Consider the following 71,218-nt stretch of genomic DNA (forward strand, 5'->3'; position numbering starts at 1 on the left):
TACTGCCATGGAAAGAGGAAGGTGCTTAATGCTCCATGAGGCGTGCCACCAAAGTGGCCGAGCAGTCAAGGCAAGACAGCTTCTATATATGAAGAACTCCTCAAAGGTGTCATGGAGGTGGCAGCATTGACTGAGACTTCACACACACACACACACACACACACACACACACAGGCATGGAGCAATTGGAAAGTGGGACTGGCTGCCTGACACATTACTAACACTGTACTAGACAATGCAGGAATTCAAAGAAATGTAATTCAAGTGTCAGTTCAGCCAGAAATAAGTTCCTGCAAGGTGCCAGGTATGTGCTAGGTACTAGGGATACAAAAGCAAAAAAAAACCTCATTGGTTCAATGTCTACTGAGGGTTTTTCAGGCTTTAGGGATTTACCCATTTGTGAGTCATGATATCATTTTAAGGGATCATGATTTATTCTGATAGACATATTAAGGTTAAGCACTGTTTCATGAAATTTTTATTGAGTCTACGAGGTCTGACAATTAAGTTCACGAACTCAACCTAGAAAAAGTGTTACCTACCTCATTGCTGAATATCACTACAGTCACCTTTGAAGTGCTCCCCTTGGGAAGCTATGCACCGACACGAGTGCCTAGTCCACCCTTCAAAGCAGTGTTGGAACTCTTTTTCTGGAATGGCCATCAGAGCTGTCATCATATTACCCTTGATGTCCTGAATGTCATCAAAATATCTTCCTTTCACTATTTCTTTTATCTTTGTGTAAAGAAAGAAGTCATTGAGGGCCCGATCAGGTGGGAGGGGTTCCAATACAGTTATTTGTTTATGGCTAAAAACTCCCTCACAGACAGTGCCATGTGAGCTGGTGCATTGTCGTGATGCAAGAACCATGCATTGTTGGCAAAAAGTTCAGGTCGTCTAACTTTTTCAAGCAGCATTTTCAGCACTTCCAAACAGTAAACTTGGTTAACTGATTGCCCGGTTGGTACAAATTCATAATGAATAATCCCTCTGACATCAAAAAGGTCAGCAACATCGATGCAACAAGTTCACGAACTTCATTGTCAGGCCTCATATGTATGCATATGTAGGGTCAGGTAAATGTATTTCCTGCTGTGAATCTCAGTTTAAAAAGTTGAGCAATACTCATGTAGTGATAGAGACCAAAATGGAAACCATTAACGTGCTTCAGTTATGAGAGAGCCCAGCAGGGAGTGAAAGCTGCTGGGCTCCAGGGAAAGCTTCAGGGCTGAGGGAAGGGGGATGGGAGGAGGGTGTGGGACTGACCACGCTTCCTTTGCCCTCAGAATCCAGGTGGGAGGTGCCGTGATGTTCTGCTCAGAGGGCTGCCAGGCCATTGTGGACACAGGGACCTCCCTCATCACAGGCCCCCCAGATGAGATCAAGCAGCTGCAGAAAGCGATTGGGGCAGAGCCCGTGGGTGGAGAAGTGAGTACCTGCCTGGTATGGGGGCAAGGGACCAGGCCTCTCTTGGGAGATGGGGGGCTTCTAAATCGATCCTCTGTTTGTTTTAGTATGCGGTGGAGTGTGACTACCTCACGGTTATGCCAGATGTCACCTTCACCATCAATGGAGTACCTTACACCCTCCAGCCAACTGCCTACACCCTCCCGGTAAGAACTGTTTCCTTATTCTGCACATCACAGGGTCTTTCCCACATGCCTGCCACTTCCCCTTTTTAAACAGTCCCTGCACTCAGGCTGTATTTACCCCCAACCCCCCTCCTATCTTATCCTATACTGGCATTTCCTCTGTGGTGGAAAGATCACTGGGCTGGTTCTCTAATTTCCTGTCCTGCCACAAAGCAGCAGCAAACCTGGGACAAGCCATTTCATGAGGTTTTTCTGATGTTGTCAGGTAGGACTTTTCAACTGGCAAAATGTAATCCCCTCAACCACCAAGTCACACCGGGGATGTTATTATCCCATTTTATAGATGAGGATATTGAGACTTAGAGAGGGAATAGTTCTAGACAGGAGCTGCTGGGTGGTGGGAGGTACAGAATAAGGTTTCATCTCTTCTAACATTCAAATGAACGAACATTGTCCTGAAACAAGAAAATGCCTTGTTGCATTAGGTCTTTAAGTGAGGTAGAAAGGGAACTCCCAGGTGTTTGGGAAATCCATGACCACGTCCCACCGCAGCTGGCCCAGGTTTTCAGTATTGCAGTGTTTTGGTGACACTTAAATGCACTAACTTTGCCCAAGAGTCACCCACAGCATCAGGGTGTCTGCACCAGAATGGAGGCACTCAGATATATAGACTGAGGGCTTTAGGGACTTACCTACCCCCACACCTTGATCTCCATTAACCCCTCCCCTAAGTCACCAAATATAAACAGACAATAAAAGAGAAAACAAATGTTTTACTTTAAAACACAGCTTCATGTCAAGTCCCCTAAACTCCCCCAACAAAGGAATTCTGGAGCTGCCTCGGTGACTGCCATACTGAGGCCAAGCGAGGCACTTCGGGGCCGAGTTCATCGTCTACACCCTTCAGCACTCCAGCACCCCCACACTCTCCCACTTCACCCTGTGTGTGTCCCTGCTCACCCCTACGCCCTTCCCTGTACCCAGTATGGTGCAGTCTTCCTTTTCTGCCAGCAGATTTCAACCAGAGCCACTTGAATCCATCAAGTATTCTGTAATAACTTTGTATTTTTACCCCTTTCCTCTCAAGAAAGCACTTTCAACCCTTTGCAAATTTTCCCACTCCCTCATCAGCAACCTCAAATTTTAAATGGTTATTGGAAAGACCACACCTGCCTGTTAGACCCCAAGTCTTGGCCGAACTGAAAAATTAGGTTGGGGGAGGTTATAGTCTTCTCACAGAACAAGGTATGCCTACTTGTCTTATACCTAAAAGGAGCCACTCAAGTGATTCTTCCCAGAATATCAGTGAGAAACCAGCAGTGGCTAGCCATTTATAGAGCAATATCTCTCCCTTAAAAAGCAATTAAATTGAGCTTCACTAGGAACTAAAGAAACCAGAATTTAAACCAAATCTTCTAATGTCAAACCTTTTGCACTTCCAGCCGTGCAACAAGGTTTCAGTTTTCCCAATTTTGAAATGGGGTAGAGAGGGGTATAATAGATAAACAATTCTCAAAACCGTATAACTTAGAAGCCCAGGCCCACATATCTGAAACTGTGCAAACCCTTTATTGACTAAGTAGGTGAAGATGTATGAAAGAGGAAGAAGAACCAACCAACCAAAATTATGAGGCAGCCGTCCGAGGCCATTCAGTGTGGCCGCCACCACCATACAGTATAGCCCAGAGGCAGCTACTTCTTTCTTCCCTGTATGTCACTTACATTCTTCTTTCCAACCCCAGGACTTTGTGAATGGAATGAAGTTCTGCCCCAGTGGCTTTCAAGGTCTTGACATCCAGCCTCCAGCGGGGCCCCTCTGGATCCTGGGCGATGTCTTCATTAGACAGTTTTATTCTGTCTTTGACCGTGGGGATAACCGTGTGGGTCTGGCCCCAGCTGTTCCCTAAATAGGGGGCTTGTGTCTGTGCCTACCTGCTTGCCTGCCTGATACCCCTTGGAAATCCAGCTGGGCCTGTTAGTTTGGGGTATTCTTCACACCTGGAAAAAGTCATTTTCAGTTGAATGCATTTGTTCCAGAGCTACAGCTTGAACTAAGACCAAGCAGAGCATGAGAACACACACACACACACACACACACACACACACACACACACACTTCACACATACATACCACCCCCGTCACCATCATGATGGGAGAGTTAAGTTGTATGCCCATACTGTTTACTACTTTTTGCTAACATTTTGTTATGGAAATCTCCAAACATACACAGAAGCAGATGACAGTACAGTAAATCCTGTGCACCCCAATCCAACTTTCACACTTGTCAGGCCTGTTTTATCTGTACCACCACCCACTTCTCCCTCCAGCCCCACATGTCTGCATTATTTTGAAGCAAAATCTTAGCATCACATCATAAATCATCACATCAAGGCTTTATCCATAAAATCCTTCTAACATTCTTAAATACGCAATCAGTGTTAATATGTTCCCCATTGTCTCATAAATGTTTGGTCATGTTTACAGTAGACCTGCAGTATTCAAACAAAATCTACAAATTGCATTTATTTGAAATGCCTCATCTGTCTCTTTCATCTGTAGAATTTACCACATTCTGAATTTTGCTGGTTGAAATCCAGAGGTGTCAGGTAATGTGGTTCTCTGAGCCCATCTTTCCTACAAAATGGTAGTTAGAACTAGAGGCCTGATTTTGTGGCAAGAAAACTTCATAGATGGTGCTGGATATATGCAACAGTATCCCATCAGGAGGCAGGTAATGCCTGGTGCTTCTCTATTTAGAATGTTAGGATTGGTGAGTGGGTCCGGAGTTGTTAGCCTCATCCATCCACGACAAATTTCCCCCTGGTATTTTACCTAAAGGTTTCAGTAGCCATTGACGATCATTGCTTAGATCCGCACTGTCATTAGGGGTTTGGAAAACAGGTATTTTTCTAATTCTATTTTTCCTCCTGTATTTGTTAGCTGGGATTCTTCTATTAACTTTTATCAACTGTTTGCTCACCATGAGGTACAGATCATACAGAAAAGGCAAGATTACTTGCTTTATTTCCCCTTTATTTACCAGTTTCAGAATAATAAATGTTTCAACTTACTGCAGTTTTTTAATGTCCGAATCACCTACCTTTAGCAAGTGCTTACCCCTTCAAATTGGTTCCTGTGAATTTTTGACTTGACTCAATACAAGGAGATGTCCTGGGCCCGTTTTCCAAGGAGTCCTGGTTCCTTGCAGTGTGTTCATGTTTGTTGTGAATGAAAATATTTCATAGTAAAAAGTGGGGGAGGTTGAGAGAGAGAGAGAGAGAGACTCTGAACAAAATCTCTTCTCCTTTGGGGCCCCAGGGCCCATCCTGAGGGAGCCACCATGGAGAATCTGGGTCTGAGGTATATACCCACTCCGGTGGGATCTGTTGCCACCAGAAACAACTTGCCTTTCTTTCGTTTTTGCTTTTTAGAAAATTGAAATATCTTCATGGTTTTCTTTATTATAGAATATGTTAAAATCCTCCATGATCCGCCACTCAGAGATAAGCATTATTATCAATTTGAAGTTGTTTGATACAGACTTTTTTGTGTGCATACATAAACAAGACAGAGGTGGCTATTGGTAAGGAAAACTTGTTCTTTGTACAAGAAAAGGAACCATACTCATCTCTAAACCGTTCCTTTCATTTAACAGTAGATTCCACATCAGCACGGAGAGCTCATTCTTTCTCACATCTGTATGGTGTCCATTTATTTATCAAATCTTCTCTTAATGAACACTAGGTTCATTTGGGCTTTACTTCAATCCCATCCAATAAACATATATTTTGTGCCAAGTGCTAAGTGAGGCACTCTAAGACCTGTGAGATAACTGGGACAAGCCCCGGCTGTCATTTTGGGCAGCAGGAGTTGTGGAAGCACACCAGGCTCCAGGTAACGTGGATTCAGACCTGTGCTCTAACCCTCACCAAACTGCTGAACTTGGCTTATTATGGTATCTTGCCATGTATAATGCGCTCCCACTTATAATGTGCACATGCATTTTTGACGCAAACTTTCAGGGAAAGAAAATATTTTGTTTAAAATTTTTAACTCAAAGTTTTATTTGTTTACATTTAGGTGCTTGTTTTTTGTATTATAAAGAAATTTTAGAATTTATTTTTTAACATATTGTGGTACAAGAAATGTTATGTAACAAATAATTACAAAACACAAGAACAGACACAAAGTACAAGAAATTTTATGTATGGGTAACAAATTTATGATATTTACCCGTCATAGAAGGCCAAGAACTCTTCGATGTTGCAAGTTCGTCATAAATTCAGCAAACCGACTATCGTATTCCAGGATATTGATTTGCATATGGATATCGTTATTGATTTCTAGGGTTACACTTTTAACTCATAAGCATAAATAAAAGAATTAAAAACATTTATATAGATACGGAATTAGTACTACCCATGTATAATGTGCATCCTTATTTTTCCCTCACAAATTTGGGCAAAAACAGTGCGCATTATACATGGCAAAATACAGTAGTTCGTGTCAGCGATATCCACCTCACAGAGCTGTTGGGAAGAGTCAAAGAGCTTACCTGGGTGGAGCATTTGGTTCATAATGTTTGGGTCTCTTCCCCTTGAAGTATCATGGTAAAAGTAGATCTTGGCTACACACATGTGCATACTTTTTTTGATTTGTTTTTCTTTTTTAACTAAATTACTGCTTTCAAAGTTAATTCAGAATAGCCTGATCCAAGTAAGTTCTCAAAGCAGTATGGTAGAATGGTTAACAACACAGGCTCTGGAGTCAGGCCTGGATTTGATTTCTGATGCCAGCTGTGGGGCCTCTGCACCTCAGTTTGTTCATCTGTAGCATTAACATGGTAATAGTGACTACCTTTGTTGTAGGAATATTTCTCTGTGAGTCCCCAGATGATGTAGGGGATTTTTGCTGTGAGCGCTGGGATCCTGTCTCGTGAGACCTAAGAATGGAAACACGGACCCAGGAGAGGAGAGGAGTTTTTTTTAAAAAAGAGGATAGTTTATTGAAAGCAAAGGATCAGAGCTCCCGAGAGGGAGGGGGTCCCGAATGGGGGTGTCCAGTGACTGAGGCAAAAGTTCTTACTTTTATACCTCTCTTGCCTGTTTGGGGAAGGGGAGCTGGTGCCTTTTAATGGAACTGTCTACCAGGTTTGTTCTGTTAGCCATCCTAAAGGAATTAGTAAAAGAACCCACTCCTATCTATCAGATCTGCTCCATTTGTCAGGCCAAAAGGAATTTTATGATTAACCTCAAGGCACTGTTGCATTTTGTCCTGTAGCAAAGGAGTGATTTCAAAACCTGAAGTCTCAAAATATGTCTGTCTTTTGTTTATTCCACCAGGGACCTCCCTATCTGCCTAGCAACATACTAACCAACCTTTCTCAATCCCCCCTTTGAAGACTATTCCTAACTGCCGGTGGGGGTAGGGACAGTGATTGTTCTGGCTACTTCAGGCCGAGGATGTGCGTAGAGAGAGACCCGCAGCTAGGGCTTGTCCAGAGGTCTATCTAAGGAAGGGTCCCAGTAGATGAGCAAATCTAGGTGAGAATATCTGGGTCTTGGAAGCCAGCCAGCCAGCCCCTGAGCGGTTTGCAAGCCGAGATAAATTGTAGGCAGCAGCAGGAGGTAATCCCTACAACAATGAATAAAAGAAAAAGAAAAATAAGAAAGGCTTCTTTAAGTCCTGTTAGGCTTGGAAGGATAATTCTAAGTCAAAGAATCCTGTCGTTGTTTAATGGTGGAAATCATGTTATGAATGTGTTGAACTTTATTTTCGATGAGCTGAGAATTGTCAGAAAGATTGAAACAACATAGTCCCTTAAAATTCTCACATCCTTGATTGTGTTTGAGAAGGAGGTAATCTATGGCAGCTCTGTTCTCGAGAACTGCTTTTCTGACTTGTCCTAACTCTTGTCCCATGGCATGGACAGCCTGTGAGGTGGCATTTAGGGCTTTTGCCATTGAGCAAGCTATGCGACTAATTTCTACCTTTAAGGCGATGGTCATAGCAGGGACTACAAAAAGAGACAAGGAAACATATTCAGCTGGGCTGAATAAATGTATATCGCTGTCACAGCTGGAATCCAAGATAAGCTCTCTGCTATGTCTGGCCTGATGAGGCTTTGGGGTTAGTCTTCCCAGAGAGCAGGGTCCCCCTGTGCTGTAAGCTGGGACACAAGAATAGGCAAGCTTTCCACAAAGGAGAAACCATCCAGCCGGCAATTTGACATGTGCATTAGCATAACTTACTGAGGTGGTGGTGTTACATTTTAGGCTGTTACTGACTGAAAGATTAAAACACTGGTTGGGGCAGCCTGTGAAAATAACACATAGATCAGCCGGAGTTACAGTTCTAACCTGGAGAGAGCTCATGTCCTTTTCAGTGGTGATGGGTCCCCAATTGTAGATGTCAGAATAAGATATAGGCTTATTAATAAATCAAAAGATGGTGTGTGTTTTTAAATCTAATTCAAGGAGGTGCAGACTCCTACTAGACGGGAGGTGAAAGTTTGCTCAACATAGGTTCCATTTTAAGAGAAAATTCTGATACATTCATTATATGTTTGGCTAAATAAACCCATACATCTTCATTTCTCTGAAATGGTGTGGGGCTCTCTGGAGTCCCTTTGTGAAACACATTAAAAAGGAGTAAAACTTCATAGGAAAACATTATGTATTAGATGTCAGAAATTGTCCAGAGGCCAATTAAAATATAGCCCAGGAAGATAACACAAAATATTCCTGTCCCTGGAACTGCCCAGTGTGAGTAATGACAGGAAGGAGGGGCCGAGTCTAGGACAATACACGTAAGGGATGCAGAAAAAGGGAGAACAAAAACAGTGGTAAGGAAAGTGAAGCCTCCTAATATGTTCTTTGTGAAATTATACTTCAGCATAAGAAGCAGTAGAAGAAGTTTCAAGTCCTCTAGAGGCTGGCTGGAATATTCAGGCTCTTTGGCTTTTTCCTTTATTTGCGTGGAATGCCCGTCCAGGACTTGACTGAAGAGTAGTGAATCCAAGAGTCAAATTCAGGGATCTTCACTGCGGAGGGAGTGGAAAGAATCACGGTGTAGGGTCCCTTCCACACTGGACCTAGCGTTGGAGGCAAAGAGGGGAGAGATTTAGTAAGAACTTCATCTCCAGGGTTAAACAGGAGTTTCTGATCTGCTCGGGGTTGAGCTTCTGATAATTGTTGAGTAGCTTGCTGAAACTGTGCTAGGGAGGTTATATGTTGAACTAATTCTATAGCCTCACAATCGATTAGAAGGTCATTTGTTAGGAAAGGTCTACAATATAACATTTCAAAAGGGCTTAGGCCACACTTAGTTGAGGTATTTCGAATGCCAAGGAGAGCTATGGGGAGTAAAGCTGTCCAATCTTGATTAGTCTCCTGTGACAGCTTTCGAAGATGTCTTTTGATAATGTCATTGGTTTTTTCTGCTTTGCCTGAGGATTGTGGCCTCCAAGCACAATGGAGGTGGTAGTTTATTCCCAGGGCCTTGGATATACCCTCAGTGACCGAAGACTTGAAGGAAGGTCCATTGTTACTTTGAAGGGACCTGGGGAGGCCAAACCTAGGTATAATTTCCATGATTAGGACTTTAACTACTTCTATAGCTTTTTCTGTTCTGCAAGGAAAGGCTTCGACCCAGTGTGTGAAGGTGTCTACCCACATTAGGAGATATTTACATCCTTTGGCTTTGGGCATATGGGTGAAGTCTAGTTGCCAATCTTCTCCTGGGCATTTGCCTTGTCTTTGTTCCCCTATGAGTGTCTCATGGTGTGTTAGAGGCTTATTCTTATGGCAGACTTCACAGGATGTAAGAATATGTTGTATAGTCTTTTGAAGATCTTTTCCTGTGAATAATCTTTGGGCCATTTGCAAGGTTTTGTCCCTTCCTAGGTGGAAGGTTTTAAGAATTTTCCACTGATTGGCAGCTGGGAGGTATAAACAACCATCCTCCCCTTGTAACCAACCCATAGGTTGGGCAGTGTAGCCCCTTGTTTTGGCCCAGTCTTGTTCTTTTTTACTGTATTGGGGCTTAATTTGAGTTAGAGACCCATCCCAAATTAGAGGAACTAGTATGGGGTTAAGACCCATTTTGGCAGCGTTTTTAGCTGCTTTGTCTGCTAATCTATCGCCTTCAGAAATTCCATCACTTCCCTTTTGGTGTCCCTTGCAGTGCATGACTGCCATTTCTTTAGGAGAATATACTGCCTGTAGCAGTCGGTTGGTCTGATGATATTTGATAGGTGACCCTTTGGCTGTTAGGAAGCATCTTTCTTTCCAAATGTTTCCATGGGCATGTAAGACTAAAAAGGCATACTTTGAATCAGTATGTATATTTGGCTGTTTTTCCTTTATTTAACTCTGGTGCTTGGGTGAAAGCTATTAACTCAGCCAATTGTGCGTTGGCCCCCGAGGGAAGGCTTGCATTTTCTAAGATATTATGTAAAGTAACTACAGCATATCCAGCCTTTTGTATTCCATTTCCTATAAAAGAGCTCCCATCAGTGAAGAGCATCCAATCTGGGTTGTCTAGGGGTGTTTCTTATAAATCCACTCTGGCAGCATAGAATTTGCATTAAAATTTGTTGGCAGTCATGAGTTAATTCTTCCTCTGTCTCAGGAAGGAAGGTGGCAGGATTAAGGGTGGAGCAGGTCCGTATTTGGATTACAGGACCTTCTAACAAGAGGGCCTAATAAAGCAGGAGGCGGCCATCAGTGAGCCAGTGACTATTACCAGCATTTAAAAGCCCTTGAATGTGGTGTGGGGCAAAAATGGTTGCGTCTTGTCCCATTGTGAGCTTGGTGGCTTCGGGAACTAGCAGAGCAGCTGCAGCTACAGCCCAGAGGCCAGCTGCGTGCGACAGGATCCAGTTCCTTACTTAGATAGCCCACTGGCTGTTGTGAGGGTCCCCTGGGCTGCGTTAGGACTCCTAAAGCCATTCGTTTTCTCTCTGTTACATATAAATGAAAGGATTTTCCTGTGGGGAGGCTTAAAGCTGGGGCACTTAAAAGAGCCTGTTTTAAAAGAGTAAAAGGCTGTTCTGTCTCTGGGCTCCAAAGTAACAGGTGGATATTTGAGTGTCTTTGACTAGTTGGTAGAGGGGGGAGGCCATTACTCCATATCCTGGGATCCATGGGTGGCAGTAGCCAGTGATGCCTAGGAAGCCCCTTAGTTGTTTTAGGGTCTTAGGTAGGGGACACCTGGAGATGGGACGGATCCTGTTCTGTCCCAGGGCCCTAGTCCCTTCGGATATAATTAGCCCAAGGTGTTTGAGAGAAGTTTGACACATTTGGGCCTTAGCCTTAGAAGTCTTGTAGCCTTTAGAGGCCAAACAATTTAGAAAAGCAGTGGTGCCTCAGCTGATGAGGTCTTCATAATTGGAGGTCATCGACATATTGTAAGAGCATACAACTGTCATAAGAATATTCTGTTAGGTCCCAAGAGGGCCTGTCCAAATAGGTGGGGATTATCTCTAAACCCCTGAGGAAGGACTGTCCAGGTGAGCTGTGAAGTCTGGCTTTCAGGGTCCTTAAAGACAAAAAGATATTGTGAGTCAGCATGTACAGGTAAGCAGAAAAAGGCATCTTTTAAGTCTAAAACTGAACCATCTGGCAGTCTCAGATATTTGGGTTAAGAGCATGTAGGGATTTGTTACTATAAGGTATAGAGGAATAACTGCCTCATTGATGGCCCAGAGGTCTTGAACTAACATCCATTCCCCATTTGTTTTGTGAATTCCTAAGATGGAGGTATTGCAAGGACTACTGCATTCTCTAAGAAGGCCTTGTCACTTGAGATTGTTAATGATTGGTATTAGTCCTTTCTGTGCCTCGGATTTTAGAGGGTATGTTTTCCAGTAAGGAAAGGGAGTGGGGTCCTTAAGATGAATGTGGACCGGGGTGGCTGTTAAGGCACAACCAGTTATCCCCTGTGTGGCCCAGCATCAGAGTTGATGTCGGCTTCTATCACCTGGAGGCAGCTAGGAACACTTCCAGGGGCCAGGAGAACAATAGTTCCCATCCCAGTCATAATGTCTCTTCCTAATAGTGGGGTAGGGCTTTCTGGCCTGATTAAGAATGAATGGAAGAGCATTAGGCAGCCCCATATGCAGCCTAAGGACTGGGAAAATTATTTAGTAACTGGCTTGTCTGTTACTCCACAGACAGTAACACTTTGATTGGAGAGGGTCCCTGGATTGGAGAAGAGGACAGAGAATCTGGCTTCTGTGTCTAGAAGGAAATCAATAGATTTCCCTTCCACTTCTAGGGTCACCCGGGGCTCAGGAGTCCTGATGGCTAGGTGGGACAAGGGAGCCACTGGTAGAAGCCCTGGGCCCCATCAGTCCCGAGTAGGAGTCTGACAACGAGGCTGGCTTAGGGGGTGGAGGCCTCCAGGGACAGTCTGACTTTCAGTGATCCCCTTTACAAATGGGACAGGGCTGCGGAGGTCTCCGGGTCAGCTCCGGTTGCAGTGGTCATTCCCTTCGCCAGTGACCGGACTGGACTGTCCACATCAGTGGCAGTCGAACCTTCCCCGGGCACCCTGTAAGGCAGCCACCAGTACTTCTGCCTTCTTTCTTATTGTCCTCTCCTTATCCTGGGCTTCCTCCTGGTCTCGATTGTAAAAGACGGAGTCGGCCACCTTGAGTAACTGGTACAAGGTGCCTTCAGGACCAATAGCCAAATTTTGTAATTTCCTCTGGGGCACAGCCTGGGTTAGGAATTTGTCCTTTAAAAGAATTTCCCCTGCGTGGTAGTTTGGCCCTATAGGAGTGTATTTGATGAGGGATTTCCTTCTGAATTTTGGCTAATAGTAGATAGCTTTGAATAATTGACGGATTTAGCCCTAGTTCTCCTCAATCCCTCTAAAATGCATGCCAGAAAATTTTTTTCTTTGCCAATTTCCCATGGCTGCATCAGGCTTCCCCTGTGGATCTGCAGCGGGTACTGCTTTTTGTCCTGTAGGGAAAGGCTCCTGAATCGAGTCCTGTCCTGTTCTGTTCATTACATAGGAAGAATTGTTCATCTCCAAACTTTCAGCAGCTTGCAAGGCTGCATAGTTTTCAGAACTCGTGAGAGGCTGGTTTATAATTAACATGACATCTCTTCAAGAGAGGTCAAAGATCTGGGTCAGGTTCTGGAAGCCTTCTATATATTTATCAGGATCATCTGAAAACTTCCCTAGGTATCCCTTTATTTGTTTGAGATATTGTAGGGAAAAGGGGATTTGAACTCTGGCAGGTCCAAATCCTACTGGCATTTCTTGTAAGGGAAGGAGATTTGCTCCTAGCTGAGGGCGCTTTTGTAGAGGAGGTCCTGGATAAGAGGGCAATGGGAGGGAGCCGGGGCAAGGGCTGGCTCCGGAGGAAGGCTAGGGTATAGGTGTTTGGGATGGTGTTCTGACTGGGTGCCTCCTGTGGGGACCTCCTTGGGGGAGGGTCCCATTGGAGGCTCTTTTGAAGGGGTCTCCTTAGAAGGGGTCTCTGTTAGAGGAGGGAGGCTAGAAATTACAGCCAAAAGAGCCAGATCAACTTTACATTTCTTTTTTCCCCCCTTTTTCCAGCTCCCCCACCTCCGAATCTGGTTCAAGCCATTGTTTCTCAGTCTAGTTGTGTAGGACACAGCTCCCTGGCCCACGTTGGTGTTATGAGCCTTGTGCTCCCCGGGCTGTAGCAGTTGGTTGCCAGTCATCGGTCGCCACTCATGGCAGCTCTCAACGGCTGCTGGCTGCTCATGATGGCTGCCAGCTACTCACGCTGGCCACTGGCCACTCCTGGCAGCACACAGCAGCCTGTGGCAGCCCACGGTGGCAGCCCACGGTGGCAGCCCACGGTGGCCACCGAGCTCCGCCTGCTCACGGCAGCCCAGTTCCAGGAGCTTCAGGGAGAGCTGTTGTTCACAATCTTAGCTATAGAGGGCGCAGCTCACTGGCCCATGTGGGAATCGAACCGCAGATGTCTGCATTAGGAGCATAGCGCTCCAACCACCTGGGCCACCAGGCCAGCCCAACTTTACATTTACAGAAGTCTGGGTTGTCCCTCAGGGCAAAAAAAGCCTGAACATAGGGAACTTTGGACCATTTGCCTTCCCGTCTGCAAAACAGATCTAGTTGCACAATAATATTGCAATTAACACTTCCCTCTGAAGGCCAAGTTTTCCCATCTTCCAACTTGTATTGGGGCCAAACCTTAGAACAAAAGAAAACCATGCATCGCTTCTTCAAAGTCTGAGGGTCAAATTTGTCCCAGTGTTTCAGGATGCAATTCAGGGGGTGTAGGCACATGAGGGCTGATTTCCTATCTGAAAGGGAGGAAGAACAAAGAGGCGTCGCTTCACTATTCATCTCCCATAACTTGGTTTAGGACGTCTCCTAGCAACGTGGGCCACGGACATCGTACAACTGATTCTGGTGCGAGTGAGGGAGACACAGCGTGCCAGAGGTTCTGGTGGGCGCCTACCCAAATCTGGGGGGCGGTGTGCCCCTGCCTTAATGTTTGGTGCCAGCCCACAGGCAGATAAAGGCCATGACCGATAATGAGGTGTGTGTGGTTTTTTTAAAATATTTTATTGGGGAAGGGGAACAGGACTTTATTGGGGAACAGTGTGTATTTCCAGGACTTTTTTTTTTCCCAAGTCAAGTTGTTGTCCTTTCGATCCTAGTTGTGGAGGGTGCCGTTCAGCTTCAAGTTGTTGTCCTTTCAGTCTTAGTTGTGGAGGGCGCAGCTCAGCTCCAGGTCCAGTTGCCATTGCCAGTTGCAGGGGGCACAGCCCACCATCCCTTGTGGGACTCGAGGAATTGAACTGGCAACCTTGTGGTTGAGAGCCCACTGGCCCATGTGGGAATCGAACCGGCAGCCTTCGGAGTTAGGAGCACGGAGCCCTGAGCCACCAGGCCGGCCCTAATGAGGTGTTTTAAGGTGGAGGGGTGTATGCCCGTACTTGGGATGTCACAAAAATTGGTGGTGCGATTAATATAATGGTGGCCTTCCAGATAAAAATCTTAAGGAGGGAGTATCTACTTAAAGCTTGTAAGGAAGGCATAGGGTCCAGGCAAAAAGGAGAAGGAGGACGTTTTGACTCCCAATAAGGAAGGGGAGTTAGAAAGAGGAACTGGAATCCACAACAGGCTTCAGACAGGGCCTCTTCCTTAAGAAAAAGTGAGTCTGGAATATGCCGCTTTTTTCTGAAAATTTTGCTAGTTGGCTGGCAAAAGCATAGGTGACAAAGGAAAGTGGCAAGCTAATTGGGGCCCCAGGGGTGGAGTCCCTGGTGAACCTGAGCTGCTAAACAATTATCAAAGACTCTACAATGGGTGGGAAGACCACAAAAACAACAGTGAGATTGGAGGCGCACACAGGATACTTCCATTTCACTTTAGAACTTGATGGAGATCCCAATAGGGGAAGTGGAATGAGGATATTAGATGCCAGTAAATCTCATCCTGAGTGACAAGGCGTGTCCTACAAAGGCAGAGATAGATCCCTGTTCTTACCTTAAGATGTCCTGAGGCTGATGGAGAGTGCTGAGGAGGTCTTGCGGGAAAAGGGCCCCGGATCAACGTCTCAAGAGCTGAAGGAAATAATGACAGAATGAACAGAGCAGCACGGTTGTTGCAGCCGGTCAGCCGGCACCCTGGCGAGCGTGGGGCTGGGGAGGGCCTGTCCAAAGGCCTGCAAGCCCAGTCACGAGCTGTGCCCTGCGCACCACCCGCTGGGCCAGTGTTCAGTCTCCTGGCGGAAAGGAAACAGGCAGCGGAGGAACGGGGGAAAGTAACAGGGAGGGGGAGGGAGCATCCAACGGCACCCTTACGGGCAGTCGGCTGGGGGGGAGATCCAGGAAGCCTTCGGAAACTTGCCGTAGAATTGCCACGGCCAAAGGTTCCTCAGTTGCTGTCCAAGATCATTCACCCCAACCTCGGGCTCCTTCCCAAGGGAAAGTGGTCAGACTGAAGCCAATGTTCCCCCTGGCTCAGTGCGGGGGGGGCCGGGGAGAGAGTAACTCCAACCTTTCTGCAAAGCCTTACCTCCGAGGCTTAAGGGTGGCAACCAGCGCTATTCGCATTTAAGTGGCCGTCGGAGGCCCACTATTTGTGTGACAAGAGAAAGAGACAAAAATTATGAAGGTCCATAATGTGGGCAAGTAGAAAAGCACAGATAGTATTTACCTCACCTTCAATCCTGGAGGAGCCCCCAAATGTTGTAGGGATATTTCTCTGTGAGTCCCCAGATGATGTAGGGGATTTTTGTTGTGAGCGCCAGAGACCGAAGAATGGAAACACGGACCCAGGAGAGGAGAGGAGTTTTTTGTTTTGTTTTGTTTTGTTTTGTTTTGTTTTGTTTTGTTTTGTTTTGTTTTGTTTTGTTTTGTTTTTAAAGAGGATAGTTTATTGAAAGCCAAGGATCAGAGCTCCCGAGAGGGAGGGGGTCCCAAATGGGGGTGTCCAGTGACTGAGGCAAAAGTTCTTACTTTTATATCTTCCCTTGCCTGTTTGGGGAAGGGGAGCTGGCGCCTTTTAATGGAATTCGTCTACCAGGTTTGTTCTGTTAGCCCATCCTAAAGGGATTAGTAAAATAATCCACTCTTGTGTATCAGATCCGCTCCGTTTGCCAGGCCAAAAGGAATTTTATGATTAACCTCAAGGCTTTGTTACATTTTGTCCTGTAGCAAAGGAGTGATTTCAAAACCTGAAATCTCAGAATATGTCTGTCTTTTGTTTATTCCACCAGGGACCTCCCTGTCTGCGTAGCAACATACTAACTAACCTGTCTCACCTTGTGGGGTTATTATAAGGATTCAATAATATAGTGCATGTGCTCACCCAGGGACCAGACCTATACTCAGCATAGGCTAATCTCATAAAAGGCAGAAGCCCTAGAGTTAAAAGGCTCTATGACGTCCTCTTAAAACAAAGCCCCCAAGAGCCCAGTAGGAGCCAATCGTTAGGTAGCACCCCTGCAGGCTTTCTCCCTGAGGGTGATTTCTGTAGGGCAGGCAGCCTCCCTGATGTGTTCAATGTGCCGGCCTGGGCCCAGGAGCATGAGTGGTGGAGACCTGGAATATGAAAGCGATGCTTAAACCACACACTCAAGAAGTGAAATCACGCTCAGTCCCCAGGCTGCCCTAACCCAGTTCCACTCTGTGTACGCTGGTCCCTTAAAGCAGAAGTAAAGCTTTCAGTCAGCATGGACTAAACTCTCACTGGCTGTGTAAACCTATTCAGCCCTATTAGCTGCTTTAGGTTTTCCAAAACTGACCTTTGCTCTTTGTGACCTTCACATTGGTGGTGTTAGCCCTGAAATCCAGGTCCTTGTTAACTGACCCATTTCTGATACTAGGTCACAGACCTCTCAGGGATGGGCCAAGAGTTTTGGCCAAGCTTCACTGTGCACAGAGAACTGTTAAAGGGTGCTATATTCCTTTCCTAGGGCTGCCATAACCAAGTACCACAAATTGGGTGGCTTAAAACAACAAAAATTTATTGTCTCACAGCTCTGGAGGCTAGAAGTCTAAGATCAAGTTGTCAACAGGGCCATTCTACCTCTGAAACAAGTAAGGGAGAATACTTCCTTGCCTCTTCCTATCTTCTGGTGGTGGCTGGCAATCCTTGGTGTTCCTTGTCTGGAAGCTGTGACACTTCAATCTCTGCCTCCATCATCACGTGGTCTTCCCCCGTGCGTCTCTCTCTCTGTTTCTCTCTCGTATAAGGACACCAGTTATATTGGATTAGGCTCATGTCACAAATCATATTTTCAACAACACTACTTCCAAATGAGGTCATTCTGAGGTACTGGGGTTAGGGCTTCCACGTATCTTTTGCAGGGAGGGAGACAAGAGATTCTTTACTAACTGCTATTATATTTGATTTTTGGCTTCTTAAAGTCCTTTTAGGAGCTTTTGGTATTTTGTCTTTCTTTCTTTTCTTCCCCCTACCCCTCAACAAATCTGTGAATTAGGAAGAGCAGGTTTTATTACCCAGTTTTCTAAATGGGGCAATTGGAGTATAAAACAATGAAACTATTTGCCCGCAGTAGACGTTAACAGTGGAATCCATGTCTCTTGGCTGCTAACCTACTGCTTCTAAGCTACATCCTTCCCCAAGCCCAGGCATTTGTCAGCTCAGGATGTCTCAGATGCAAGGATGGCAGGCAGGTTCTAGTCAGTCCCCACAATAATATTTACTTTTTAAAATAAAAATGCATTTGCTGCTGAAAGGTCAATGGGTGTTGATCCCAAGATCCAAACAGCTTCTTCCTGTTCACTCCTGTGTGAAAATAAGGCCTTGCTGAGAAGATTCCAGGGAGCCTGCTGTTGTTGTGTTGGGCATTACTTCCTTTGAGGAATTGTCCCTCTGCTGCTCTGCGTGAGCCTGGTGGGCTAACAATTCTAGGTTCTTCCTGTCACCACCACTGACATTACAGGGAAGAACACAAGCTCCAGTCAGACTCTTTCTCCTGAGAATCAAATGTTGAGTGGGACCCCACAGGGAGGACCAGATTTGGAGCTGAGTTACGTGTGACAGGCACCTAGAAAGAGCACCAGGGTTACACGGCTTCTGTCCCACGTAGGCCTTGTTGCTCCCCTCTTCCTCCTGTTTCTGTTCGTAACTGAAGAACGCAGGCACATGCCTCCGACTGTAGGCGGGAGAGCAGCTGACGGTCCCGCCTGCTGTGCGCGTCAGCTGTGCCAGGACTGTGAAACCGGGTCCCTTCTCTAGCAAAGCTCGAGAGCGTGGCTCAGCACCGCTGGCTGGGGAGCTCATAAAAGAAGAACTTGCTTAGAAGGATGGTGAAGGTAAAGGAGACATGTGAGAACTTACTCAACACCCCACGTGCCTGGGCTGTGCAAAAGATCCCAGGGCTTGGGATGACACTCCCAGGCCGCAGGACCATAACAAGCTCCGGCTCTTCAGCTTGTCTGTTGTCCCCTCCACACTTGCCAGGTTATGGTGTGACACTAACTTCTATGACAGATAAACTCTCAAATCACAGAGGCTTAAACAATACATTTCTCATTCATGAAGAGTGCAGTTGAAGAGTCACATCATTGAAACACAGACCTGGGCCGTTCTGTGTTATGGTTCCCACATCCCCTGGGACCTCAGAGTCATTCTTTCTGTCCTGCAGACAGGAAGAGAGAGTGGCAGATCCTGCAAGAGGTGTTACTGAGCCAGGTCTGAAAGAGGTTAAGGTGCCAGCAGAACATTTCCTCTACACCTATTTAACCTGAGCTCCATGACGGCAGGAACTCTGCCTTGTTCCCCATTCCATCTACTCACTGAAACATGGTCCACGGCCACACCTATCTACAGGGACTGGGATGCCATTTAGCTGTGGCCTGGAGGTGTGAGGGCGCTTTGATGAATGCCAGCAGTCTCTGCCTCATCAGGCCACTGCCTCGACTTGTTTCTTTCTCCTGCTTCTTAAATGTGAGTGTGTCTCCAGTGCTGCCTCGGCTCTCTTCTCTCCCCTCTCTCTCCATCCCCTGCCTCTCACACCTGGGGGATGAAGTGCCTCTGCATGGGTGTAATCCACAGGGACAACCTTCGTGTCAACATTTCTACAAAGACAATTTTCAAAGCTATGTCCTTTTCAAAATAGCTCCTATACTCTGGGTTCTCATCCTGCACCATGTCACCTGAGCTCTAATCCTGCCATTCATTCATTTCCCCAACAAACAGTTATGGAGCTCTCTCTTGGTCCCAGATCCTTAAGGGGAAATTTTTTTTTTAAATGCCTGAGTCAGAGCTACATTTAACATTGTATTGGGAAGTTCAGTTCAAAGGAAGCAAGTAAGGAAGAGAGAGAAGGGGAATAAGTACAAGGAGGTGAGTTTTCAAGCTGAAGACAGATTTGCAACAAACACAACTGTTGCTCAGTTCACAGCACCTCTCTGGCCTGGCTGCAGCTCAGAATGGTCTCATCGTGGAGGGGGAGAGGTGGGGGGTGGGGGAGGCCAGGAATCCCTGCACTTCTGATTCGTATTCCTGGCCTCTCCAGGAAGCTGCTGGGAAGCCAGGGCCTCTGAGCGACCACCAGCCTGGGTGTGGGCCCAGCTCGGGCTTCTCCTCAGTTGGTGCCCTGCTTCCAGTCTCTTTGACTTGTGGTGGTGGTTCTCACAGATTCGAGACCAGGGAAAAGGCATGAGGCATCATCAGAGTTGCTCTGGCAGGAAGCAAGGTAAGGGGCTGGAGGTAGATGGGATGGGGGGAGTCAGGGCCAAAGCACTGAGCAGTGGTCTGGGGACAGAATCATGAGCAAGACAGAGTTTGCCCTCAATGAGCTTGATCAGAGTTATGGAAATGTACTGCTGGTACATGAGCCTCAGTTCAGACAAAACAGGTGCCCCGTATCCCCTTCCAATCTCACCGTGTTTCCCATCTCAGCTAGTGGCATCACGGTCCTCTCAATCATGCAGGCTCATTCCTCCATCTGCCTCACAATCCTTCCCACTCCCCCAGCACATCTTCATGTTTAATTAATATTTATTAAGAACCCTCTAAATGCCAGGAGTGAGCGAAAGAAGGGTGTCTTGCTCCCCACTGAATGCACAGCACCCCGCTCAGTGCTTAGCACACACTAGGTCCTTTGTAACACCTGCTGAATGACTGAATACATCCGTGATTTAATTTTCACAACAACCCTGTTGGTTCTTGCACAAAATCCCCTCTGTGACTTGTTTCCTTATCCCCATGCCCCTAGTCATTACCTTTCACCAGGAGTATTTTAAGAACAGTCTGATGCTCTGATTCTGGTCTCGCCTCCTTCCAGACACATTTCCAAAACCTGGCTCCAATCACATCTGTTGCCCACTCCAAACTTCCCAGTGAGTCCCTACTCTGCACCCAGTGAAATCCAAGCTGACATGATTTTCAGGGCTCTCTCGGGCCTCCCCTCAGTTTGACCTCCTGCCCTCCGTTCGCAGCTCTTCCACGCTGGACCCAATGGAACCATTCCCATTTTCTCCCAGCATTCCTTCTACCCTGTTCACCAGGGGAGCATGTTCCTCTAAATGGTCCCTTTTCAATGACTGTTAAGAGTATAGTGAAGAGACGTTAGATACGGTGCTGAGAAAAAAACAGATAGAAATCTCAGTCCTGCGGGATGCACACCGTGAGGGGTCAGCCCTGACATGGAGCCTTTCTTGTGTACTCTTTCTCACTGCCAGGCAGACTCAGCATCTCCTCTCCCCACCACCTAGTGCCCACCACACCCCCAGATCGTTTCTTATGTCAAGCCTGACTCCCTCCTCCACTTACCACACCCCTGCACATGTTCAGATCCTAGGCATCTTTCAGGCTCCAATTCAAATCCCTCCTTTCCATGAAGCCTTTTCCTTCTCTATAATACAAATCCTCTAAATCCCACAACCGTTAAGCTGCATTTCTTATATGATTATTTGCACCACACCCTATTTCCATTTCGTGTCCCCCAAAGGGTCCGACAGGCTCAGAATGCATGTAGGACAGGAAGGAAGGAAGGAAGGACACTCAGTGAATACAGCGTCAGGGCCTCCCCCACTGGGTAAAGGCTGGTCATCATTCACTGGAGCATGTGTCAGAGGAAGAGAAGGGAACTTGCTGACTCTAGCTCCATGTGGACAGAGGAAGTGGGGACTAGAGCCTGAGGTTGGCTGGTGACTTGGCTACCAAGGTGTTAAGGACAGTTCTGCAAACATCCCCTAAAGGTATGAGTTTCAATCCCTGTAAGGACTAGCTGAGGATAGCTCACTTCCCCTTCCCAAAAGGACCCACAGCAGCAGGCCCTGAAAGGGCCCCATTTACACCTCCCCTGAAAGGCTCACATGGGTTTCTACAGGCTCTCAGTCTCAGTCTCTGTCTCTCAATCTCTCTCTCTCTCTCTCTCTCTCTCTCTCTCTCTCACACACACACACACACACACACACACACACACGTGGTATTTAAAACCTGGTCTCAGAAAAGCAGAAGAGTAAAGCTCAGGGGGTAATTCTAAAGGGCAGCAATTTAAGAATATGTTGGCCATCATAAGTCAGAGGTTGTCTTGAGAGTAGGCAGATGCACCCTTTCCCAAGTAAGCAAAATAGAATATTTTTGGGAAACATGCTCTGCAATGTTTCCAACTTCAGTGGAATATTATTAAATATTAAAGTTCAAAATTATGCTTCTTGGAAATCATTGCACCTTCCCTCCAGGTATATTTGCTAGTTGAAACAAGAAAATGACATTCAGTTGGAGCTTTTGTTCCACCAAAAACTCTTTACCAAGGCCTGTATCTGGCACTGCATGTGGCTGAGTGTGGGGTTCAAGGTTACTAGCTATGCCCTTGAGGCATGTGTAGTCTAGTTGACCAATTGTAGACAGTAGCAATGAGGCAGCATCAGAGACTCATACTGGACACAACGAAGAAGTTTTTGACAGTGAAGATTATTAAACAAACTAATGGGCCGCCAAGGAGAAAAAAATCCCATTTCAGAAGGAATGTGGGGGTGGAGGGGTACATCGAATGTATTATAAATCTTAAAGGGATCCCTTGGGATCTGGTGACTCACTTAATTTGGTCACGTCTAAACTCACTTTATTCCCCTTTTATCTGAAGAATAGAGTGAAAAATTAAAATGCAGTCACTATCATCGAGCTGTTAAATTACTAAAATCAAGTAGGCTGAGGCATGAGAAAATAATTCTATTTTAATTTTAACTAGAATGGGAACGTAAACTTTTGAACTTTTCAGTCCAGCGTCAATGCCTGGATGTACATCAAACCTCCAGATAACCCTCTGATGACGCCTGGAGGACCAAGGAAAGACTGTTCAAGTGTCCAGACCACCTGGCATCCATTGTCCAGGCCACTGGTGATCTAGAGGCTTACCATCTCAGCCCAAGCCAGACACTAAGACTGCAGGACTAATTCTTCCCAAGAATGTGCTTTTCACTGCAAAAACTCTTAGTTTTCCTTTCTTCTTTGCAACACTCTTGGTATCGCCTAGTCGTATCTCTGGTTTGCAAACCTTAAGACCCTTGAATAAATCTTTATCATTTATTTCTAGCCAAAGCCTACAGACACTTTTTGAATTAATTTAACATTGACAACCATAGTTACCGAACGTATGGTTCCAAGCAGCTCAAAGAGATACTAAAATTAACCTCACAATAACAGTATTTTAAATTGCTGTAGTCTCCTAAGTACTTCAGGTTGCGTCGCATATCCTCATTGGAGAGGCCAAGGAAGGTGTCAGGACTTGCCTCCCCGCTCACAAGTCTGGCGTGTGCGTGCGTGTGCGTGTGTGTGGTGGTGGTGGTGGTGGTGGTGATGTGGTACAACGTGGTGTGTACAGTATTGGGGTGAGGGCAGTGTGAGGGACAGAACCTCTCCTGCTAAGGCTGCTAGTGGGACCAAATCTACTACACATGTGAGTTGAATACTTCAAAAAACAAAAGGGCCTCTTTGCTGGGTGCCTTCCAGCAGCAGAAGCAGAAGTTCCTAAAACCAGCTAGAGGCTTTTTATGGTGGCCACAAAGGCGTGTTACCTTGCAGGACCTCTGACTCACAAGCCCCCACCATCAAGCCTTTCATTCTGCATTCCCCCCAGGGCCAGAGTCCCTGTAAACTAAATTCTCACAAGGCCCCAAATCCAGTCAGCTCTGAAGCCTACCCCACCCCTCCACCCACACAGCTGAGGTCACCCAGGCCCAGCCTCTTTTGCAACTTTCCCAAGTCTGTGCATGAGAGGGAGAGGAGGAAAACTAAGAAGAAAGTGGCTTGGCCTCAACAAACTCTTTTTGCTCCCAAAGCTTTTTTCCTCTGACCGGGCTGAGACTGTTGTTCTGAGAGGAGAAGCCCCAGACCAGAGAGAACTCCCGCCTGCCCTCGGAGGCTGAATGCTAAGCAGCCAGAGCTGTAAGTGCCCTGCAAGTTTTTATTGGTTTTTCTGTCTATCCCAGCAGCTCCCAGATGTACTTGTCTTTTGGTGGGGAGGCGTAGGAGCAGGGGATGCAAGGATAAGGCTTAGGACCTGGCAGCTGAGGGCTTAGATCCAGCCCAAAGACCCCCATTTGGGAGAACCTCCCAGGGCATGGCAGCGAGCCAGGCAGAAAAGACTCCCCGCCCAGTCCAGGGAGCTGGGGCCCGGCTCGGGGCTCTGCACAGGCCGTCAGTCTCTGGCAGGAAGCTGCCAGCACAGTCAGAGGAAGGACAGCCAGACACCGGAGCCCTGTGGGAGGGCTGAGTCCAGCCAGCATCAGGAGTCCCCTTGACACATGGACAGGGTACCTTCTGGGATGGAACCATCTTATCTAAAGGGACTCATCGGGGAAGGGGGAACCCCTACAATAGGAAAGTGTCCCTCTTGTTTTAAATCATAAGTATGTCTCCTAGCACAGCTCTGCAATGCAAGGCGAGCCAATGAACAGAGTCAGACAGACCTCAGTCTAGTCTCAGCTTGCCTCAGGAATCCACTGGGCTACGATGGCATTTTTTAATTGCAAAGTGCCCTATAAGTGCTAGGCATTATGATTAATAAAAGTAATTTATTTGGGCTTACCAACCAGTCCTCCTCCACACAAGTCCCACGGTGACAGTAACTTGTCTGTATCCTCAGACTTACGGAGTGCGAATGCACAGTAGGCATGCAGTACATGTGCTGGATGGATGGACAGACAGATTGGCAGACAGATGGAGGATGGATGGATGGATAGATAGATGTACGGGTGATAGGTAGATGAATGGACAGAAGGATGCGTAGGTGGATGGATGGAAAGATGGATGTATGGATGGATAGATAGGGATGAGGATGGGGATGGATAGATAACTACTTATGGAAGACTCAATACTCCCAGCATGGCTCAGTCTCATTGGAAGGACACAGAGAGATGTGAGGTGCTAGCCTGCCCTCTGAGCACTGCCTTTCTACTTAAAAGAACTTAAAGAACAGGAATGCTGAGCCTCCTGACGCCAGGGCTGTGGGTGCACCTCCCAGGGCTGTGGTCTCCCTCATCCCTCCTCCTGATCACTCAACACAAATGAGGCAGAAGACTACGTGGGTCCTGGTTGGGGCCAGTTGGGTAGGGAGAGGAGGGAAGTGGGAATGTGAGAGCAGAGCAGGTCCAAGAGTTCTTGTAACTGGCCCCAAGCCCTAGGGTTCTTGATTGATTGATGATTGATTGATTGTGAAGAGCCATCAACTCAGTCTTTCTTACTCCCCAGGGACTGAGCTGTACTGTAGTTTTGGTAGATGGGCAGGGCCAGGGCTCCAGGCTGAGAAAAGCTACCAGGCAACAGGGGGAGAAAAGACAGTCACAAGCAACGGAGAGCAGTGGCCTGCCAATTCTGCTCTGTGTGGCCCTGAGCTGGCTGAAGGCAGCGCCCTGCATTCCAAGCCTGTGTTTCACTGTTACTTAACAACGGAGGGTGATGACTCAGCCTGGCCTCTAGGAGGATGCCCTGGTTTGAAGCATCTGAGTCAGCTGAGTGGACCAGAGGAGGTTTAAAATAATAGCCTTTGCCAAAGTCCAGCCAAGGGATAGCACTGAGGACATGGGAAAAGACTTCAGCCACCACCTGAAACCTGCACGTGCCTACAGCCGATGTCTCCCCCTTAGCCTCCTTCCCTTGCCATTGATACAGTCCTTGTCACCCTCTTGTTGCTGCCAGTTGTCTTGAGCCCAAGGACCAGGCTATTTTAATACATAGCAGCCCCCTCAACAAGTTCCTGCCCTTCTGGGAGTGGGGTAGGGGAATCTGCAGTGGCAGCACCCTTTAAGAGCATATCCAGGGGAAGGGGACCAGGGTGGGGTGGGGTAAGGGGAGCTCAGAGTCAAGGCTAAGGTGAGTTACAAGCATCTGGAGAAGAAAAGACTCAACTAAAACTCAACGAGAAAACACTAAACCTCAGAAGGGTTGGCATGTGGCAGAGGAATTGACATTGTCCATGTGGCTCCCAGGAGAAATTCGCCCCTAGTTGGGGGAAGAAGCTCTATGGAGGCAGGTCTGGCTCCATCTTTCTGTGAATGTGGTAGAGACAACTCAAGCACTAGATGGGAGATTGGACTAGATGACTAGAGGTCCTTCATGCAGGCTCCACTGGGAGCTTGAAACCAGCCATGGTGGGAATATTTACACCATAGAAAGTGGCAGACGGGCTGGCCTGGTGGCTCAGTGGTTGGAGCGCCATGCTCCCAACACCGAGGTCACTGGTTCGATTCCCACAAGGGCCAGTGATCTGTGCCCTCCACAGCTAACATTGTGAACAACAGCTCTCCTTGGAGCTGGGCTCCCGTGAACAGCTGGTGGTCAGCGTGGGCTGGTTGGGCTGCCACGGGCTGCCGCAGGCTACTGTGTGCTGCCATGAGCCACAATGTGCTGCCGTGAGTAGCCAGCAGCCATCGGGAGTGGCCAGCAGCCAGCGAGAGCTGCTGTGAACAGTGACCGACTGCCTCAGCCCGGGGGAGTGCAATAGCAGCGTGGGCCAGGGAGCTGTGTCCTACACAACTAGCCTGAGAAACAACAGGCTTGAACCAGAGTTGGGGGGGGAGGCGGGAAAAGGTGGGGGGGGCGGGGAAGAAAGTGGCAGGCACTGCAAATCTGCCTTCCCTTTGCCCCCTAGTTGTTAACCATTTATCTGGATCTTCCCCAATTTGGGAAGCTAGTTGTACTATAAGAACATGACACATGCTACCCCACAGAATATGCCACAGCCGTGAGTGATATCCATTTTACCAAAAAGGGAACAGTCTCACCATGGTTAAGTAATTTACCAAAGGTCACCAATGTATGGAGGTGAGTGAGAACTCTGACTCCAAAACTTGTGATCACTCCATGGGACCAGGCAGCCGCCCTGTCCTGCAAAAAATGATTTGTCCTGTCAGGAAGTTATAGTCAGATGACTTTGAGCTGCCATCTGTCTACGTGCTCCTTTCAAAGAAACGTTAAGTCTTTATTTGATATTTTTTAATTACAACATCTGAGGCTCATGTAACGAATTTTAACACAAGACATATGTAAAATAAAACAATAACCCTCCCCTCTAATCTACCTTTCCCCACCTGCTAGTAATCATTTAGTGGATGTCTAGCTGTGGCTTTCTATGTATTTACAAGAAAAGCATAAATATAATATCAAACATGTAGTCACACACATAGAATTATTGTTTGTTTTTATACAATTGGAATCATACTGTACAAAATCTTTTTTTTACTTCAATTATCATCATATCTTCTACCTGATTACTTTACTCTCACTCAGAGTATGACTACGTTATAATTTATGCAGTGTCTTATGAGGGACATTTAAGTTATAACAGTGCTCTTCAGCTATCATTTTTGTACAAATATGTGTTTGAGTATATGTGTATTTCTACAGAAGAGATTGCTCGGATTAGAACCTAGGGTATGAGCATATTCAGTTTTGCTACTGTCAAATTGCCCTCCAAAACAGACTGTGCCAATGCACACTCTATCGACAATATGCAAGTGTTAACCCTACACCCTTGCCAACACTAAATATTATCAATTTTTAAAAAAAATTTTGCCTTTCCAGTGGGTAAAAAAGTGGTATTTTAAAATTTGCATGGCCTTAAAGATTAGTAAAGTTGAGTTATCTTTTCAAAGCCTGTGACTAATTATGTATGAGACTTCTACTGGTTACTCACTCATATTCTTTGGCCACGTTTAGGTTGTATGTTGTCTACAGATTGCTTTATACATCGTGAATATTGATCCTCTGTTGCGCATAACATACAGACGTTTTACCTCTCTCCCTGCCCCCAGGTTTTCCCTTCAGATGCACACCAGCTCTGCTGTACCATATCAAATCCATCCCACACAGCCCCCAAGCCGCCCCCCGAGCACCAAGTGGCAGGGTGTGGGATCTTCAATCCTAGGTTTGCAAAAGGCAGTAGAACCTAGCAGTTAACAGTGTGGTCTCTGGTGCTAAGCCTGAATTCAAATTCCGGTTCCAATTCCAGACTCTGCCACTTACAGGCTGTCTCTTTAGAGATGAACTACCTGACTTCTCCAAACATCTGTTTCTTCAGTAGTAAAATAGAGATAATAATAGTTTCAATCCCACAGGCTGTTTTCTTGTGTGCCAACAACAGTCACAAAATAGCTAACATTTCTTGAACCCTTAATTTGTTCCAGTAAATGTTCTATAATAATGAATTATATGGTACAAATGTATTCCAGTAATGTATTAATTCATTTAGCCTCACAATGGTATGCATATTATTTATCTGAATATTCACAAAGCCCTCTCACAGTGCCAGGAAATAAATGTTAGCGTATAGTGTGAGCCGCGTGGCAGCACGGCGTATCACAGGGTGAACACCTTCTCCGTTTCAGGCCTCTCTACAGCTCCAGTTCGGCAGCCCCTGTTCCCTCCACTCCCACTGTACCTCTTGTCACTTTGGCTGCCTTTCTCTCAATCTCCTCCAACTCTACCAGGGTTTTGCTGGGCTCACCAAACCTGAGCCCAGTGCCCTGGGTCCTGTGCACACAGATTCTATGGGTTCGGAGGTTGGAGGCAACGTGGCACAGAGGCGCCTTCTGTGCCTTTGATTCAAACACTAGCTCATCCATGTGCTACCTGTGTGGCTCTGGAGGAGTTACTGAGACTTGGCTTCTGTGAGCCTCAGTTATGAGCATCTCATAGGGCTGTCTGGAGGCTTCCCTAAGCTTTACAGAGGGCACAGAGCAGCCCCTGCAGGGTCCTTTCCCACCCTCCCAGCTCCCTTTTGTTCTGACTCCCTTTTGATCTGACTCCCTTTCTAAGGCGCTGTGTTGGTTTCTGAAGCTAAGTTAGTTGCACCAAAGCCTTTGGGGAAGAGCTCACCACTGCTCCCACTCCCCTTCCAGAGTGGTAACTGAGGCTTAGGGGCCTGAGCCTTCAGGGGCTTGTGAGCCACTTCTCCCTTGGCTGTTTTCCTTGTGGGCAGCAACGCCCACTACAAAATGTCAGCCTGGTTAATACCTTGAATTCTCTTCCTCGCATGTCTGTCTGGAGCATAGGAAATGTTGGATGGATGGATGGATGGATGGATGGATGGATGGATGGATGGATGGATGACAGGACCCTTGGTCTGACATTCATGACCCCACTTAATCTTGCTCCCTCTCCAGGCTTTCCTCTCTCCACACCCTTGACCTCACCCTTCCCTGAAGTAAAACATCCACCTTCTCCAGTCTCCTCTTCCCAGGTTATTCCCTTTCAGAGGGTCATTACCTCCCTTTGAAATATCAGCCCCAACTACATGTCTCCTTTCTTCAGGGCCCAGTTCAATCGGCTTCTCCCACCCACCCCCCACCACACACACACACACACACACACACACACACACTGAATTCCCACAGCACTTTCTCTGTGCTTCTGTTGGAGCATTTGACACTTCCTCTCTGGTAATTGCTTAGCCCCTATCCTTTCTCCCCTGATGACTCCCTGTGTAGCAGGGGGTGGGAGGGTGGGGGGAGCCTATTTGCTTCATCTGTGTGTTCCCCCAGCATCTAGGTCAGGGATTTGCATACAGTAGACATGCAGGCACTTGTAGAATGAATGCATGAACCATCAAGAAGACCTATTGCCCACCATGCCAACCCAGCCCTCCTGGGTAGAAGGTCCAGTGCCACCAACTCTGGCTCCTGGGACAAACAGCTCTGAGCAGAGCCTCAAATCACCTTTGAGCCATGACATGGTTCATGGAGAGACCCTAACAATTCTCGGCCTCTAGGGCACCCCCAGGCAAGGCTCTTGTGGCTCAGTGAGTTACAGCCCCAGTAGATAAAGCATTTTCAACCAGAAGAGACCTTGAGTCTTGGGGACCCAACTGGCTCATTCTCTAGTTGGAAAGTCAAGACTCAGAGAGGTGAAGTAACTGGCCCAAGGTCACATGGTGGCAAAATGAGAACTATAACATTCAATGCTTTAGGACATCCAATTTAGAGCTTTCTCCAAGCACCGGAGGAAACTGGCCAACTTTTGACAGTTTAGCCAGGCAAGATCAGGTCAAGGTTTACTCAGTATGCCTAGTGCACCCAAGGACACAAGACCTGTTACCAGATTCAGGTCCGGTGCCACTTGTTGCCCGAGGCCCACAAATTTGCGTGACAAGTGTTGATGAGGTCAAAAGCATATTTTATTCTAGATGCCTGCAGCTAGGGAAGATGGCGGACTAATGTCCAGGAGAAAACCACCTTCCCCAAACGGGGACTAATCAGGAGGTTTTATAGTCAGGCAGACAGGTCCAGGAAAGAACAAAGAAAGGTGGGACTTAGTCATTAGTTTCGGAGCTGACAGTTGAGAAATCGCCTCCCAGGGCCCAGTCTGCTTCATAGGGTTATCTCGAACTCAGCAGCCACAGCTGGAGTGTGTCGTGCATTGTCAGCAAAAGTTGCATGGGAGTTGCAACCTTGGATCCCCGTGTCCGGTTGTCTGAAAATGGAGAAATTGTTATTTCCAGATTAGTGCTCTGCTGATTAATTAGACCAATAAGGTATGTATAGTCTTAAGAAAGGGAACCAACCAGTCATTGAATCAAATAGTGAAAGGGAAAAACAAGGAGAAAATAGCTGAATAGCGAGCTGTGATGTGACTGAACTAAGTCTAAGTTATTAATTTTCCAAGCTTCATCCGTACAGACCCAGGAGTTGAGAATATGTGTGCATTTAAGGGTAGACCGAACGAGCCAGTTAGCACAGTCCCCTGCAACAGTTTTGCTTTATCTTGTTAAATAAAATAAAATGAATAAGCACATAAATTTATATATGTCTATATAAAATGCATGCACATACACATGTATTTTTCTCTAATAGTAACAATACATATTTGATATGTTTATTGTAAAAAAATTGGAACATACTAAAAATCGTAGAGAACAAAATTAAAACCATATAATTTCCTACCACTCGGAATTAAACATTTAAATTTTGTATGTACTTCTTTCTAGAACTTTTTCTATGCAAGTAGGAATTCATTTTAGTATTTGTGGTTGTACTGTATGTACGGTTTAGTGTCTTCTGTTTTCTGTTTGGATCCTATGGCAGCACTTCCCCCCATTATTATAATATGCTCAAAAACTCCATTTCAGTGACTGCTTCATAGTTCATTGTGTGCCATGATTTATTTAACCACTTCTTTAATGTTGGATGTTTATAAATAATTCTATGAAGAGCATTCTTCATAGAGTCTTTGCCTGCATTTCAAATTATTTCCTTAGGACAAATTCCTAGAAATGGAGGTCAGGAACATGTTTAAGACTCTCACTACTTGCTGCCAAGTAGCTTTCCAGAAACATGTACCAATTACAACCCCACCAGCTGCCTTAGAGAAGAGTCTTTGATTCTGCAATTACAGCACCACCTCGGGCTGGGGAAGGGGCGCTCTTCCATCCAAAGCCACTCTGGCAGTCCTGACAATGGACCCCTTGTCCTGTCCCATCCCCTTTTCCCGCACTCCTCTCCATCCCTGGCTCCAGGCTTGACTGTCTGTACAGCCTCTTTTCAATCTCTTCTGGCTTTCCTGACACTCCAGGCTGCCTCCAAGAACAGGGTTGGAGGAACTGAGCCTTGAGAGCTGTACCTGTCCTGTGTGGTCACCACCCTGTCAGCCTTGGGGAAGCCTGCAGGGGATGTTAAACAGAGGGTGTGTAAGGGTTGCTGAGTTATCCACCTGTTTTAGAGAACCATCCCACCCAAGTCCTCAGCCCAGGGCACTGTGACCTTCACATCTAGGAGGGGAAAGTTGAGGCCAGCCTCAGCCACAGGGGACTCTCTGGCCAGCGTGTGAATTACTTGTATTTCCCTACAGACTCTGAAACCCTCCATGAATCCCCGGAAGAAGGTGGACCTGAAGCTCATCATCATCGGATCCCTGGGGTAAGCCAGGCTCAGCTTAGGGTCTGGGGGTGGGAAGCAGCCCCCTAGCCAAGGGCAGTGATATGTTCCCACCTCTAGTGGTCATTTTCTGATGCAGGGTGGCACCAGGGAGGACATCCCACACCAAGGTAGGGAGCTCAGATGGGAGAAAGAGGCTGGGTGGGCCAGGCTACCTGGTTTCTGGTCCAAGCTCTGCATAACAAGCCACTTAGCATCTATCTGCCTTCCCACCTCCCGCCACATACAGGAATAACCTGACCCTTGCTTTGGGGCACTCGGCTCTCTCCAAACCTCTCTGCTCACTGGTTCCTACTTCTAGAAACCATTCCCTAGTCCCTTGTTACTCAAAGTGTGGTCCCCGGACCACAAATGTCAGAAATTCAGAATCTCAGGGCGAGACAGTGGTGAGAGGGGCGTGGTAAGATTTTGAGAATGGTATGGATGTGTGTGTGTGTGTGTGTTTGTACGTGTGTGTTCACATGTATCTGGGTTTTTTCCTCAGTGTAGGAAAGACCTCCCTCCTCCACCAGTATGTGCACAAGACATTTTACGAGGACTACCAGACCACGCTGGGGGCCAGCATCCTCTCTAAGATTATCATACTGGATGACACAACTTTGAAGCTACAGGTGAGCAGCCCTCCCTGTCCCTTTTGAACACACATACCTGAAAATCACCCCCCATTCTCTGGGCAGCAATGTGCACCAGGAGCTAGAATGGTGCAGCACAGACACCAGTAAACTTCAGCTCATGGACCAAATATTGTCCACCTGTCTTTGTAAATAGATTTGACTGGCACATAGTCATGCCCATTTACGAGCATGGTCTATGGCTGCTTTCAAACTACAGCAGCAGAGTTGAACAGCTGTAACAGACAGTACGGTCTGCAAAGCCTAAAATACTTACTATGTAACCAACCCTTCACAGAAAAAACTTGCTGATCCTTGATCTAGAAGGAAGAGCTCCAATCCAGGAGTTGTGAGGCCCCTCTCCTATTCTCAGGTTGCCTGGAAAACTTGGCGAATGGCCTTGGGCAAATCATTCTGAAGGTCCAAGTCTATCAGATGGGAATAACACTGCTTGTCCTGATGACCCAGGGGAAAAACGAGAGCTTAGATGTGAAAGTATTCTTGGATGCTAAGTGTTAGTGGCAAGATACCGTAGTGTGCGTGGGTGACAGGGTCAAGATGCCCATGTGGGAAAGGACCACATGCACATGTGCCAGGGCTGTGTGCTCCCTACCCAGGAAAGGAAGCTTTGACATGATGTGACCCAGTTGAGCCTATCTCCAGCCACTCATGACAGCCCCATGGGACGGCTGTTCTTCCCCTCCAGATCTGGGACACAGGCGGACAGGAACGGTTCCGCTCCATGGTGTCCACATTCTACAAAGGCTCTGATGGCTGCATCCTGGCTTTCGATGTCACTGACCTAGAGTCTTTTGAAGCCCTGGACACCTGGCGGGGTGATGTTCTGGCCAAAATCATTCCAATGGAGCAGTCCTACCCCATGGTGGTGCTGGGGAACAAGATCGATCTGGCAGACCGGCAGGTACCGTTCATTCATTCGTTCACCAAACACTACGTGAGCACTCATATATGCCAGGCACTGTGTCAGGTCCCACACACACAGAGCTGAATCCCACAGTCCTTACCTTAAGCATTTCGCATCTAGTAGTGGTTACAGATACTTTAAAAACAACTATGATACAATATAGTAAGTGCAATGATAGAGATATACCTTGGATATTTGGAGACCACAGTGAAAGTGTGTCTATTCAAGCCCAGAGTATAGGGAGAGCTTCCTAGAGGAGGTGGCTTCTAGGCTGATGAAACAATATGAGCAAAGTCAAGAAATAGCATGACGTGAGCTGAGCACTGAAGGCAATTTTGCCTAGAGACAGAGAGTAGAAGAATTAAGATATCTGAGGTAGGCAGGTGGAATTTGAATTAACCTATAGAACAGTATTTCTACCCAGGGAAAGGTAGGGGGTCTACAGTTATAAGAACTTGAATCTACAAATTTTCTGAGAAAGTAATATATGTGTCTTATTAGCTGAAGCATATTCTGTCTCATCTGACTAATGACTTGACAGCTCTTCTGCTCCATGGCTCCCATGACCCCACTTGTGTAGGGGTTTATGCAGTGGCATCAAGTAGAGCTCTTTTCATCGCTGCCTACTAATGAGAAAAGACCAGAGGCAGAGCTAATTTGTAAAAGATGCTTTGCCCTGTTTCCTTTTGACTTGGATTCCTCAGATGCATGTCAGGCACAAACCCACTGTAGCCACCAAACTCCAGGAGTCACATGTTCAGCTTTCCAAGTGGCCTCCTTGAAGCCCTCTTTTGGTGGAGATGAGGCCTTACCTGATCTCCCTCTTGTGAGGTGCGTATCCACAACACAACGCTCTTCAAAGAAATCCTTTAAAATCCTCCTTTTCAATCTTTTTATATCCATGCTGTGGGTTTTAGAGTCATCTAACAGATTCTTGGTCATGAACCTTTGGAGACATGCAAGGTCCTGGGAGCAGTCAGTCTCCCGACGCACTTTACAGCTGACATCTATCAAACTGTAGTGCCTCTGGAGACTTCCACTTTAACACACTGCTTCACACACCTGTACAGATCACACGGTGGGAAGTTGAGGGAGTTCAAGACTGAAAGTTTGACTTTCTCTCAGTGAAATAAGAGGCACCATCTTATGTTGAGAGGGAACCAAGTAGGAGTCTCAAGAATGATGGTGAAGCTTTGCCAGTTACTCTGGAAAGAAACAGGTGAAGGAGCTAATCCAGAACAAAGACAAGAACTGATGGGTGACACTCAGAGCTCAGCTGAAGGAGGGGGCCAGGAGTTTGAAGCGGAGTCTGTTTTGTGTTGTTCTTCAACGGCCGTGTGTGGGGTAAGAGCCACGAACAGGGACCTAGGACTAAGGTCTTTCCAGACAAGAGTAGCTGAGAAGTAGAGCTGTGAGGGCACGGAGAAACCATGGAGGAAAGAAGAGCAACAAGGAGAGGATTGAAGGGACAGGGACTGGGCTGCCACAGGTTGAAGGGAATGAGGACATGCGGGGGCTGAAGGGAAAGGAGACTGTGGTCACAGACGGGGAGGCTGTATTTAGTCTTTTACAGAGGTCCTAATTCTGGCTCTGGGAAGAAAGGCTGAAATGGAGAGAAGGAAAGAAATTGCGAGGCTTACGTGAGAGGTGGAGGCTACAGGGTGAGGTGGAGAGGAAGCCTCACCAGATTGCAAATGTTCAACCAATGAGGGGTGCTGGCAGGATGGAGAACAGAGGCCTTGAAGGGATTGAGGGAGTCCAGTCCAAACCTCAGGGGGGATGAGCTTTGTTCTACGGAGAGAGGAAGATAAAGACTTGAAAAAGCAGTGGAGGCCCAGGTCAGCCCAACCCCGTGTCTGGGATCAGTGGTGAGTCTGTTTTGTGTTGTTCTTCAAATAGCCCCCACTGGAGAGGGAGGTGGGGGAATAGTGACTCCAGCAAAAGCTAAAGTTCAGCCAATACAGGGAGGTGAGAGAGGATCCTGGAGGAGGGAAGACGGGAGAGTTTGTCTTTTCACAAGATCGGCCCAGGGAAAGGGTTTGCAGGGGGAAGAGTCGGAGGACCCAGAGGTGAGGAAGAGCTGAGCAGTGATGCAACAGGACAGGGAAGTGGAGGAACTGGGTGTGGGAAGAGCAGAGGGACTTCAATTCAGAGACCCTGAATCATAAAGCCCAGAGGAGAGGCAGGGAAGGGACTGCCCTCAAGTGTCCTGACTTTGGTGCAGACGGAGCAGAGAGGACGGCCCGTCACTGGCTGGGTGTGGGGAAATGGAGAAGGCTAGCTGAGCGGTGCAGCCGGTGCTGGGACAGGGTGGGCCAGGAGGCACGCGACGTCGCGTTTGCACAGGCTGAGTGGGTAAGAGCTGAGGACCAGTTGAGCTCAGATTCACAATCGCTTGGCCAGTTCCCGTTTCTTCATCTGTGAAGTGGAGACCAGACACAGGTTTCGTGAGGCTGTTTGAGGAGTAAAGGAAATGATTCCTATTAAGCACCTGGGAAGGTTAATAAATGGGAGCGATTGTCATCCTCCTTCTTCTTATCTCCAAGTTGCGGGTTGGGAAAATATGAGAGCTTGTCCTACTCAATAACAAAAAATAATTATTTAAAATCTATTGCTAAGATTTGGGATGACAAAAAAGTATTGAAGATGGATGGGGGTGATGGTTGTGAATGTACTTAGTGTCTCTGAACTCTATACTTAAATATAGTGAAAATGATAAATTTTGTTTTACGTATATAAATAAAACACACACACACACAAACACATACACGCACACATACACACACATATGTTCAGAATGATTTTAAAGAAATCACTGACCCAGATTTTTTAAAATCTCTACTCCTTCTACAGAAGGTAATAGTAGTGAAAAAACAGTTTGTTTGAAAGAACAGCTCTGGGCCGGCCCGGTGACTCAGGCTGTTGGAGCTCCGTGCACCTAACACCCAGGCTGCTGGTTCGATTCCCACATAGGCCAGTGGGCTCTCAAACACAAGGTTGCCAGTTCAACTCCCGCAAGGGATGGTGGGCTGCGCCCTCTGCAACTAACAACTGCAACTGGACCTGGAGCTGAACGGCACCCTCCATAACTAAGATTGAAAGGACAACAACTTGACTTGGAAAAAGTCCTGGAAGTACACACTTCCAGGAAGTTCCCCAATAAAGTTCTGTTCCCCTTCCCCCACCCCCACCCCCAAAAAAGAACAGCTCTGCTAGCATCTATGCTGCAAGGAATTTATTCACTAGCAAGTGAATTCTTTGCTCTATGCTCAGGTAGGCAATTTTTGACTTACCACTGATTCATAATGTTGGGAGTTATGTTTTCTGAAAATATTCTTTATTTTTGGTGGTGGTTTAAGATGTACTTGACACACTAATTTTAACCCATATAATTGATCATTTTAAATGTATCTGTGATGGAAAGCATCATAAATAAGATTATGCAAACTAGACTAATTTTGTCAAACCTTTGACCTCTGATGAACTAGAAAAATTGTAACAGGAAAAATAAAATGTTAATAGTATGTTGCCAGCCAAAAACAAAACTAATGGAAGTAACACTTCCAAAATTTTCATACTTCCCATGTCCCCAAGTATTACACCCTGAGTTTATTTCCACAGTCAGAGCCAAAGTTATAAATAACTGTTATTTTATAAATAAAAGGCAAGACAATTTTTTAAACCATGAAACTGTAACTGGATTTGGAGGAGAAAAGTAAAAACTACTGTCTAGGTAATTTTCTTCCCAGGCCAGCTTTCTGAAGTTGAGTGGGAGAGGTGATACGGATAGAAGAAGAGTGTTAATTTCTATCAACATAATCTTCCCTGATATCTTGGAGTTATGTGTTTAATCATTGCGTGTGAATGGAACAAGAAAAGGCGAAGGAAATGAGATAAAATGTCTGTCATAGCCTGGTCACTGTCCAATAAGAGAAGAGAAAGCTAAGATCAGTGGGATATAGTTGTGGGCTTGTCTTCCTTTCTCCGTTGTCGGGTGACCTTGGGCAACTATCCTGGCTTCTGTTTCTCATGTCATTAAACATAAAGAATCTCCCTGCCTCCTGGAGGAGACTTTGTTGCATTTCACTTCAATGTTTACTGCAACTCTGGGGCACCAATGATGTGCCCAGTGAAATGCTGACCACCTGATAGGGGTGGGAAGCTGGGCAGGGGCGTGATAGAAAGAAGGAAGGAGTGATCAACATGGTAAGTCCAGCCAGCCCTTGTCCTCAAGGACTTTAACAGATACAAAGCTCTTTGTGTTCCTAAGATGCCATCCAGGTATCACGTGTTAATTTCTAATGATTATTTCCTTGTTACTAGTGAAGATTCTTCCCCCAAATTGTTCAGGATTTTCCCCAGCTGTGAGGCTTCTTTGTGACTCACCAGGTCTTAGGCATCTATGCTCCACAGAAGGGAGCACTCATGGCCAATTCTGAGACCCCTCTCCCCAAAGGCAGGAGGGTCTTAGAGATCAGAGGCCAGGACCACAGCCAGGGGCTTTCTCCTGCTCTGCGCGGTTCAGCAGCTCCTGGGAGAGTGGCCAGCAGAGCCTGGGCATGGGAGGTGGAGGTGTCATCTGGGCTCCCCAAAGGGCAGGCTGCTTAGTTGACCCCAGTGTCCACTCTCCAGCCTTAGGTAGCAAGCCTCACAATGCCAGAGCAATGCTGGGGGACAACTGACAGGCCTGTAAAAAAGAGCCATGAGGCCTGGGCCCTGCTGCCACTCCTGAGACCAGGATGGCAAGTACCAAAGAGACAGGGGGCAGTGATGGTACCTTTCATCTCAATAAGATGAATTCCCAGAAGCTGCAGGCGAGAGGGAGACAGTTTGACAAGGGGCAGTTTCTGATCTCCCCCTGCTGCACTGTATTCTGGGAGAAGGGCCCCAGGCACAGCAAATGTTCAATATATGGTCATTTCCTCGTCCCCGAAATAATTAGACATTAAACTCAGTGGTACCAATTGTCTTTGATGTAACCTGCAGGGCTACTAGAGTATTTTCCAATCAAGCATCCTCTAACTGTGACCAGCGACCTACATTTGGGTAGAGGTATACTCATTCAGCCTGCACTGAGCAGCTCATAGCGCCAGGCCAAGAGCTAAACAGGCCCTGACCCTGAGCTCAAGGAACCTACTACGGTCCAGTAAGAGAGACAGAAAAGCAGTACCCGCAGTGTCCCGCAGAGGGCAACTCAGATGCCATGGGAGCACTGAGCTGGGGCTGCATCCAAACTCTGCCTTTCTCCGCTGTGTGATCTGAGGCAAGTCGCTGAACCTCTCTGATACTCAATGTTTTTATGTAGAAAGTGGAGCTAATAAGGGTTATTGAGAAAATTAAATGAGTTAATATGAGAAGATATGTAACACAGTATCTGGCCTGTAGTAGGAGCTTATCAGTGTTCCTAGGACTCTACTCTGAGTCTCTGCACAGCAACAGGCCACCTGGGTGTGGGCCTGGTCATCCAGCTCAGGAAGGAAGCCCTCGTCCCTAGTTAGTGTCTGTCATGTCCATCTCCTTTTGAAGGGACTGAAGAAGGAGCCAATGGCAGGAAGAAGCTTCCAGTAGGCCTTTGGGAGGCAGCACAGCACACTGGGCTCTAATTCTGCCAAGCCTGTGCTCAAATCCTGCTCAGCCCCACACTCTGAGCAAATTCTTGTATTCCCTAGTCCCCAGTTTCCTCATCTGGAAAGTGGAGCTAACAAGAGCCATCTCAGAGATTTAGGTTAAGAAATAATACGTATATAGTTATGGACACATGGAAGTTCTCAGTAAATACGAGTGATGGTGGGGATGGTGGGGATGGTGGGAAATGTGACAATGGTGGGGATGGTAGGGATGATGATACCGGAACAGTGATCATCTCTTCCCTTCATTCAGGTGTCACAGGAGGTAGCCCAAGGCTGGTGTAAAGAGAAGGATATTCCGTACTTTGAAGTCAGTGCCAAGAATGACATCAATGTGGTCCAAGCCTTTGAGATGCTGGCCAGTCGCGCTCTGTCCAGGGTGAGTGGCTGTGGAGCAACACCTTCTCAGGTTGCCCCTAGGATGGGGGAAGTCAGGAGCTTTCAGAAAAGAACATATTGGGCACAGGTAGGGATGTAGGTGGAACAGTTTTGCTCATGGTCTGAATTAATGAGCTGCTGAATGGGCTCTGGAACCAGGATGCCAGAGGTCTAAAGCTACCTTCCTGTACGTAGTTGGCGATCCCTCCATCTGGCTGGTTATCAAAATCATTTGTGGAGTTTCTAAAAAATACCATCCTGTCCCCCTCCCCTGGATATTCTAATTAGTAAGGGTTTGAGAAGTGATGATCTAATCCAATCCTCATTGGTGAGAAAGAAGCTCCATGGTGCCAAGTATTTGTCCAAGTAGAATATCGAGTCTGCAGGAGACGCTGACATCCTCCAAATCACAAAGATGGATAGATGTAGACTCTGGGTGTGATCATTCAACAAGCACATGTTGAGTGTGTCACGTGTGCCAGGCACGACACAGGGCATGGGGCCCCACACACTCAGGGGGAGGCAGACAGGCACGTGAGTGGTTGCGACATAAGTATTGTATGATGGGGAAGGACTTGGAGATGGGGCCCCAGAGGAGGGGCACACAGCCCACACTGTGGGCGAAGGAGGGAGGAGAGAGGAGAAGAAAATCGTGGAAGGCTGCCTTGAAGCCGTAGTGGGGTTTTAGTGCCATTCTGATGTCGTTTGGAAACTCAGAAGAGGGCCCATGAGAAATTAGCACAGGGCGGAGGTCAGCTCGTTTTATTATTCTGCCGCATTTAACCAAGGCGGGCTTCTTAGAAGAGGGGAGAAGATCATCACGGCAATGATTTTGAACTGAGGAAATGAGCAGATGAGGATGAGAGACTGGAGGTTTCTCCTATGTGGAAGTACCTGCCACCGTGGGGGTGACCGGCCTGCCTGGCCCTGCTCTGCCAGCTGCCTTGGAGAGAAGCACTCCAGGGCCCAGCCCGGGGGTGTCCACAATGGAGAGAGGCAGCAGCCACCTCTAGCGGCTGCCTAGGGAGAAGGCTTGAGCTTGCCATCCTTTTACCTGGGAGCCGTAATCTCAGGGTTTGCCCTCTTGTGCTATTCTTCTGTTTCCCAGCCCCCAGCCCCCAGTCCTCATCGTCTCATGTTGAAGGGAAGCAGGAGGGCATCCATCTAGCACATGGTCAAGAAGTGTGGCTTTTTTATACATAGTCCGTACAGCTGGTTCCTAAAATACAGACGTGCCTGCTCATGCCATTCCCCTGCAAAGCTAAGGAGTGTTGTTTGACCTTGTATGGTGATAAACGGCCCTCCGCAAACACCGTGCAATGATTGCCAACCGCTCAGTCACAAGGACGTTACAGCAGCCCACAGCCAGTGTCTCTGTGTGGTTAGCATCTGTCCCATCTGGAGAAGGACTCCTCTAGTCTTCCTGCTGTGTCACTTTTATGATGTGTGGTCTCAGTAGATGGCAGTTTGTCTGTCTGTTTTTGTTGTTGTTGTTTTTTAACATCCTCCTTGCCAAAAGAATTTATTGGCAAACCATGTCAATCCCTCATTTTGATGGGGGGAATTTACTGATGAGAAGCCTGGAATTCACAGGTGTGGTGTCTGCAGTCAGACTGACCTGCATTTGAATCCTGCCCTGGTGCTTTCAAGTGGACCCTTGTCAAGACACGTGACTTCTCTGAGCCTTAGGTTCCCCTTCTATAAGATGGAAATAATTCAATCCTGTAAATATTTCTTGAGTTGTCAGGCTAGGACTGGAGGTATGGTCCAAGGTCAGATGGAGAAATAAGACAGTCACAAATATGTAGACAGTCATGAAGTGAAGTAAGTGCCACAGGGGGAGCAAGGTTGAGTGACTCCGAGGCAGCTGGTGGCGAGGGTGGCGGGGATGCCTACCCAGAGAAATGGCACGTGAGCTGGGCGTCGAAAGACGATCCTCAGTTTGCAGGACATGGGAGGCCATTGGGATTGTGAGCAGGTAGAACGGTGGGGAGAAGAGCGTGGCTACAGGCCCAGGCAGGAATCCACACGGCTCATGTAAGGAACCCACTGTGTGTTCCGTCTGTCACAGAAAGAAACATGGCACAGAGAGAAGCAGCGGCATGGGACCATGGTGGGTGATGAGCTTATAAGGGCAACAGCACCAGATCACAAAGGCCTAATGACCCCAATCAGGACGTCAGGCTTCTTTCAAAGCCGTAGGTCCATGCTTTCCAGACCACACTGCTGGACCTCCCAGGGCACACAATAGGGCACGTCTTTCCGCAATGTCTATATTACCCAGAAATTTGGAGGAGAAACATTTTCACGTTGAAACAAACATACTTACTAAGGCATAGAATGCAAAACTTATGTGGATTTTTAAGGTGAAACTGGAGTTGGCAAACCTACATTTTAAGGTCAAACAAGTTTTCAAAGACATTTCCTGCGAGGGCTCTCCCTCTCACTCACTGTGCCCTTGAGCAAATCATGCAGGCTCCCTAAGCCACTTCCCTCCCTTTAAAGTACGGACAACAATACACTGCTCTGCTCATGGGCTTGTTGCAAGGGCTACATAAAATAGTACCACGGCACAGTGAAGGCATTAAATAAAAAGTAGCTATTTTTAAACGGGAGCTATGTGTAAGGGTTTTCAGCAGGGGCATTGCACGCTGCGTAGGGGACCGGCTAGGTGGGTGATTTCGAAGGTACTGTAACAGTCCGGGCATGAGAGGGTGGCGGTGGTGAGGCCGCGTGGATGAAGGACACTTCGGAGGGAGAACTATGAGGGTTGATGATGGGTGAATGCAGGAGAAAGAATCAGGAGCTGTTTAGGTTGGTGACCAGGTTGCGAGCTTGGCAAATGGCGGACGATTGATTAGAGCTGCAGTGGACCAAGACAGAGAAGAGAGGGAAAGCAGGCGTGTCACAGGGGCAGGACTATGCAGTCTGTTGGAGCACGTGGCATTCGGGGGTCCTTGAGCTTCCTGGAAGTGCTGAGTTCTGCAGTGAGCTCGGGGTGGAAAGAGCAACTTTCGAGTAGAGCATTGTGTAGTAATAACTCAATTAACGTTTTGAAAGGAAAGAAGACGGTTACTTTTGTGTCCCAATCTGGCTACTTTCAAGGATTAGAACATTTAGTCATTGCAAAATATGATTAAGAATGCCCTCAGAATCAAAGAAGGGACATCCATCAGTTTCATGGGATTTGGGATGGTAGATTTTGCTCTCACTTAGTTGGCAATACCAAGCCGGCTGGGGCTGGTCAGGCCTGGTTCCAGTCGCATGGGCTGCAGGACAGAGGCCAAGTTCCTTCAGGGCTAATGGGAGAAAGACAAAACTGCCATGTCCAGGAGGGAAGCAGATAAGCTCGGTGAAATCATAGGGCCTTAACAAGGTCCTCAGGAGACAGATCTAAAGGCAGGGCCATGGAGGTGACCAGGCTGAGAGGGGCAGACGCCCACAATCACGCCCCACTGAAATGCTATGTGCATTCGGATACTATGTGTGACTTCACAGTGAGAGGCAAATGTTTGTCAAGAGGACCAGGGCCTGGAGAACAGAATTACACAGGAAACCTAACTGTGGCCTGCTGGTTACTTAGACGTTTTATAGGAAATCGAGGAGGGACATTATCCAGTGACATTATGTCACCAGTGGGAAGTGCTCAGGGCTGACTTGGACCTGGGAGGTGTGACTCTTACTGGGTGCCTGAAGACAGCTCGCCTGAAGACCTCAGCTGTGCCGGTGTGATGAATGAGGGAGTTTCTCATGCCTTCCCTAGGCACCCTCTTTGTTCCCAGAACAAAGGACAAAGGAGCTCAGAAAGCCCACAGCTATTCTGGGCACTCAGAAGCTCCTTCCCCAAAGGCTGGCATTGTGGACAACGGAATAGGTTTCTTCTGTTCCCGGGGCTCTGGGGTCCTAGCCAGGCCTTGCATGGATGTGGCGATGAGGCACACTCAGGGGTGATGAACCAACAGGCCCTGCCCCTGGGTCCAAAACATCCAGCTAGGAAAATTCCTGATCCCCTCCAAGGTCTCTTCGGCTTTCACGATGACAGAGGGACCACGAAAGTACCAAAATAGGAGAATCCTTTCAAAAGCCTCTCTCACTGGAAGAAATAGATCAGTTGGCATAAAAAGGGACTTGAATAGTAATGCTCTACTCTTCCCTGTCCCTCACTGTGAGGTTTACAAGTGTCAGGATTTTCACTACAATAAGCTCAGTGGAGTGAGGGGCCCCTGCACACAACAGAAGGGGCCAGTTGGAGAACGGGACAATACCCAGCGCTGCGTAGGCCAGAGCCCACACCCCAGGCCTGAGTGGTGCTGGGGAGACCACTTTCTCTGCTTAGGCACCTCAAGGAGGGACTCTGCTCTCAGGGTGAAAGCCGGGGAAGCACCGGGCACCCTGGGTCGGGTCTGTCAGCAGTGGGCTGGGGTCGTCCCCAATAGAGGGCATGACTGAGCTGAGGTGTGGAGACACCCCAGAGGGACAGGCTTGCATTTGGAGAGACTGCTCCCCACCCTCAACACTAATCCTGTGTGTTAAATATCTATATATGATATAAAACTCTAATAACTCGAAAGAATTTGCTGAGGGACACTCGAGGCCCGTCATCCAGGCTGATTAAGGGTGGTTGGTGCTGGGCTGGCCCAAGCCCATACCAAAGAGGGGCTGAAAAATGTGGGCTGTCCATGAAACAAACTATGCTGGATCCCACGTCTGCCCCAGGAGCTCTGTGCCGCTCAGTCTGAGGGTGGCAATAAGTAACAGAACATCAGGGGGACTTCTCATGTGTCTTGGGGGTCACCATCATTAGGGGGCATCAGGCATGCCTAACACCACTTCCTGAGGTCCAAGGTCATGGGCATTGAGGGTTTGGTTGACATTCACCACCTGGGTGCCTAGCCAGAGCCCTAGATTCAAGGAGGAGAAAAAATCAGAATGAAGACACCATTGCTGTCATGGAAGTTGTCCCTTCAGAGGGCACTGCAGATAGACCACCAGGCACAGTGTCGCCTCCACACAGGAGGCTCTGCCCTGCTCAGGGCCACACCAGAGTATGTCGAGCCATTTACACACAGACTGGGTGTATGACTGCTCGCTCACTCCCTCTCACACACGCAGCTGTGGGAGGAGCATGAACGCTGTGAGCTCAGTGACCGGTGAGAGCAGTGGCAGAGTGAAGAGATGGGATCCCTTTTAGAAGAGCCTCTTCAGCATGTAGACCCATCTCCTAGAGGAAGGACCCCCTCTCCCACCCCATCCTTGCCCCTGAACCAATCGGGGTGGGCCTAGGTGAGAAGTGACCAGGCTTGTCAGACTGAGAAGGGGCTTTCTCTGGACCTTGTTGGAACAGGTGCGTTCGGGAGGGTGGGCACAGAGGCACGAAGGCCAGTAGAAACACTGACTATTTGAGGGAGGCCTCCCTGGACATGGGAAGAACAGAGGATTGACTGGGCTTCTCCAGGTTCTAGGGTGAGGGTGGGGGAGGTTGGGAGGTGGTCACGATGAGAGCAGGTTGGGGTGTGGAGTATTTGTGAGATGAGGCCTCCAGCAGAAATGGTGAGTGGGCTGTCACCATCTCTGCGGAGGTCAAGCATGACCAGTTCCGCTGTAAAGAAAAAGCTGTGGGACCGGATTAGAGGTCAGGAGATCTGGGCCCCTGACCCAACCTCCCAACTGCTCTGGATTCCCGAGAGACACTGGAGGATGAGGTGGGGCAGGAAGAGGGTGGGAAAGGACCAGTGGCATCTTCCTCTGAGCCTCAGTTTCCCAATAGCACAATGGTGAGGGAACAAAAAGCCCAAACGCCATGGGCCATTAGGAGACAGAGGGCAGACGGTGCTCCTTGCCTCTCAGATGTGAATGCTGACTTCTCTTCTCCTTCCCCAGTATCGAAGCATCTTAGATAATTACCTCACAGACTCCATCAAGCTCTCACCAGAAGACCAGTCCAGCAGTGGGTGCTGCTGACCTTCTCGACTCCCGCTCTGGATACCCCGAAACACAGCCTGCCCTGGGCCGGGTCATCCCAGACCCCACCAGCCCCACTGCTGGCCCAGGCACGGCCCAGGCAGCCTAGACTCTGTGGCAGAGCCCTTGATCCGCTCACATCTGGACTGGGCCCCGAATTAAGCCCCTGCCTCTGGGTGAGTGTAATAAGGACAGGGCTGGGCCCTCAGCGGTCCCGATGAAACAGAATGTCACAGTTAAATCCTGGCCTGGAGGAGTCACCGTTCTTTCACTGGCTCCAACGTTCCTGCCACCTGCCCTCCCCAAACATACGCCTGCTCCAGAATGCTTATCTCTGCAGATAGACAGGCCACTGCCTGTGGAGTCCTGTGGACAGGCCTTCCTGGCCCATGCCACCACACATCTACAGAGCCACAGCACAGTTCTGGACAAGGGTGCTGCTCAGCTTCCCTCAGTAATAAGGGCCAGGGGGCCTGAACCTCACATGAGGCCCTGCTTCAACCCGTGGTACAGCTGTCCAGTCCTGAGACACCCCTGTACCCCTCCAGAGTATAAGACTGCAGGAGCCCAGGAAAAGCCACCAGGGACTGGCTCATTCCTCCTTGCTGGGTGCTCAGGCAACTCCCATAAATCTTTCTGAGTCTCAGCTTGTCCGTCTGTTAAATGGGGGTGGTATATGCCCTGCCTACATCAGAGCATGGGTTTGAGGACCAGAAGCTCTGTTTAAATCTCAGTTGCTCTTGTTGATATGCATTTACTTATTCCTTCAACAAGTATTTTTGAGTATCATGTATGATGTACTGAGGTCCAGTGACAAATGAAACACACAAGGACCCTAATCTCCTACATCCTACATTCTGGTGAGGGAGAGAGGCAATAGATACCAAATTTACACAGATATTTTCAAGTAGCAAGTAAGTGCTTAAACGAAGTGGAACAAGGTGACGGGGTAGACAGGCACAGGGGCTGGGACTGAGTGCTAGTTCAGACAAAGTGGTTCAGGAGGGCTTCCCTGAAGAGGTAACATTTGGCCCACGGGCTGGAGAATGAGAAAGGGGCTGTCACCTGAGAGCTGGAAGAAGAGCATTCCGAGGAGAGAACAGCAAGAGCCAAGGCCCCAAGGCAAGGACAAGCTTGCTGTGTTCTAGTGAAAGGTCATTCATTTACCTGCTGGATTCAAATCTGCTGTCCCAGAGACAACGAAGGGGACCCCACCCCTGGACGGCTTCTTGAGCCTCTGCCAGCTGGCCACCAGAGGGCAGCAGTGCTCCTCCCTTCCAGGCTGACAGAAGTGTGCACGCTCCAAGGACACTCCAAGAGCGGCTGTTTTCCTTGTGCTGCTTCTCGAAGCTTGTTCATGGGCTCTGGGCATGGTCAGCACTTTGAGATTTGTGAGGCAGGACAATGCCAATTTCTTAAGCTTAGTGGCAAATGGGCAAAAATTGCAACATCAGTGATTCAGACAAGAATCCACATTGGTGGAAAATACTTGAATGAGGGGCCTGGAGAGCTTATGGCTTCTCTGTCCCTGCAGACTCGAAATCCATAATCTTTTTCTTCTGGCTACAGACCGCATAGATAGTGCCCAGTCTGAAGGGGGTAGACAGGATGACCTCTTAGGGTCTCCCTGGCCACAGAAGTGTCCTGTCCACACAGAAGTATCCTCCCTGAGCTCCAAGCAGAGCTGGGAATGTTAGACTATGACTTCTGAGTGTCATCTGACTCTGAAGATTCTCCTAGAGGCAGGGGAGTGGAGTCAGAGTCAGGGAGGAAGTTTGGGGAGCCTCTTCTCCCCACCCCAACTGTGGAATAAGAACTGGCTAGTCCTGGGCAGTGGCATAGACCTGGCACAGGAGCAGGTGACCCGGAGCACAGCTCCGTCTCTGCGTCCTTCATGGGGGTGGCATTCTCCACGTCACTCAGGCTCTCCTGGGAGTCAGCCAGACTGTGGATTGGACGTAGGGAGTGTGGGTGTGTATGCAGTACCTGTGCACAGCAATGGACCTGTGGATCATTTCTAAATGTGTGCACCAGTTAATAAATGTGTTCTTGGTTTTTATCCTTTGTGGTATTTAGCTATTACACTTTTAAAAGGTCTCCATCATTCAAAATTCAAAATATACTAAAGGGAAGACAACGAAAAGTAAAGCAGGACCAGCTATATGGCTGTGGGGGCCCAGTATAAAATGAAAATGCCCAACCCCTTACTTCAAAATTAAGAATTTCAAGGCAGCAACAGTGGATCATTAAACCACGTACGGGGCCTTCTGAGTGCAGGCTGCACACACTATGAAGCAATCCCTGAGTGTGCAACTACGTTTTCAGTGCCTCCAGAATGATGGAGCCCCTGGCGAGGCCCACCTGGGCCGCACACACACTGCAGCTTGGAAATAAAAGATTCCACCTTTACAAGAGCCAGTGGAGATTCAACCCCAGGCCCAAGCCACAGACAGAATGTTCCACATGGGAGTGGAAGTAGGAGGCTGAGAGCCCACAACAACTTCCCTCCTCTCGTGACTAGAGGACACACTAACCAATCCCCAGAGCACAGGGAGCTGAGCTGACAAACTGCAGACTGCCCCCCTCCCCGTCCCTACGCCTACCCCTGAACCTGAGACTGGCCCTTGGGACCCATGCAGCAGGGGCGAGTATTGGCAGAGGGAGGCAGCATGTGGGGACTCTGGCCAAGTAGAGCGTGCTGCAGCCTGGACAGGAATGAGGCAGTGCTTCCTAGGGCCCCTTCATTGCCATCTCTTTAGAGAAGAGGACTTAACAAGACTGCACTGACCCAGGCTGCCCTGAGATCCAGCAAAGCCCTACTCAGAGGGAAACCTCCAGGCAGCTAATGAATAATAGAGAGAGGATCCATGCCAAGGCCAAGGGTGGCACATGCCCTTGAGGCTTGAGAAAAAAACAAAACCAAATCTTATCACCAAATAAACCTGGATTGGGCCCGGCTGGGTGCCACATGCCCAAGGGGATTTGGGAAAACACTGACTTTTTCTGTTTGTTCCCGCTCAGCAGAGGCTTCCTCACTGCCTTGTCCACCCGCCACAGGCAACTCCCAGCAGAGTCAGGCACGTGGCAGGCACCCACAATGCGCTCTTGTTCCCGGTACACTGTCCAGGGGCAGCCACACAGCAGCTATGCCAGCAGCAACACCCCAAATTAACCAAGCTCTGCACGGCAGACCCAGCTGTGACAGTGGAGCATCGTGAGGACATGCCTGCTATGCGCACCCCTGGAGGGTCCCTCTAGGATGTGTGATTTGGGGGGCAGGGGCCGAAGAAGACCAGACGAGATGGGAGGTTTAGTTCAGTGGAGGGCAATGGACTGTACAAGGACTCCGTGTGTATGTGGTGTGTGTGTGTTGCAATATATGTATATGTGTCTGTTTGTGTGTAGTGTGTGCATGTGAAATGTCTATGTGTGGTTTGTGTGTAGCGTGGGGTATGTATGTAGTATGTTCATGTGTGTGTGGTGGAAAGGGGATTAGGGACATAAAACGTCAGACAGTGGAGTTCCCTTGTTGAAATACCAAAAAATTATATATAAGTTCATAAGATTGGAGGAGAACAAAAAAACAGGTGAAGGACTCCTGGGTGACAGGAGGTGGGTGGGACAGTCACACCACTGAGCGCCTTCCCCGTATCAGTGAACCCCCAGAAACTTCTCAGTTTTCCAGGATGACAGATGCGTTGCACCTCGCTACCCTGGCCAGCGGGGGGACCTCTGTCAAAAACACTGGCCCCTCTCTGGCCCTTCACCTGGCCAATCCCACCTTAGCTGTTAGTTATCAGCTACAACATCGTTTCCTCCGGTAAAGCTGCCCTGACTCTCAGACCTGGTTAGGGGCCCCACCATGTGTCCCCATAGCCCCCCATTATCTCAGTGCCAGAGTGTCAGCTCCACTAAGATGGAAGTGCCATGGGACAGGGATTTTCATCAGTTTTTAGTCACCATCATCTCCCCTGTCCCGAGAGCAATGCCTGACAAGTGGTTGGTACTCAATAAATATTTTTGGAAGAAACAGCACTTGCAATACTTCATCATAGTTGTTCGTCTGTTTACCCTTAGATTGTATCTCCCTGAAGGCAAGGTCTGTTTTGATTCATCATTTTAACCCAATACTCAGCATAGAGACTGGTACATAGTAGATGATAAATAAATATTGTGGAATAAAACAGAATGCTACACAGCTATTTTTTAAAAACGATGAACTGTTCTATGTAATGAACAGTAGATATCTGAGAGGCATGGTTATGTGAAAAGGCAATGGCAGAACGCTGTTGATAACAGCCTACCTTTTCTCTAATAGGAGGTTTAAATAAGACTTTACATCCATTGCTGCTGTACATATAAACTCTAGAAGGATGCATAAGAAATGAATGAAAGTTGTTACCTTTCACTGTAGGGACTGGGCAAATGGGTGTCAGAAGTGGGAGCAAGACTTTTCCTTATATAATTTTACACTTTGAATTTTGACCTCTTTGAATGTATTACAAAATCAAAAATTTAAAAGACGGAGAATGAATATTGGTGGAAGAAAAAAAAAGGTAGAGGAACAAGCAAGAAGAGAGGCGGAACTCTAACCAGAACCTACCTGCTTCCAGTCAGTTACAGCCCATGGCCTTGAATCCAAGGCTGACAAATTTGGACTCTGTTGCAAGAGGATGCTCACATAATAAATTCCCCGTGCCCATGTGCTCTGGCGAAGATGCCAAGTCTCCCAGGTGGGGCAAGATCACCTCGAGTTTTCTTTGTTCTCCTGTGTCCTAGCGGAGGATCCTGTGACCTGGGATATCAGTCAATAACTGAGTAAGTGTTTCCAACCTCAGAGGCTCAGCTCTGGAGATAAACTATCAAGTGTGTGCACTGCTCTGTGAATTACAATGTGAATCACTACACTCATGGGTAGGTATTTTCCAAGGTTATTCACAGGGCTAACCAGTGAGTCAAGACTCTGCAGCCCCCTTTCCTAAGCCCAACACTGACCCCTGCAAAGATCCTCCTCAAGCTGATGGGCTTTGAGGTAAACTGGCACAGCTACTTTTTGGCTGTTGAATAAAAGGCACCACATACAGGCCCTATGACCCTGTAATTCCATCCCTGCACATATGCAACCCTTGCTGGCATGCACCAGCGGGCATGATCAAGAATTTTCTTAGTAGCATTGTTTGTAATAGGAGGGGAAAAAAAGGAAAGAAAGAAATGAAATGACCTAGATGTCCTTCCACAGAAAATTGGATAATAAAATGTGGTATACTGAAACAATGGAATTTTACAAACGTGGAAATAAATACACTAATGCCACATACATCAGTTGGGTGAATCTCAGGAGCGTATGGAAGATAGCAAGCCACGAAAGTCATACTGTACACTATTTATGTAAAGTTCAAAAGCAAGAAAAGAAAGCAGTTTACCCACACACATATTATCACAAATGCAGGTCGTTAAACAACAAAAAACACACAAACAAGGTAATGGTTAACCCAAAATTTAGATAGTGGTTACCCTGAATGGGAGTGGGCTGGGTTGGGGGGACGCAATAGGGACAAGACACCCAGGCAACTGGCTGACGCTAAGAATGTTCTATTCCTCCAGTTGGGTTGTGAGCCACAGATACTTATTTTATTATTTCACTTTGCATCTCAGGTATATGTTACACATATTCTTTTTATGACTCAAATATTCAAATTTTAAAATCTCAACCACAGCCTAAGCTTTGGAGTCAGGCCCGACTGGGTTTGAATCCTGACTTTCTTTTCCATGACTTCGGGTGTGTCAGCTGACCTCTCAGAGCTTCCACTGTCTCACCTGTACAGTGGGAATCATGATGCTTATCTTGATGGCTTCTAGTTACGTATGCATTGTGCCTACCTTGTAGTAGGTGCTCAATAAATTGGATCAGGAACAGTTTCAGGGGCATTTTAAATCTATTTGTGAAAAAGAGTAGGACTGGGGTCTCCACTGCAGGTTGAGGGTACAATAAGCGAGAACTAAATGAGTGAACGAGCGAGCGGACAAATGAAACACTCATACAGTCTTTACCTACCTCCACACCTCCTCCCCCAAAAGACCTCTGGAACTCAAATCATCATCTGGTTAGCATTGCAGTCGCTTAAAATTTAAAATATAATTCTCACACTTACCTGAGTGCCTGGAAGCAGGCAGCTGGCAAGCTTTTTCCAGGAAGATTCTGCCTCCACTCTCTAAACTGAACCAAAGGTTCCTGTGGAGGAGCTCACAGTGCCCTCCCTGCCCCACAGCACCTGGCACAGTTCTGGGCCCATGACAGCTGCTCTTGAAGACAACTGCTCTTTGTCAGCAGAGGCCTTTGGTCGGCAGGGAGTTCCCCAGACATTTGCAGCCTCAGATCTGTGACTCTTGAATTTGTAGTTTTCCTTGACTTTAAAGTGTCAGTAACATTTGTTTTGTATACAATGACAGCCCGTAATTAGAAGAAAGCGGCTTTCCAAACTCTAAAAATAGGACAGACTGACATTTATAGGCCTTCTGAGAACCTCTGCCAAGTCTCCGATTTTTCTTTTTCCTGTTGCAGGATAGATCTGGGGGAAGGAATTACCTGTGGAATCCTGGACAGAGTCATATATTTGAAGTCAGTTCATTTTAATCAAATTTTTGTGTGTTCTTGAGCCGGTATCATTTCTAGCCTCAGTTTTCTCCTCTGTGAAATGGGGGCAATTATTTCGTGCTTACTTCACAAGGATGATATAAACGTAAATAAAATCATGACTATATTAATGACTGGGAAGCTATACAGTTCTACATTACACAGCACAGAGAAAGAATACTGGACTTGGAGTAAAGATACCTTGGTGGGTTGGTTGTTTTTAAGTTACCAAATATGTATCAAGGCTTATTATGTATGGGGCACTGTTCTGAGCACTTTATGAATGTCAACTCATTTAGTCCTCACAATAGTCCTATGAACTAGTGTTATATTATTATCCCCATTAGACAAATGAGGAAGCTGGGTCACAATTAAGTAACTTCCCAGATTGCATGCTAATATGTGGCAAAGCCGAGCTCCAAACCCAGGCAGTCAGACTCCAAAAGCTGGGCTCTTCACCAGCTATTCTGCCTCCTGCTTGAGAGGTTTGAAGCCTTGCTCTGCCATTCACGAATTCATTCTTCTATCCTCCATTCACTCATTCCACATAAATTTACTGAGTGCTTACTACGTGTCAGGTGCTGATCTTGGAGCTGGGGATGGAGCAGTGAGCAAAACAGATGGCCCTAGAACGTGCCTTCTCATGTGGGAGATGGACCCACACAAATAGTCACGTAATGTGTCCAGAAGGCTGAGTGCTACAGGAGGAAGAATAAAGCAGGTGTCTAAGTCCATTCAGGCTGCTATAACAGAACACTACAGCCTGGGTGGCTAATAAACAACAGACACGTTTCTCACAGTTCTGGAGGCCGCAAGTCCAAGATCAGGGTACCAACATGGCTGGGCTCTGGTGAGGACCCTCTTTTGGGTTGCAGACTGCTCACTTCTCACTGTGTCCTCACGGGTGGAAGGGGCAAGTGGGCTCTCTGGGCTCTCTTTCATAAGGGCACTAAACCCGTTCACGACAGCTCCACTCTTATGACCTACTCACCTCCCAAAGGCCCACCTCCTAAAACCATCACCTTGGGCGTTAGGATTCAACATATGAATTTGGGGGGACACTAAATTACCCCCAAGGGGGGCAAGGGGATAGAGTGGGAATTCAGGCCGATGGTGTCATCTCTTTGAGCTTCTTTTCTCTTACTGTAAAGTGGAGATACTGAGGCCTGCCTTGCTTGCTTTACAAGTCCAGGAGGCAATCAAATGAACTATGGAGGCTTACATGACACATAAACCGTGAAATGCTATTCCAGTGCAGGATTGTAGAATTTGTTGTTCCTGCCACTTTGTTCCTCTGGTTCATATCTCTATTTAACACGTTCACCATCGTTTCATAGTTGGCCATGCAGGTCTCTGTGTCTCTCAATAACCTGAATTTTTGAGGAACAGATCCATGAGCAGCACAAATATGAAACAAATGTATAATTATTCCTATTCCTCATCTCTATTTAATGAGCCCCTGCTACTGTCAGACACTCATACACAATGTTGAGTTTAACCTTCAACATATAACTTATTATTGTCCTTGTTCCCAGAGGGGGAACAGAGGCTCAGAGAGGTGAGTAACTTGCCCATGGTCACTAGGGAGTGACAGAACCAGGATCGGAACCTGCATCTCTCTGATTCCAAAATCCATGATCTGTCACCAACCCAAGCTGCCATTGGCTGTTATTATTCATTCTTTTTTCCCCCCTTTCCTCCTTCCCCCCTCCCCCCTCCCTCCCTCTCCCTCCCCCTCCCCCTCTAACTCAGAGTCAAGCGGTTGTTCTCAGTCTAGTTTGTGGAGGACGCAGCTCACTGTCCCATGTTGGATTATGAGCATCGCACTCTACCCAGCTGAGCCAGTCAGCTCACGGCAGCTTACAGCATCTCTCGCTGGCTGCTGGCTGCTGGCTGCTCATGCTGACTGTCAGCCACTCAAGGCAGCACACGGCAGCTCGCAGACGCTCATGGCAGCCCAACTCCAGTCGAGCCATTGTGCTTAATCTAGCTGTAGAGGGCGCAGCTCACTGGCCCATGTAGGGATCGAACCAGTGACCTCAGTGTTAGGAGCACAGCGCTCCAACCACAGAGCCACTGGCCGCCCTTATTATTCGTTCTTATTCATTCAATCAATAATTACTTTGAGAGCCCCTATTGTGTTTTAGGTAGTTTACCAGGTGCCTGAGACATGGAAATGGATAAGGCAAGTGAGGTCTCTGTCCATATGGGAGATAGAACCAATTAGTTAATAAATAAATCAGATAGGCACTGATTTGATATGCTGGTGAGGAGAGGAGGAGGGCCTGAGGGGCACTGCAGAGCTGAACCCTGAGTGACGCAAAGAAGCCAGCCTTCAGAAGACCTTGGAAGAATTGCCAACAAGGCAGGGAAGCTGAGGGGTGAATGAACTGGGAATGTTCTACAAGCAGGAGTGTGGTCAGTGGGCCTGAACAGTCTCAAGAAAGGGGGACAGTGTGAAGAGGCAAGGTAAGAAAAGAAAGCTGAACCCACACCATGCATGGCCTTAGAGACTGCAGAAAGAAGCACTGGGGAACGCCCAAGGTTTCCGGGTGGAAGAGTGATGTGATGTGATGTGATGTATGGTTTAGAAGAGTTATTATGATTATTAATTGTTTAAATAGCACTGGAGTTTGCTAATGAATATTATAACAGTGTTTTTTAAAAAACTTGTTTAGAAGATGAGAGAGAGCAAAAAAAAAAGAGCAGGGAAGGGGAGAAGAACATTCATTCAGCCAGCAAATGACTTTTGTAGGGGTTTCCCTTCACTTTCACTTTAACTGAGTTATCTTATATACAGAGGGTGCCAAAAAAAAATGTATACACATTTTAAGAAAGGAAAAACTGTATTAAAATTGTAATACTCAATATATACCGATTACAAAAGATGAATACAAGTCACGTTTGACTTCTGCAATTACAGGAGGTGCTCAAAGTGGTTACCATCACTTTGTCCAGACACCTCTGATTACAGCGAACTACTGCTTGAGCAACATTGACCGAAGTGTCCACTTGTATCACTGCACGTGCCATTCCAATTTTTTCCAGAAGTACCATCAGTGTAGCCGGTTTTCTACGGAACATCACATCCTTTAAGGTCCCCCATGGGTAGAAGCCAAGGGGTGTTGTCAGAGAACATGAGGGAAACTCAACCGCACCTCCTTGTTCTATCCATTGTCCTGGAAAATCCCATCAAGACAAGCTCTCACGCCTCCACGGAAGTGCAGTGGGGCGCCATCTTGTTGGAAATAAAATCGATTGTTCCCAAAAAGTGTATGAATTGCTGGTAAACTGGATATACGTAGCATGTCTAGGTACACTTGACCTGTAACGGTGCCTTCCAAAAAGAATGGTCCAGGGCCGGCCCGGTGGCTCAGGAGGTTGGAGCTCCATGCTTCTAACTCCGAAGGCTGCCGGTTTGATCCCCACATGGGCCAGTGGGCTCTCAACCACAAGGTTGCCAGTTCAATTCCTCGACTCCCGCAAGGGATGGTGGGCAGTGCCCCCTGCAACTAAAATTGAACATGGCACCTTGAGCTGAGCTGCTGCTGAGCTCCTAGAAGGCTCAGTTGGTTGGCGCGCGTCCTCTCAACCACAAGGTTGCCAGTTTGACTCCCGCAAGGGATGGTGGGCAGCACCCCCTGCAACTAGCAACGGCAACTGGAGCTGGAGCTGAGCTGCGCCCTCCACAACTAAGACTGAAAGGACAGCAACTTGAAGCTGAACAGCACCCTCCACAACTGAGATTGAAAAGACAACAACTTGACTTGGAAAAAAATCCTGGAAGTACACACTGTTCCCCAATAAAGTCCTGTTCCCCTTCCCCAATAAAAATAAAAAAAATAGGAAAAAAAAAAAGAATGATCCAATTAATCCCTTTAATGACAGTCCACACCAGACGTAGAGGCCTGATGAATTGACATCTTTTCCCACATGAACTTGTGGATTTTCTGGAGCCCAATACACACAATTATGTCGGTTCACTGTTCCATTCAATTTAAACTGTGCTTCATCAACCAAACCATTTTCCCCACAAACTCCTCACCTTCCCATACCGTTTTGGAACCACTCACAATACTGGACCCTTCAATCAGGGTCAACTTCACTCAGTGCAGTAATAATCTTGGGATGAAAACATTCCCGTTTGCTCTTTTAAGAATGTGTCATATGCTTGTTCGGCTGACTCCTGTCACGTGCACATTGTTTGGTACACTTCTGTGGCGAGTGTGCAAACTGTTCCAACACCATAGTAGATGAGGCAGGAGTTGTTGCTGAGCGAGGCCTCTGGATCTTCCCTTGTGCACATCACACCATGCGTCTCAGACTTACCGCGAATGTGTGCAATTGTTAGGTGTGTTGGAGGTTCTGCTGCACACTCACGCCTCCGCTGTCGTACTTCCACAACGTTCTCAAATTTCAAATACCACTTCAAAATGGTCTTGTGCTCCTCAAATGACAAGCGTGCTTCTGCCATTTTCTTTGTCCTGCCTGTCGCATGGTGACACTAGCATTCATTTGATTAACACCATCTTTTGGGCGAACATCATACTACACGTCGCTACCGTAATTCAATTCAACTTCAAAAAGTAATACATAGATAACATCTCTTAAAATGTGTATGCATTTTTTGGCACCCCTGGTACAATAATAATGGGCTGCAAATGGAAATAACTAAATAGATTGCCAGGGCTCTGCTACGAGAGGGATCAAATTTCTACCTCCTTCTAGTCCCACTCCAGGGAGAGAAATGGCTCCTAACCCTGGGGGAGGGGATGCATCTGCTGCTGTCTAGAGTAGCGTATCTGACGAGCAGTTTGGAGGATGCTTCTTAAGACCAGCCCCTTCTCCCCAGGAGCCAAGCTCTTGATTTCTAGGTGTAGTTCAATTTCTGCCAGACATGGCCTGGGAGTCAAGCCATCTGGGTCCTTATTCCATAGCTCTGGCTGCCCTATGGGAAATGGGCATCCATACCCAGCTTCATCCTTCTCCACTCCCATGAATGGCTTTACGAGAGCATGCCACACACCATGGGATTCCTGGGTGTCCAGAGCCAGGATGGTGGAAAGGGAAAAGGCACTGCTGGGTCCTGGCAGAGACCTCAGACGTCTGTGCTGCCCTCTCCTCCTTATCCCCTTCACCATCCTCCTAACCCAGCCCTCTCCTCCCTCCTGCAGAGAAAGCAGATCTACATCTTAAGAAGCTGACATGAAGGAAAAGAAAGAAAATGTCAAAAAAAGAGGAACTTTTAAAAAGCAAAAAGATTGAATTTGAAAATTTCTGGAAAACTGAGTAATCCCAACCACACCAATGACAGAATTATGCAAATAGTAACATGACTCCGTGCACAGTCATATTTCCTCCTCTTCATTTCCAGCCCCAGTTTTGTACCCATGGAGGTGTGTGGGGGTGAGGGGATCCTGGCAGAGCCCCCTGTGTTCACGCAAAGCTTGAAGAAGAGTTTTCCAACCTCTCTCACTCCTGGATTGCAGACTTCTTCCTTGGCTGTTTCCTTCCTTTCTCACCACAAGGCACCCCTGGAAGGCACCTAGGGAAAACCCCTTTACCAACCCCCACAAGACTTCCCTTGTCCTAGGGACTGGACGGGACATGTGTGTACCGCGTTCAGAGATGATGGGACAGGTTTTGAGGAGTGAGGAGCTGAAAAGAGACTCGTGCAAATAGAGTCTCTTTATACTAATGATCTGTAAATATACCCTGATTCCCTTTCCTTGGCCCCCTGGAGCCAAGAAATGACTTGTCTATGTGCAGTGGACCAAAAAGTGACCCAGAGAGAGAGCTAGAGAGAGGGAAACGGAAGAAAGAGAGGCCCGAGAGCCCTGGCTGATATCCCCAGACTCAAGTGACTCTTCTTCCCCTGGGAGCAAAGGACAGCTGACAAGGCAGTCCAGGCCACCTGGAGGGAGCTGCAGATTCTGGGCACGGAGCTCCGGAGAGGTGGGGGTGGGGGCAGTGTCGGCTGTGTCCTGAGCTTTCAGGACAGATGCTGTCCCCTTTACCCACCCCCACCACGGGGAGTGCCTCTCGCCACCTCCTTTCACCTGTGTAGAGATTGTCTCCCTCTGTGCTATTATCTCCTGCAATTGCTCATAAATGACAACCCCCCCAGTGGCCTGCCCAGCACTTGAACCTCTTCTGGCCAAGGCTGCTTGCCCGAGGATTAACTCCTCTTTGGAGAGCCCACAATAGCCCTCCACATCCTTTGTGCTTCTGTTTGCAGCAAATATTGAAGCTCTCTCCTGAAACCCATTACAGGCCGTGGGGACAAAGGCTTTCCGTGGATCTCCAGGCAGAGCTAGTACCAGGATATTCCTGGCTACTGTACCTGCTGTCTCACCTGCCACATCTTCTCCAGTTACCGCCGGAGGGAAATAATCCACCCTTACACCAGGCAGCTCTGTGCCAAGGCAGTGGGCAGGTGGATACAATGGTGCCCACACCCCGGCTTGCCCATAGAAGGGGAAGTAGAAAGCTGGGCACCCTGGTTGTGGGAGATGGTGGGATGTGGTGAGGGAGCCTGGGGTGGAGCTGAGGACACAGCTGCAGGTGCATCGTGCTGTCCTTTGCTAGCTGGCCTTCCCAAACGCTCCTACCTCTTCCTGGAACATTCCTCCCTCTCACCAATTCTCGGAGGCTACTTTTATTCATCCTTCTGGTCTCAGCTTAGACTTTGCCTCATCACCTCCTCCAGGAAACTTCCCAAATTTAGGTGTGCCTCCTTGGTACTCGCACCTGGTATTATAATTGCCCGCTCGCCATCTGCTTCCCTTGTCCCATTGACACTTCAGCTTCTAAGCTCCCTGGGGAAAACCATCATTGCACCCACACTTGGCCCAACTCCTAGAGCATGGCAGATAAATATGGTTGAATGAATGAATGATTGAATGAATTCAGCAAGGGTGAGCTTTGCCTGGTCCTTTAGACCTCAGAATTCTGACTAAAGTGGTGTTGATTCATGAAGTCACCGTGGCGGGAAACGACCCAGAATCTCTCATGTTTTCTATAGAGACCCTCAATTTAGAGAAACGTGCTGGGCTGAAAGTCCACTAAGCACGAGATGCTGATCCCGCCCAAGCCTCAGTCCCCTCATCTGGCAAATGGGAAGAATAACAGTGGGAGGACGGAAGGAGAGAATACTCTGAAAATGGCAGACAAGTTGAAACATGATAGATGGGGGATGTGAAGTTCCCTGGCTCAGCGACAGGACCACCTCATAAGAGGACAGACGTAGGGGAGTCCCACAGGCGGTGGAGAGGCTCTGGCAGTCAACCAGCTGCCACCTGTGACAATGTTGGCTGGAGAGGAAATGGGGGTTTGGCTTCCAGGTCTGAGGAGGGGTAGGCATCTCTGGGACAGACACTTCAAGAGGCAACCCCAGGGCCTGAGAGCCACTGGCCCTTTCACTCTCCCGGTCACTGTAATAAAGAGCCAGGCCAGAGGGGTCAGGGGCTGAATCCAATCATTTAGTGGGCAAGTTAATCATTTCTCTTTGCCTCAGTTTCCCCTCCTATAAAACAGAAACAATAACAGTGCCACCTCACAGGGTTGCTAAGAAGCTTAAATGAGGTAACTATATAAAATATTTAGAGCTGCTGCCAGCGTGTGACATGTACCTTATAGACACAACCATGGTCCCGGCCTGTGTCTGTACTCACCCTCACCTTGTTTTAGGGCAGCACAGACATCATCCTCCCATTGTACAGAGGGAGAACCCAGAGAGGTTCCAGAACTCACCACAGGTTACCAGTGACTCAGGAATGGGAGCTTGACACAGACCTAGGGTGCCCATTTCTACTCCCATTTCCTTACGGCTTTGGGCTTGATTCATTCTCTCATTACTTCATGTGTACAAGTCCTGGCCACCCCATAAGGCAGTGACAGAGTTTTCTCCTATGTCCCTCTTACCCCCTTGGCAGTGCTGGGCTATAGAAACCCTCAAAAAATACATAGTGGGATGGCTGATGTATTGAGAGATGGGCGGCAAAGCTGAAGCTACCTAGAGAAACCTGAACCAAACTGAGGAACCCAGCGCTGAATAGGGGTGTCCAGGAGGCCCAGATGTCCAGTGATGGAGAGCCCTCAGGGAGGGTACTTCTCAGGCCTGGCAAGCTGGGCTGGGGGCACTGGTTCTGAGACAGGAGCTTTCCCCAGCAGGACAGAGGTTGGGGCCAGCCTGAGCTATTCAGCTTGCCAACAGGCGTTTTAGTCACATGGAAGGAGGCTCCTGTGGAAATGTGGTGACATGCTTGAAAGCTGGCCAACAGTCAATTCTAGATATTTCCCTGCAGAAGAAATACAGGCCATTGGTGGGAGAGGGTTGTCTCCCAGGGAATGGGTATCTCCACAGGGAGGAGGGAGATTCCACAAAGGGCGTTTCAGCCTTCAGAGCACCCCAACCCAGGATCCCAAGCACACTTCCACCTCAGGGAGCCAAACCAGGCCAGGCTGTGTGGGCAAACACCACACCTCTGCCACCACCAGCCAGGTGTCTGTCCTGGATGAGATTGCTCCACCAGGAGAAAGGCTTTTCAGGCAGAAGGGACTTTCCACCTGATGTTCAGCTCCGAAGGGCAAGGACCGTGCATCCCTGTTCATGGTACTCGTCCCTCGACTGAGCAAGTGCCAGGAACACAGCAGACACTACAACATATCTGAGGAACAACTGAATAAACTGTTCTGAGAACACCAGCATAGAAGCTTCCACAGCCTTCTTCCTGGACCCATGTCAGTACTTCACAAGTCCCTTCCTCTCATCTCACCTCAGTCCTTTCAGCTGTCGTCTAACCTCTGATTGTTGGGTTAAGAGTCTAATAAATAAGCCTCTCTAAGTTCTTGGGTGGTGATAAGGCGCCTCCTCAGCCTTTTCTGGAATAAGTAATCCTAAAAATATCTTTCATCACTTCCTTGGCTCTCCTCTTGGCCCACCTCCAAGCCCTTCCTCAAATTTCCTTCTTAGCCCTGAACCTGAGCATTCCTGGCTGGCTCTGCTGAGGGAGAGAACTCTTGTGTGAAGAAGCCTGAGGTGGGGGTGGCATGCGGGTGGGGACCAGGAGGTGAGAGTACAATTTTCCACTTCAAAGGCCTGCCTTCCTGCCTGGGTTTCTGAAACTCTGCTCATTCAACCAGTTTTATCTTACCACCACCAACTCAGATGTCTTCCTGGCATCCTGGCAGATTCGTCCCTCCCAGGCAGGTACAGTGTGATGACCTCATGCAGGGGCATGTGACCTTTACTGTTCCAAAGAACTCCCCAGGAGATCTTGTTAGAATGCAGATCCCCACACCCCATCCTCAAAAATTCTGAGTCTAAAAATCAGGGGTAAGGTCCAACCAGCTTACCCTTAACATGCAACCCGGACGCTGAGGTCCAGGAACACTGCTTATGGAACACCACCCCAGGAGACCAAATGAGAAGAAGATGGCTCCTGTGAGGAGGCAGAGACCTGGTCGTGCTGCCCACAGCAGACAGGAGGCAGGAGAGGTGGCATAGGATAGAACCGGGACCTTGGGTCGGGCAATCAGTGAAACCTCTCCCACCATCCCCCAACCACGGCCCAGAGCAGCAGGAAGCCAGTGGAGGCAAGGGCAGGAAAATCCTAGAAAAGAGAAGAAATGACAGGCTGGCCAGGCCGCTTCTGCAGGAAAAGACATTTCACTCAGTCCCAGAGCACCAAAAGGGCAGAGACTCACTGTCTGGTTCATGATGAAGTCTGATTGCTGGATGAGGGCGAGGGTGGGACATTTGTCCACCTCCACCCCAAGTGAGTGGCCCCTCAGGAACCTGTAAGGCTTCCCAGCTGTCCCTGTAGTCTCTACCAGCAGAGGCGCCTCGTATGAAACCCTCACTTTGAATGTTTTCTGTGTTCCTGCCCAGGGAAACAATGAAAAGAGACATCTATGCAGTTTCTCCGGTGCTGAAGGAGGTATCTTCCAAATAAAGATGTCCTCCTTCGGGGTGGTGTCTGGTACTCTCCAGAAGGGCGTACTTGATCTACCCAATGCATGCTCTGCTGACTAGTCATGGCCTGCTCAGCCTCAGCTGGCCTGGTCTTGTCGCCCGTCCTTAGATACCCCACCCTCTGTACCCACTCACACATCCATCCTCTCCATACTCAAATCCCAACCTTAAAAGACACATCACACAAACCATCACCAAATCTACCCATCTCTGGGGACAGAAGGTAGCTGAGGCTTTTGCAGCATCAGGTAATGTCATAGTGTCAGTGTCCCAGCACAGAAATTCACGGTTAGGGGGAATTACAATTGGTGGCTTGACAGGCTGTTCACCTTTCCTGCTCAGGGGCTTTGGTGAAAGAGAGACCCTCCCTGGTAGTACTGATCCCTGACCACGACCTTGTGTGTTCACAGACATGTGATCGTATGAGGAACTGGGGGTTTTTGTTTGTTTGTTTGTTTGTTGTTATAGTACATTTTACTTTTAACATATGCATAAGGTGTTAGAACCAGAAGGGGCCTTAGAGACTATTGGGTCCCACACCTCTCTCCCACCTCCCCTTTACAGATTAGGAAACAGGAAGTGACCTTGCCCAGTCACCTCCAGGGCAAGAAGCAGAGCTAGTCTAGATTTCTTAGCACCCTAATCTTACTCTGAATTCCACTGTTTGTTTGTTTGCTTGTTTTAATTTACAAAGCACTCTAACAGTCACATTTCATGTAGTCATCTCTAACCTGTGAGGTAGGTATTATTAGTAGCGTTTTAATTTTATTGTTGTAGAAAGGGGCTCAGAGGGGTTATGGCACCTGCCTAATGTCATACAGCTGGCATATAGGGGACCGCTATCCCTGGGGAGCCAATCATGACAAGCTCTATTAGAGACGTGACTTTTTGTGTTTCACTGGGCTTGAGGGAAAAGGGCCCTTTGCCTCCTAAGCGGGAATGGGAGGTGGGAAGGAACCTCAGTTCATAAATCCTTACCCTCACATTACCCTGAGGGGACTTTCCCTAAGGTTACACAACTACTGTAAGTTAGTGGCAGCTTTTGGGACCAGGCAAAAAAGAAGACATGTTCTTGGGTAATTGTGTCTCTCTGTAGCTCTGCATACAAAAGTCCCATGGTGGAGACAGCTACTATGACCCAGAACTTACTCATTCACTCACTTGTTCATTCAACAAACACCTACTAAGAGCAAACTATGTGCCACGCAGTGTGCTAGGTACTGAAGATGCTAACATGAATAGCACAGTCCAGCAGAGCCAGAGGGGATGAGACTCCTAATGGGGCTGGGGTCCACTCTAGTCGTCACCTCTTGGCCATTAACCTATAATCTAGTGGGGGAGACAGACATACAAGTATCTACAAGGAATTGATCATTCATTGTGCGTGGGCTCAAGGAGCCCAGGGAGGGGCACCTAGTCCAGGCTGGGGATGACAGAAGAAAAAAGTGGGCTGAATCCAGAAGAATGTGTAGAAGTAAGCCCAGAAAAAGGAAAGAAAGGGCATGCCAAGAGCAGGAGAAGAAAGCATGAGCAAAGGTGCGGGTAAACAAACAGCACAGCAGGTATAAGTTGTTTGTGCATACTTAGAGAAAGATCTAGAAGGGTGTATGCTCAACTGCTGTGACTGGTTATCTCAGGACAATTTGATTATGGACACTTTTGCTTTCTTATTTGCACATTATTCTTTTGTTTGGAAGTTTTACAATGAGCAAGTAATACTTTCATAAGCAGAAAAAAATAACTAATACACAAAGAAAGAGTGTTCTGTGTGTGATGGAACTTAAAGAAGCCCGGTGTCTGGGGAGCATAACATTGCAAGAGGGGAGCCTGCTAGCAGTAGAGGAGAAAATCCAGGGAGCTGTGGAAAGTCCCCAGGTATGACTCTAGCCCCAGGCAGTGGCTGGAGTGCTCATTAATTGGGCAAGTCCTTACCTGGGAAGCCACAGGGCAGCCCAGGGGGAATGTCCATCAGCTCAAGCTGCTGTATTCCAGCTAGAGCTGCAGGAGTGGGCAGATTCCTAGGGCTCTGGTGCCCCCCAATTACGCTCCCACTTTCCTTCAGGCTGGGGACTACGCTAAGGTGAGGCCAAGAGGTTTATCCATTGGCAGTATCAGGGGGTTCCAGGCTCCTACTCAGTGTGTTATCCTTGGCCCCTATCTGTTCCTCACTCCCCAAGCTGGACCTAGGCTAGACCAGGGAAGGATAAAACACCTGAAGCTCTTTGAACAAGGTCATTTGCAATACAATTTTTTATCTTATTGACCTTTCAAATGAGTTTTCTATAGACGTCAACTTTTTTAACACCCTCAGTATTAGTAGAATCTTTCTCTATGTGTCCTTTGCCAGAGAAGAAGGAAGTAACTCGCAAGATGTGACTCAGGTGTTTCACACACACACACACACACACACACACACACACACACACACACACACACACACACACACCTTTTGTTCATCCATTCAGTAGGGCCTGTAGGAAGTGACTGCAATTTGAGGGGCACCAACAATATTCCTTATCCAGAATAACGTCCCTTCACTGGTGTTTGGAATTTTATTTGAGGGTTAGGCACTGCTCACCTTCTTCCTATAGCTTTCTTTCTTTTTTTCCCTCTTTCTTTCTTTCTTTCTTTCTTTCTTTTTCTTTCTTTCTTTCTTTTTCTTTCTTCCTTCTTTCCTTCCTTCCTCCTCCCTCCCTCCCTCCTCCCTCCCTCCCTCCCTCCCTCCCTCCCTCCTTTCTTTCTTTCTTTCTTTTCTTTCTTTTTCCTACTAGGAATGCCCCAGAAAGGTTAGGAGGGGTCAGATCCCAATAACTTATTGCAGGTTGTTGGTGCGTATTTTCCTCTGTGGAGATCACAAAGCAAGACGGCATTTGTCAGCTCCACTGCTTCAACTGCTCAGAAAGGGGATGGGGTGCCTGGGAATAATAGGTCAGGGACACTGGTGTGTGTTGTTCAATGTAAGAAACATCCAAACATGTAGAGAAGTTTTATAAAAGTTTATTTGAGTCAAAACCAATGGCAATTGCTGGGAAGCAAGATCTCAAATAACTTGGAGAATGATAGCTTTGCAGTTTCTTTCATGCATTTGAAATCCAGGAGAGAAGATAAGGAAGATGACATGGAGGTGGGAGAAAGCAAGGTGGGGACTGGCTTATAAAATAGTTAAGATTATGTGCTGTCTTGTGGGTGGTTACGGCTTCAAGGGGTATTACTGCTGGTGTTTCAAAGGTGTGTTAACTTAGAGGCACAAAAACAATAGACAGGGCTTTCTTAAAAATCTTTCACTAGAGAAGTTATAGGTCTAAGGTGTGACCATCCACCGTGACCTGCCCAGTTAGGAATTTATGATCCGATCACCCTGTGGGGTTACTTTCCATAGAACCCCTTTTTCATCCACAGTGTGCGTTACCAATACTCCCTTCTTTCTTCGGGGACTGAGGAGAGCCTCAAAAAAAAAAAAAAAAGAATGGCAGACGCCAACTGTTCAGTGGAAGAGCTTGGTTTGGGGCTGAGACTGGAGTCTTTAAACCAGTCCCAGTTTGACCACTTTCCTTTTGGTTAGAACAGTGTGGAGCTGCTCTCTCTCCTCTGGCTCCAGGAGACAGGGACATGTCTTATACAACGGCACCACTGATGACAAAGAAGCTGGATTTGAGTATCAGGGTGGAAACAACACAGGCAACAGAGGAACTTTTCAGAGAATGATTGATTTGAAGCGATGGTGTGAAAAATCACCTATTACAATCAAAATCACATCATTTATGCCAGAAAACAGAACACTTATTTGGGAAGCTAGAGGGGAAAGAAGGCAGAATTTGGGATACGGCAGGACTTCCCTCACCTAGCTAGGTATCTGGATTATCTGAGGAGCTTTTATAAAACACTTGTGACCAAGACCCACTGAGACATAGTGAATCGAATATCTAAGGACAAGACCTAAGAATCTGTACATTTATTTTTTAAATCCTGCAGGTGGTTCTAAAATACAGCCACACTGGGAAACCTAATTGTGGGGGAAGAGAGCCGAGGTCTGAGACGGGAAGGCCTGCAGAGAGGAGGCTGACCACAGGCAGTCTGTGCCCATTTGTGATAAACAACTGACGCTGAAAGAGCCCCTCAGGAAAGAACCTGGACTTGCTGGGTCAGAAGCCAACTTCCCACAGCTGACTCAGTCTCCCCAGGTGCAGAGGCTATGTAAGGAGGGGTTCTAGGGAGAAGTCTAGCCCACTTAGCGCCCTTCCCACAACCAATGTCCTGAAAAAAGGACCCACTTGGATTTCCCTTCAGGGCCAGCAGAATGGACTTAGAGTGATTTACTGGGTCCTTCAGACCCCACATACTATTGGCCATATCCCACTGGTCTTAACATGCCTTTACCAAAGGCTGTGCCTCTTAACATATGGTATGTGTGGGGGGAGGCGGAGGTAGTTGGAGAACCCCAATCCCAGGGAAAAACGTGGCACGTATCCTAGAGCCTTTTACTCAACGATTTGGCAGGGTGTTGGGGGTGGGGGTGCTTTATATCATAAAGAAATCTGAACATAATGGGTAGTGGGATGGCTCATTCACACGCACTATGAGAAAAAACCCAACTCTACAATGACACTTCTCCTGAAGCTACACCCATTTCCTTTGGGTCTTTAAAAAATGTTAAACCTTTATATATTATGATTATTTTTTATGTGTGTGTGTCAGTCTAGTTAGTGATTATGGCCTTTCCTTCGGGAAGGGCATGAAACGCACCGGACCTATGCCACCCCTTCTCCCTGTCTCTGTTAACATAGCATTACATTTATATCATCAAAGTTTTAAGCCTTCTGTGCTATATCTACGGGCTGATTCTAAGAATGGCTAAAAATTTAGTATCTTTTTAAAGAAACACCACAGCCACGGAGCAATGGGAGGTTCCGTCTTCAGGCCCCAGTGGGGACAGGGCTCCCTGTCCTTAGGGAGCCTCAGAGGAAGTCAGAGAGGCCCTGAGCTGGAAGCCTACCAGGCCCCATTTGGAGATAAAATCAGAACTAGGTCAGTCCCAGGCGGAGGCAGCACCTCAGTGGCAGGTGGGCCAGTTACAGTGCAAAGGGACCATCAGTTATCAAGTGTAAATGCTGCTTATCAGATCCTTCTGGTTTGGGTTGGGGAGGTGGGGGAAGTGTGATGAAGACAGAACCCTAAGTGCCTGGGGTGGGACGAAGATATCAAATGGGGACAGGGGTCCCCGAAAGGGCAGTTCATAGCAGAAAAGAGGAGGCTGGGGCTGAGAAACCTTGCACGCCTCACAGATCTCACTGGGCCCAGCCCTGTTTGCCTTTAACTGGGGAAGGACAAACAGAATGGGTGTGCTGAGATGGTGATCGTGCCCTCGTAAACACAACTTCCCTGCGGTTAATGAAGATTAGATTTGAAGACATGTTTTTAGGTGGTTAAAAACAAGTCTGACTTTCTGTAAAGCAGATTTTCCCAAGGAATGCAGAGTCTATGCTGAGGGAAAGAAGCCTTCCCAAGAGTACATATTGTATGATCTCCTTTATATGAATGAAGTTATAGAATGGTCAATACTCATCTGTGATAGAAAAAAATGAGGACATTTGTTGGGTGGGGTGGGGATCTGTTGGGAAGGGGCATCAGGGAACTTTCTGGAGTCAACACTATGTTCTGTATCTTGATGGGGTTGTGAATTGCACATTTGTAGACATTTGTCAGAATTTATACATGATACGTTTGAGATTCATGCATTTCGTCATAAGTAAAATTGATGTCAAACGAAATAAATAGCTATGGAACACATTGCACTCTGTATGGTGTGATGCTGAGGTGTTGGCCTGTATGATACCGATGTATACATTTTACTTTAAAATGCATCCAAAGCTAAGAGGGATTGGTGGATGGCTAGAAGGGTGGACAGTTGGATAGACATGTGATAAAGCACATATAACACGTTAATGGTAGAATCTAGGTGGTGGGTATATGGTGCTCACTGTAGAAGTCCTTCAACTGCTCTGTAGGTTTAAATTTTTTCATAATAAAATGTGGAAATAAAGAGAATTAAAGCTTCAGGGAATAATCCTATCTCTTTAGGACTCTCTCAGTTCCTCTCACAGGGCCTTGGATCACTTGACTTGGTGGAGTCTGGCTGCGTGAGCAGATGGGCAGGTAACCCTTCTCTCACTCCTCTGGCTCAACTTCCCCCCTTGTTCTGTTCCCTGAGTTCACTTGTCCAGGCAGACCTGTTGACACAGCAGATGTTGCTGACCCATGGGGCAGAGAAATACTGTATCACATAGACGCCTCACCGTTTCACTGTTCTAAGGACCAAAGAGTCCCTCTTCCTTGATAACTCACTGCCCAGCAGGCAAAAGCCGCCGCACTGCTATATTCCAAGCCCAGAATTTCCTCTTTTCTCCCATTCCCAGGCTGGGTAACTGATCCTCAGTTACCACACATGTCAAATGGCGCTGAAGAGCTCCTGTCCACGTCACAGGGCTATGGCCAACAATTAGATGAGATAACGCATGTAAAGGTACTCTATAAAGTGTAGGTGCTCTACAAACACAGGAAGGTATTAAAGCACCATTTCTTTCTTAACCTCAGTTAGTAGCACAGCTTCATCCAATTCTCACTCTGAGCCAAGCAGGAGGGCCGAGCCCTCATCCAGGAAGCTCGCCTTAACTACGGACATCAGTATGAAGATCCTGCTGTTAGAGACACACAGAGCTGGCTGTCCAGCTGACCTTAAAGTGGGATCCAGAATCTGGTGTGTCTGATGAACTGGTAGATCAGAGGCCCTCCACACCTCTACTGACAGGAGAGGAAGAGTCCCTGTGGTCAAGTCTCTGGGACAAAGAAGGAGAACCCAGGAAATGGGCCTCTGTGGCCTCTTTCCTGAGCCAAGCCCTAGAAAGGGGGGTTGCAGGATTACAAGTAGAAACTGAAGAAGCTGTGTTCTCATCACACTCAGGTCCCATGTGTGCTAAAGACTAAACTCCAGTACAGTGGAGAGAACCCCAATACAGTAGCTTGTAGAATATGGTGGTTTTTTCATACAATAGTCTCCAGGTAAGTTTTCCAAGCTAGTTGAGCCCCCAGCTTCATGAGGTCATTCATGGGCTCAGGTCCCTTCCATCTGTTGCTTTCCCATTTGCCAGGTCATTGTCATCACGCAAGGAAGCTGAGTCACCAGCATGGCAGGAGGAGGCACATCCAATACCTTAAGGCTCAGCGCTAGAAGTGGCTCCCCTCACTCTGCATTCCATTGGTGAGGGCTCAGTCACATGGCCACACCTCTTTGTAAGGTGGGCTGGGAAATGGAATCCAGCTTGCTGCCAAGTGCTCCACCATAATGCTGGCTCTGGTGGTAGAGAGCTAGGATTCTGCACCACAGCACGACCAGGGTTGGGACACCACAATGTGACACAGATTAGAGAGAAACCATCACCCATGCTTCTGGGTGACACATGGTGTGGCTGCTGATCACGGAGCACTGAGATGCTGGGCCTTTGAGGGTTGGACCTCTAAGAGGCAGCAGAGCAGAGTTCTTAGGAGGAGACCTCTCTCCATTGCTTGTGGGCAATAGACAGTAAAAATGAGTTTAAAGCAGGAAAACCTACCCACAGAGCCCCAGCGACTGCCAAGCCTAACCACAGAAACTGTAGCCAGGAGGGGATTCAGGCTCTGAAGTCAGAGGGAGGAGGCACAAACCGGCAAAATGTAGGTAAGTCACAATGATAGGAGCTCACCAGCTGGTGGGGTGTGGCTGCACCCAAAGCACCTCCTTGAAACCCTTGGACCTTCACAAAGCATGGCTGAAATCTCAATAAATGATGGGTCTTCTCATTGCCCTGGGGCAGGACCCAGGATGGGCACATTAGTCAATAGAAATAAATAGCTGTGGGAAACATTGCACTCTTTATGATGTGATGCTGAAGCATTGGCCTGTACTTACCTCAGTCAGCTGGGGCTGGTTCCTGTCGGCCTCTCAGCCATGCTGAGAGACAGTCCCATGTTTCTCCAGCTAACTCAGTTCTCCCTGAATTGGGAGTCTCGGTCCTCTACACCCCACCCTTGGAGGCGGCCCCAACACGCAGCTTAATATGTGCTTGGCTGAAGGCCCCAAAGTACTCACGTCAGTATGCTTAGTACAGTTCGTTCTGTGAAGGACACAATAGAAGCAAAACACCCAAATCTTATGCTCCAGGAAGGTAGCTTCTGTAAACCATTAGCGCCAATTCCCTGAGTGCACGTGGTCAAGTGTTTGGTTGTGGTCATCACCTGAGAGTACTACAGGAATGACGGTGCAATCAGAACAAACAGGACGGGCTTCACGAAGGAGCAGTGGCTTGAGCTGAAGGACTTGGAGAACTGAGAAGGGGAGGGAGAACGTTTCAAGCTGCATAGGGAGAGGACATGATAAGGACAGGACTGGTGAGGTAAGCCCTCTAGAAAGTGCCAGACCCTGTGCTAAGTGCTTTTCATTAATTAATTACCTTGTTTACTCTTTCCAACTTCACTCTGAGACAAGTGATGTTATTACCTACACTTTGCAGATGAGGAAACTAAGAGCTCAGAGAAATTCAGTAACTTGCCCACAATCACACAGCTTGTTCCTGGGGGGCCAGAGCCAATCCCAGACACTCTGGTGGCAGAGCCTGCTCCCAGCCTCCTTGCCAGGGCCAACAGTGGTATCAGAACCTCCCCAGCACACTTGCTGATGCCCTTGGCAAACAGCCCTACCAGTCACATTGGTCACATGGCAGGCTGACGAGCCCCTGCTGCTTCCGTGCTCCCTGCCCGGTGAAGCAGCCCGGGTCCTGCCCACAAGCCTGGTGCCCTGCCTGCCCCCAGAAGATGTCTTCAATGGGAATCACAGCCAACAAACATACTAGCAGGACGAGACAAGCTAAATGCTCGAGAGGCTCGCAGGGAACAATGCAGCTCTTTGAGCCGCCCAGGCCGGAGCACAGCTGAGAGTGCTGACAGGAACCAGCCCCAGCCGACTGAGGTATCCTGAGGGTGGCTCAGCTCAGGCTGGGGCCACTCTGGGGGTTAGAACACGTACGTCTTGAGCCTTGGACCCCAGAGCCACTCAGCCTGCATCTGTCACACCCGCTGCCTCTGCCTGCTATGTGGGAAGACCCAGAGAAGTGGCCCCAGCTGAGGTCCCTGGTTCCCTCCTGCACCCTCACACAGGGACCATGTTCCCAGGGAACTCCATGCATGTCTCACATCCTCCTGGCTCCCAGAGGAAGAATGGCGTTCTGGCTCGTCAGGGCAGAGTGGCCTGAAGAACCCTGAATGTGTCCCAGGCTAACACCCTGACTTTCCTAAGGTCAAAAGTAACCTAATTCTATGGGGCCGGCCCGGTGGCTCAGGCTGTTAGAGCTCCATGCTCCTAACTCTGAAGGCTGCCGGTTCAATTCCCACATGGACCAGTGGGCTCTCAACCACAAGGTTGCCGGTTCGACTCCCACAAGGGATGGTGGGCTGTGCCCCCTGCAACTAACAACGGCAAGGGGACCTGGAGCTGAGCTGTGCCCTCCACAACTAAGACTGAAAGGACAACAACTTGAAGCTGAACGGCACCCTCCACAACTAAGATTGAAAGGACAACAACTTGACTTGGAAAAACTTCCTGGAAGTACACACTGTT

General features: G+C 47.9%; 2 protein-coding genes and 1 long non-coding RNA gene across 3 annotated transcripts in view; 2 read left to right on the top strand and 1 right to left on the bottom strand.

Annotated features, from left to right (window-relative positions):
• CTSE (cathepsin E) overlaps positions 1-3,680 on the top strand; it is a 14,359-nt gene extending 10,679 nt beyond the window's left edge. The window contains exons 7-9 of the mRNA XM_019752448.2: positions 1,287-1,428; positions 1,515-1,613; positions 3,335-3,680. Of these exons, the coding sequence (XP_019608007.2) occupies positions 1,287-1,428; positions 1,515-1,613; positions 3,335-3,499 (406 nt within the window). The 3' untranslated portion in view covers positions 3,500-3,680. The remainder of the gene's footprint in view (positions 1-1,286; positions 1,429-1,514; positions 1,614-3,334) is intronic.
• Positions 3,681-23,201: 19,521 nt separating this feature from the next.
• RAB7B (RAB7B, member RAS oncogene family) lies at positions 23,202-47,021 on the top strand. The gene is made up of 6 exons (XM_019752538.2): positions 23,202-23,478; positions 31,375-31,442; positions 31,945-32,071; positions 32,778-32,993; positions 38,877-39,002; positions 44,882-47,021. The coding sequence occupies exons 2-6, from the start codon at positions 31,390-31,392 to the stop codon at positions 44,960-44,962; spliced, it is 603 nt and encodes a 200-aa protein (XP_019608097.1). The 5' UTR covers positions 23,202-23,478; positions 31,375-31,389; the 3' UTR covers positions 44,963-47,021.
• LOC141569328 (uncharacterized) lies at positions 29,683-51,383 on the bottom strand. Its single transcript, XR_012492853.1, has 2 exons — positions 51,115-51,383; positions 29,683-30,000 (listed from the first exon to the last, which is right to left on the bottom strand). It is a non-coding gene; the product is annotated as an uncharacterized LOC141569328 (long non-coding RNA).
• Positions 51,384-71,218: the final 19,835 nt, after the last annotated feature.

This window comes from Rhinolophus sinicus, linkage group LG17 (genome assembly GCF_036562045.2).
Source record: "Rhinolophus sinicus isolate RSC01 linkage group LG17, ASM3656204v1, whole genome shotgun sequence".
Lineage (NCBI taxonomy): Eukaryota > Metazoa > Chordata > Mammalia > Chiroptera > Rhinolophidae > Rhinolophus > Rhinolophus sinicus.

Coding starts and splice junctions, on each gene's coding strand:
- RAB7B (XM_019752538.2), top strand. CDS start 31,390: ATGAATCCCCGGAAGAAGGTGGACCTGAAGCTCATCATCATCGGATCC. Junction 32,994..38,876: donor TCGATCTGGCAGACCGGCAG/GTACCGTTCATT, acceptor CCCTTCATTCAG/GTGTCACAGGAGGTAGCCCA. Junction 39,003..44,881: donor CCAGTCGCGCTCTGTCCAGG/GTGAGTGGCTGT, acceptor CTCCTTCCCCAG/TATCGAAGCATCTTAGATAA.